This window comes from Telmatherina bonti (assembly GCF_933228915.1).
Source record: "Telmatherina bonti genome assembly, chromosome: 23".
NCBI classification, from domain to species: Eukaryota; Metazoa; Chordata; class Actinopteri; order Atheriniformes; family Telmatherinidae; genus Telmatherina; species Telmatherina bonti.
Genome location: NC_136632.1, coordinates 2477287 through 2544263, shown reverse-complemented (window position 1 = coordinate 2544263; position 66977 = coordinate 2477287). Strand labels below are relative to the sequence as shown.

At 48.1% G+C, this 66977-nt stretch overlaps 1 protein-coding gene across 1 annotated transcript; it reads left to right on the top strand.

Moving 5' to 3' along the window:
- Window positions 1-17304: 17304 nt before the first annotated feature.
- braf (B-Raf proto-oncogene, serine/threonine kinase) lies at window positions 17305-54074 on the top strand. The gene is made up of 18 exons (XM_079263274.1): window positions 17305-17402; window positions 17490-17777; window positions 19460-19563; window positions 25547-25649; window positions 27479-27627; window positions 34732-34851; window positions 35000-35159; window positions 37260-37299; window positions 41984-42120; window positions 42192-42309; window positions 43944-44028; window positions 44106-44282; window positions 44361-44407; window positions 44493-44611; window positions 44792-44923; window positions 47227-47361; window positions 47669-47822; window positions 52687-54074. The coding sequence occupies exons 1-18, from the start codon at window positions 17319-17321 to the stop codon at window positions 52707-52709; spliced, it is 2175 nt and encodes a 724-aa protein (XP_079119400.1). The 5' UTR covers window positions 17305-17318; the 3' UTR covers window positions 52710-54074.
- The last annotated feature ends 12903 nt before the right edge of the window (window positions 54075-66977 follow it).

The following is a 66977-nucleotide window of genomic DNA, read 5'->3' as shown; positions in this document are numbered from 1 at the left end:
ACAAAAAAACATCCAAGTTTGGACTGTTTTTATGTCATTATGAACGAGTTATCTTGGTGTTTAAACCTCTCATTGTACCACAGTCCCTAACATTCATTTAATCTCTGAACTGGTAGTACCGGATGTCGGGCCTCAAGTAGTTCATATGTTGGCCTGTGAGGGAGATGTGGCACGACTAAACTGTGGTAAGACCAACCGTTTGACCTGATTTCTATTTTTATTCAACCTATAACCCATTCCATACTGAGTTGTTATCAAACATGAATGGATTAATTGTTTTTCATATATGTATATATATTTCTCCCTCTTCATCTTGAATTTTCATGTCTTCAGGACGCAGAGGGGTTATCCACATTTTCAGTGCGGTATATGGACGCCAAGACAGAACCACATGTAGCGCTGGTCGGCCTCAATCCCAGCTCCAAAATGTCTACTGCTCTACTAGCTCAGAATACGTGGAAAGAAGGTAAAAAAAATCTGTCTTTTTTTCTTAAAGTTAATGCAAAAATACACCCATCTCTTCGGGGTTATTTGTCTCTAAATACCCCTAAAGTTACATTAGTGGGACAAAGTACTTCCTGCAAAGAAGAAGAAGCTCTTTGTTTGTGTGACTAAAAAACAAGTCATGGTTTTCAGTTATTGTGAACATTTTTAACATTTTCCACAAATCACTTATTGACTCATACTGATCTTTATCCGCAGATGTAATGGAAGAAGGAGATGTACTATTGAAGCATCAAACCAAGTCTTCGGAGACCCCTGTTATGGGACCTACAAGTACCTTATGGTGGCTTACGTATGTAATGGTAAGTAACTCAACATGACAGCTTAATGAAAATAAGCTAGTTCCTGTTCCCTCACTTCCTGTTAACTCACTTCCTGTTCCATCACTTCCTGCTTCTTCACTTCCTGTCCCCTCACTTCCGGTTACATCACTTCCTGTTACCTCACTTCCTGGCTGTGCCTCAATTCAGGTTCTGCACACTTCCAAATGCAGATTCGTTGGCTGCATGCGTCATCATGGCGCGCCAAGTGCTGTCTCAATTCAAAGGCTCCTTCGAGTCCACCCTTCAAATCTGCTCTTTGTTTGGGTCCAGCTTAGCTTAAAACGAAGGATACAAGAGATGTATCCTAACCACCCTCTCCTATCCCAGAATTCATTGCGAATGAGCAGCAGAGTGGCGGTGTAGGTACCACACCGGCCAGACCGTTTATTTATTTATTTTTATGTATAAACATACATATTTGTCCCAGACATGAATTTCATTCCAGTCGTCCTCAGATGTCTTCGTCTCCTTTTATTAAATGTGCTAAATTATAATTCAGTGATATAAGACACTGCTTTGTCATTTAATTGAGTTAAAGACAAGAAAAAGACACAAATGGATCCTGGACAAATTACATAATTTTTCTGATGAACAGTGGGACAAAATACTTGTCAACAGGTGCAGAAGTCTGACTGGGGGGAACAGAAAACACCTGACTGGAGTAAAAACAAAGGATTTTTAAATATATATATATGATACATATATCATATATATATATCATCTTGGTTTGCTTTTTAAAAAATCTTTCTATTGCACCAGAATTAGAAAATAATGTCATGGTTTTCATAAAACTTTTATTTATTCTGACTTTAGTCAGTTTCATCTGATTTCCCAGGCAGCAGTGTTCTCCTTCTTTAATGGGAGGGTATGAATACATATGAGGACGACTGTATATGGATTATTTTCCACTGAAGTTAAGGTCAGCTTGACAGGATGAGCTGTCAGCCAGAGGAGAGCTCGTCTAAACCGCCTCATGTTGCTCATTCACACACAATAAATTACAATGACAATAAATCAAAGTTAAATTAGTGCCACCATTTTCTGTCATTTTAAAAATATTTTTGTGTCTTTTTGTGGAAGAATGGGATCAGTAACTAGATAAAATTTACATATGTAGTTGCCAGGCAACGGAGGACTGGAGCACTATGGGTAATTCTCGAACACTAGATAGACTGTATCATTTTACTGGCAGTAAGGCACTTCGGAGTGTGCAGACCACGTAGAACACTTCGTAGCCTCCGCAGTCTGTGTGCAGACCCTGAATTGAGCAACCATGGAACAGTTCTCATTAACATCTGCGAAACGCTGCAATGCTTTATAAATACCAGAGAAATGGTTTGTTTAGTTCAGCTTTATTAGGACAACATCAGTTTTATAACGCTTTGGAAACTTCATGATTTAATCCAGTCAAGCCAGTTCATTGTCGTTAAGTTAAAACAAATCCAGATCAGTCCAGTTTGTGGTAATGATAGTAATCTGACCGCCACACCTTCTCCTGGTTCCACCATCAGGTCTCACAGCATAAATACGGTCTGCCCTCCTCTGCTGGAGTCCTCGTCTATCCCCGTCTCTTATTAAGTCTCCTGACTTTCATCCAAATGCCTATTAAAGCTCCACATCCAGTTCATCTATATTCATTTAAATCCCTGTGATATGGTCTCATTTCACTTTCAGGATCCTCAGTCTGATCCAGATCCTATCATGGCTGAATCTGTATCTGCAAACATCACATTGTTATCCCCTGAAAGAATTAACTGTAATGTGTTGAAACATGCTGTTTCCACCCCTGAAGGCAGGGGATGCTTGGGTGTTTGTAAGTCTTAAAAACTGGATCTGAAGGTCTGACTTTGTTCTTTTGCAGATCGGTACACTGGTTGAAACTCGCGGACAGCGTCAAAAGCCCTGACATGCACTGTGGATGATGTTCTTCTATTTCTTCATCTGTTTAGTTGCCACTGTGGGTTTTCACTGAGCTGTATAAATAAAGTTGACTAGCATTTACACCTTGGCATGTACATCTGTCAGTTTCTGTTTAGATTCAGAGCAAAACCTCTCTGTGCTTTGGGCTTGGAGGTGGGCGGATGCTGGCTTTGTCTTTTCGAACAATTCGTGTCTTTCTTGTTGATTTTACACTTTTACTTTACTTTCGAAGTAAATCGTGTTCCGTTTGGGTGGCGTGAAAAGTGCTGTATAAATCTGATTTACTGATAAAACTGGTATAAATGTGAGCGTGTGATGCAGCCATCCCAAGGGTTTGTTTATGCTGATATCAATGTAAAAACAGATTTCTGTAGCATCACTGCTTCCCGTTGGGTACTGTCCTAAGCTGACACCCATCCACCCATTTTCTTCACCGCCTAGTCCAATTCAGGGTCGCAGGGAAGCTGGAGCCTACCCAGCAATCATTGGGTAAGAGGCAGGGTACATGTGGACAGGTTTCACCACTCCTGACATTCTGGATGAGATTATGTTGCAGAATCCAGTTTCTGTGGAATGACCTGCTCAGTTGGATCCACACACACAACACATTGTTCAGTTTTAAAATGTGATTGGCTGTTATAGCAAAATCATAAGCTGCGTTTCCATGACATTTTTTTGCAAAATAAAAGCGATATTTGTAAGTTTAGTCAAACAACAATTGCAATTTGCAGGTGTTTCCATTGAACGGTGTTTAGTGAGAAATGCGACTTGTGCAAAGTTGCCTTGTAGTGTTAGCTTGGGGTTTTCTACTTGCTGTAGAAAGTTTGCTACGACTTTTAGAAGCTTTTCTCCCACATTTCTTTTCAAAAACTCTGAAATTTGCTGTTTTCTGTTCCACACCCGCCGCCTTCACTGGCAATAAACAGGTCACGACCCCCCACGTCATCCTACTCCTCTGATATATTTCTCTACTAAAACATCTGAAAAGCTACCTCATGAGAGCATAAATACATTTTGGCAATGTGTTAGTCTTTTTTCAAAATGTAGGTGTTTCCATCAACCTTTTTTATTGCAATATTTAGTTGTTGCAAAATTCTTTGTGTTTTGGAAACGCAGTTATAGAGAAATGTCAAGCCAGGCAAATGTACTCGACCGGGGGGGGGAATCCAAAGATGCCAAGGGCCCACGACATGATCCAGGCCCAAGGAGATCTGCAAACTATATGAGAACATAATTAAATCTTCATAAAAAATAATGTTTTTCAAACGTTATAAGAAAATATGACAGTAAGATAAACTAATAAACAAAGATATGAATACTGCTGTTGACCTAACAGACTCATGTTAGCTTTTAATGAACTAATCCTAACCAGCAGACCACTGCTGCTTCAGGAGCAAATCAGAACACCTTTGGACTTATCATCAGTGGAGGAACCTCAACCCAGTCTCATGAGAACCCATCCACTGGTATGGGAAGTATGAATGGACTGAATACAGTAAAGAACAAAATGCAGTATTATGTAAAGCTTGCAGACATTTTCCGGAGATTCACACAGAGACCACTTTTATAGATGCTTCAAAAGGTGGAAACAGAGATATGACAAACATGAGTGTAGCAAGCCGCATGCCATTGTGCTAACAGGCATCATACAGGAGCAGCCATGCACCGCCAAGCCGCGGTGTTGCTGAACCAGCTGCATGGTGATGCGCCTGCAGGTGTGGAGAGAAATTCCCCTCAGACCCCACAGAGAAACCGAGGACGTACTCAGCCAGGGCAGTTTTTACAGCTTTTTCAGTTCTTGTCAAAATATGGACCAGAAGGTGAAAACCGCCACCCTGATGAGCCACGAGGTGAAGATGATGCTGCAGCATCAGTCCTGCTCCGTAAGACAAAGGCTGAACTCCATGGACAGTGTTTTGCAGTGCTTGCAGATGAGTATAAAGATCTGCTGAAGCGAGAGCTGGTTGCTGACAGATTCACTCATGGAGGAGTGATCAAGTCGAGGCGGCTCATCTTGGTGCAGCTGAAGAATCTGGGCACGTTGGCACAGTTTGACGTTGTGAATCAAATCCAGAGTTTCTTCATGGGGGCTCAGCGGCACGCTGCTTTTATGGAGATCCAAAAGGAAATGCACCCTGACCATCAGAGCAGACCTGAAGCAACACCAGGTGGAACTAAAATCTGTGTCGGGGCACAACATACTGAAGTTATTGGATGTGTTACTGGAGGCTCCGGCTGAATGTGCAGAGCTGAGTGTGTAAACAGAAGACCTATTAAACCCCCGCCTGTAGATTTGGGCCCTTTGGCAGGTTTTTCTTTTTTAAAGCTGAGAGTATCAAACTTGGGTTTTAAGATGGACAGTGCTTTAACTTGGATCAGCAAATCATCTGGATAGTGAAGTCCAGCTGTTTCCACATCAGACAGCTGGTGAACCTTTTCTCACACAGCAGCACTTAGAAACAGTAATCCTTCATTACATCTCTGGATCTCTGTAACGCCCTTTATTTAGGGTGGACCAGTCCTCCCTCGCACGTCTCCAGTTGGTGCAGAGCACAGCGGCACGCCTCCTAACTGGAGTACGGAAGACGGAGCACATAACACCCATCCAGGCCTCCCTCCACTGGCTGCCAGTAAACTACAGGATTCATTTTAAGATTCTTTTATTTGTCTTTAAATCTCTAAACGGTCTGGCCCCTCCTCACCTCTCGGAGCTCCTCCACCCCCACACTCCTGCCTCGGGTCAGCTGACCCGCTGCTCCTGGACGTACCGAGGTCCAAACGGAAGCTCAGAGGGGACGGCGCTTTTTCTGTTTCTGGTCCAAAACTGTGGAACGAGCTTCCCTCCACATTAGACAAGCCTCCTCCCTGTCCACTCATAAAACTCATCCTGAACCCATTTTTACTCCTTGGCCTTTAACCCAACGGAAGACAGCTTCTGGTTCTATTCTATTCTATTCTATTCTATTCTACAGTCATTTAGACGCTTTTATCCAAAGCGACTTACATATGAGAGTGAGAACAACACAAGCAGGAAACCAAACAGTAGAGGACATGGTAGGAAGGACTGGTGGACTGTCCAGTTGGACGCAGGTCCTTCCATGAAGTGCTTCAGACTTTTTTTTTTTTGTTTACTCCCTTCCCATCCCATAATATCACCCATGTTATAATACAAAGAATTAATACCATAAAGTTTGTTGCAAAGAACTGGGCTAAGTTTCTCCAACTTTCCAACAAATACAGCTAAACTAAGTGTTGAAGTTCTCCTTGAAAAGCTGAGTCTTCAGCTGGGTCTTAAAAGTAGACAGGGACTCTGCAGAGCGGACAGAGTTTGGGAGATCATTCCACCATCGTGGAACAACAGAGGAAAAGAGTCTGGCTGGTGATTTAGTCCCACGTTGTGGTGGTAACACGAGGTGTCTTTCACTGGTGGAACGTAGCTGTGGAGAGGGAGTGGAGGTCTGGATTAGGGAGTGAAGGTAGACGGGAGCCGTTTGAGTTCTTGTTTTGTAAACCAGAAGCAGAGCTTTAGATATGATGCGTGCTGCGACCGGAAGCCAGCTCCAGCTTCCTCCCACCATCCAAAGACATGCATGTTGGGTTTACTGGTTTCTCTAAAATGCCCCTAGGAGTGTGAGTGGTTGTTTGTCTTTTACCAGGGATAGGCTCCAGCTTCCTCAGACATCCATCAGTTAGGATAATGAATGTATTCTGTGGCAACAAAGTAAATTTATTTGGGGTCTGATAGCAGTTTACTCTCCTAGCCAGCTGAAAATCTGTCGATCTATAAAAATATCTGTCTGTCACAGTGTTATTCAGTGGAGCAAATCACCAGAAGACATGAAAAACTTACAAACCTTGTTCAGTTTAAAAGAAGTTTAAAAAAGAATGGACAAAGAGGTATCAGGAGGAGATCCTTTTAGCATGAGACGGTGTATACTGTGTAGATGTATATCACAGATGGAGGGTTGGGTCGTGGTGGGAGAGGGTGCTGCCTGTGTCTGTGTGTGTTTGTCTCGTCTGACAGACGTTGTGTGTGGATGAATGGTGTGGAAATGTGAAAGCATTGCTTCTTCCACTCCCTTTTCAAACCATGCTTATTGATGTATGCAGTTTGCTTTTTGTTTTGTGTGTGAAGTGTGCAGGTTTAAATAAACAAATGAACTGAGCAGAAAAATTCTACTGGACTTGAGCAGTTCTCTTTTCTTTTGTAGAGAAAATAATATGATCCCAACGACTAGGGCTCAAGGAAACTGATCTGTAGTCCCACAGGGTGGTAGAGGTGTGCTTCACTCACATCACTGAGTCCCTTTCTCAACTCAGAAACAAACTAGTTCAGCTGTCTTTCAGGGCAAGTTGCTCTCAAGCAGAAAGTAAAGCAGCGGCTGGCCAGCAGAAAAATGTAAATATGTGCACAAATAGATAGAAAAAAATGATCCAGTATGTGGATCCAACACTCAAGCAGGGAACGGAGCAGCCGAGGTAGAAGACGAGGATGAAGCAGCCAAGAAGAAGGAGATCCCTCTCCACCATCCGGCAGGAGGATATAAAAGGTTGCGAGTGTTGTAAGGCTAGCAGGGGAACATCGGAGGTTGAGCAGGAGACTACAAACCAAACAGGACGACACACACAAGCTTCCCCTGCTGCAGCTACGGCGGACTGAGCCCACCTTCCCTCTCCCGACCGCGTACATGTACGTCAACTGACTGTCGTAAAGCGGTCACAAACACATGAAGGGCTTTAATACCGAAGACGGTAAAACTCCAGCCACACAGCTTACATAGACAACTGCTTGTGAAAGCAAGCAGGCTGCAAGCAGGCAAACTAAAACAGAAGCCACTTCTGCAACAAACACAAAGGAAAGTGGTTGTTTTCATGCTACTCTTATTTTGCAAACTTTTTGACAGCTGTGATTTTTCCACAAGAGGCTGTTGTAGCAGACTGCACCTTCTGGAAACGCTACACACACAACGCTCCAGGATGATTCCCATGGCGATGTTGTAAAAGTCCTGAGACCAAAGAATTAATGGAAAAGCATGATGAAGCAAACTGGGATGATGCTGCGTGTCATGAGGGCAAGCTGCCTTCGAAGTTTCACACTTCTGTTGTAACGACAACGTCAGACATCAAGACTAACGGCCATTTAAAGCTTTGTGTTCTGGACAGGCAGATATCAGAGTTAAACCACCCATTCAGTGACTTGTGACTTGTTTGGGACTGAAACACACTGTGTTCACTCAACATATTAGAAGGAAAATGGATCGGGAGAAGTTCCCAACACTGGTGGAAATACTGGACAGCTGCCCTTCAGACATTTTCCCAGTATGGCCAGTCGGTTGAGGGCCATCAGTCAACGTCCTGCATTGAGAGACTTTTCTCCGCAACAAACCGGATCTAGACGCGCCTGAGATCCTCCATGCTTCCTGGAAGCCTCAAAAACTTGATACTTTTGTCAATTGAAAAAGAAATGATTGACAGATCGGAGTGTGATGGCATAATCAATGCTTTTACCTCAAAGCCCAGAAGGCTAGTGTAAAACTGCTGGTAAGTTAGTGGATTTATTTACTCTTCTTCTGGTATGTTATGAATGTGGTTGTGTGAGTAAGTTTCTAACTTATTAGATTTTCCCAGCATTTCATTACGACAGCTGTGCTCCATCAGGTTTATATGCAGCAACCGTTCAAGGAGCAGCGCAGCTTTCTGTCAGTCATTTACCTGTAAAGAAGTGTTCAATTATCTTCTATTAGCTTAGTAAACAGAGAAAAACACGTTTCCCATTTAACAGCAGCAAAACAATAAAACATCGTCAAGTAGAAACAGTTCCTTTCTATCCCTTCCTGCTCTTAAGCAGTGGAGTGCAGATCTCTACTGAACAATATCTATAGAAATGTTTTCATATTACTGATTAATTCAGAGCTGCTCAACAAGTTTTATGATATCATAAAAGGTTTACACACACACACACACACACACACACACACACACACACACACACACACACACACCTCATATTAGCTTTAAAAGTGAATCAGGCCCGTTTGGATTTTTCCAGGCCTACCCTTTAGCTACGTTCTGGCTCCGCCACTGCTACGTAGAAACCCCTGCGGAAACCGAATTCTGGGAAAAACTTGTCAGCTGAACTAAATTTTACAAGAATTTATGTGCTAAATATTGTTCAACCTGCATATCCTTATTGTAGTTTGTTGAAATTCTGCAAATATGGCTTTTATTTAGCAAAACACTGTGATGAAAACGCAGCTAGAGATCTTACTGGATCTTTAATCAGTGATATCTACTGACTGGCCACCCCACACTTGTGTGTCATGTTGGCCCCCCGTCATAATGTCCTGGACACGGCCCTGGTGGGGCTGGAAACCACTTCTCTCATCAATAAAGTGGAAATGATTACAGCCTAATCAATAAAAGAAAGATTTCCCCAGTCCTGCGTGTTTTCCCGTCAGAGATGTGCAGTGAGATGAAATGTGAGTGCTCCGGGTCCGGGTCTTGTCCTTTGTCTCCCCCTCCTGTCCTCACCACCAGCCTGCGTTTCCCTTTTTATTTTCCACTCACTTTCTCGCAGTTTAAAATGGCGGCGTTGAGCAGCGCCGAGTCTCCACCGCCCGTCTTCAACGGAGACACAACGGAGCGGGAGCCGGGCAGGGAGCGCGGCCTGGATGACCTGGGTGCCGCGCTGGACCCCTCCTGCCCGGCGGGGATCCCCGGAGGTCCGCAGGATGAGGAGGTAAGCGGCACGGCGGCTCGGCGGCGGGGCTTAGCGGGGCAGGGAAGCAGGCGACTGGCGGTGGTAATTGGATGGAAAGGTTCAGGAAACACCGGCTGGAACATGGACCGAGGCGGGATGCGGTTCGGCTGCAGGACGATGCGCTGGGCGCGCGGGCCGCTGGTGCGGCAGAGCGGTGCGGCGCGGCGCGGCAGAGCGGTGCGGCGCGGCGCGGCGCGGTGCGGCAGGCGGAGGCGAGCCGGAGCGGCTATCCGGTGTTTATTCAGGGCCTGCTTTATTCCAGGCGCTCCTGGCTTCGTTTTCCAGCCTCACTGCAGCTGCAGCCTGGTGCGCCAACACCACACACACACACACACACACACACACACACACACACACACACACACACACACACACACACACACACACGTGCGCACACACACATGCGGGCGCACACTGCTGTTGACACAACAAAGACACGCAGTTATTGCACTTTCTGATAGATTGCGGCGGATTGTTTGCGTGCAAAGTTAGATTTCACGCTCAGACTCTTCATCCCCTCAGAGCTGATGATGGTGATGCTGATGCTGATGCTGAAGTCGTGCTTGTGATATTTCTGGTCTAATTTAGCCTCCTGTGCTACTTTTGTTCTTATCAGATGCTTTTAAACAGCTAAACCCCCTCCCCAGACCTTCCGTCCGTCTGCCCCCACCATGTAGCCCATCTGTCAGGTCACAGGCCTCCTGCTGGACCAAACACCTCCATCCCCCTGACATGGAACGTTAGCATCATCAGTAAAACCTGAAGACATTTCATTAGTTTCTGTTCCAAATCTAAAACGTCCTTTTGGACCTTCTGGTCCCGTTTTCATGTCCCGGCTGAAGGAATCTTCTCTGCTTACAAGCTCAGCGGTACAAAGTTGTGAAACTGTAAAATGTAAATAATGATTTCCAAAGCTCATTGTCGTATTTAGTTCCCAGTAGAAGATACAGCCATGAGGCTGTGATGCAGGATGTGGTTCAGCATGGTCCTGCTGAAATCTGCAAGGTCTTCCCTGAAAGAGACGGGATGGGAGCAGATGTTTCAATGAGCTTTGGTCCAGAGAAGACGGCGTGTTTCTGGATCCTCTTCACATATGATGGAGCTTTAACCTGCATGTTGGATTTCAGCCTGAACTGGGTTCACACTGGTTTCTGGAAGCTTCCTGAGTCCATGCACTGGTTTCCAGTAGAGAATCATGTCTGTGTTTAATGCAGAAGATCACCAGCATCCAGCCTTGTCCCAGTGTACAGAGATTCCTTCTGATCTGAGAATCTGATGATATTACTGCAGAAAGTGGGATGTAGGTGATGGACTGGTGACCTGTTCAGGGTGTACCTGCCTCTCGCCCAGTGATTACTGGGATAAGCTCCACCTTCCCTGTCCTCTTTAAAGTCTGCAGAACATTTATCTGAAATTGTTCCACAATGTTTAAACCAGTTGTCTCAGACTGGCGAAGCTCTGTCCATCTGAGAGACTCTGCCTCTCTGAAATGCTCCAGTCATGTGACCAACCTGCTGCCAGGTAACCTGACGAGTTGTTGCTCCTGTTTTTAACTTTTTACCAACGTGTTGCTGCGTCAGATTCACATTCAGCTCGTATTTTCCATCACACGATGAAATGTCTGATAAGTGTTTTAACTTCCATAAAGCGACAGATCAGAGGAGACTGAGGACAAAAGTCAAACTGCACAAGAAGAGCTCCAACGTCCCTGATCCTGCCCTCCACGTGTTTCCCTGTTGGACTACAAATGATTTAAACTTCAGATTGTGGCTTTAGTCCTGCAGACGTTAACAGTCAGGACGTGTCAGACATGGTCACATGTGAAGTTGTTACAGTTAAAGCTATGAACAACGAGTTTAAAGTCTACTGGAGGCAAACAGTAAACAGGCAGACATTCCCGGGAAATCCAGATGTTTTTCCTCTGAAATGCGCCGCTACCTTCATGCTAAAACTTCAGCGCATTCTCTGGAATATTAAATATTATTAAACATGAGAGTTCAGAGGGAACACATCATCTATTGATTCATTTATTGGGTCAAATGAATGGAAGCTGAAGGCGATCGATCACTAAAACCAGTCCTGGTTTTGGTGCTGGGAACCAGAACCTGTCTGGACGGCAACATGTGGAGACGTCCTGGTTGTGTGTGTGTGTGTGTGTGTGTGTGTGTGTGTGTGTGTGTGTGTGTGTGTGTGTGTGTGTGTGTGTGTGTGTGTGTGTGTGTGTGCGCTCAGACAGAGAGAAAAATGGAACGTGTTGTGCAGTTTTTAATTGGCTACTGGTGACACACCCACAGCCCTCCAGACTAACATCCCAGCAACACGTCTCAGTCCAGACTGATCCACCAGGACCTGATCCACCCAGACCACTAGGACCTGATCCACCCAGACCGCTAGGACCTGATCCACCCAGACCGCTAGGACCTGATCCACCCAGACCGCTACTACCTGATCCACCCAGACCGCTAGGACCTGATCCACCCAGACCACTAGGACCTGATCCACCCAGACCGCTAGGACCTGATCCACCCAGACCGCTAGGACCTGATCCACCCAGACCACTAGGACCTGATCCACCCAGACCGCTAGGACCTGATCCACCCAGACCACTAGGACCTGATCCACCCAGACCGCTAGGACCTGATCCACCCAGACCGCTAGGACCTGATCCACCCAGACCGCTAGGACCTGATCCACCCAGACCGCTAGGACCTGATCCACCCAGACCGCTAGGACCTGATCCACCCAGACCACTAGGACCTGATCCACCCAGACCACTAGGACCTGATCCACCCAGACCGCTAGGACCTGATCCACCCAGACCGCTAGGACCTGATCCACCCAGACCGCTAGGACCTGATCCACCCAGACCACTAGGACCTGATCCACCCAGACCACTAGGACCTGATCCACCCAGACCGCTAGGACCTGATCCACCCAGACCGCTAGGACCTGATCCACCCAGACCGCTAGGACCTGATCCACCCAGACCGCTAGGACCTGATCCACCCAGACCGCTAGGACCTGATCCACCCAGACCGCTAGGACCTGATCCACCCAGACCACTAGGACCTGATCCACCCAGACCACTAGGACCTGATCCACCCAGACCGCTAGGACCTGATCCACCCAGACCGCTAGGACCTGATCCACCCAGACCGCTAGGACCTGATCCACCCAGACCGCTAGGACCTGATCCACCCAGACCGCTAGGACCTGATCCACCCAGACCACTAGGACCTGATCCACCCAGACCGCTAGGACCTGATCCACCCAGACCGCTAGGACCTGATCCACCCAGACCGCTAGGACCTGATCCACCCAGACCGCTAGGACCTGATCCACCCAGACCGCTAGGACCTGATCCACCCAGACCGCTACTACCTGATCCACCCAGACCGCTAGGACCTGATCCACCCAGACCACTAGGACCTGATCCACCCAGACCGCTAGGACCTGATCCACCCAGACCGCTAGGACCTGATCCACCCAGACCGCTAGGACCTGATCCACCCAGACCGCTAGGACCTGATCCACCCAGACCGCTAGGACCTGATCCACCCAGACCGCTAGGACCTGATCCACCCAGACCGCTAGGACCTGATCCACCCAGACCGCTAGGACCTGATCCACCCAGACCGCTAGGACCTGATCCACCCAGACCACTAGGACCTGATCCACCCAGACCGCTAGGACCTGATCCACCCAGACCGCTAGGACCTGATCCACCCAGACCGCTAGGACCTGATCCACCCAGACCGCTAGGACCTGATCCACCCAGACCGCTAGGACCTGATCCACCCAGACCACTAGGACCTGATCCACCCAGACCGCTAGGACCTGATCCACCCAGACCACTAGGACCTGATCCACCCAGACCGCTAGGACCTGATCCACCCAGACCGCTAGGACCTGATCCACCCAGACCGCTAGGACCTGATCCACCCAGACCGCTAGGACCTGATCCACCCAGACCGCTAGGACCTGATCCACCCAGACCGCTAGGACCTGATCCACCCAGACCGCTAGGACCTGATCCACCCAGACCGCTAGGACCTGATCCACCCAGACCGCTAGGACCTGATCCACCCAGACCGCTAGGACCTGATCCACCCAGACCGCTAGGACCTGATCCACCCAGACCGCTAGGACCTGATCCAACCAGACCACTAGGACCTGATCCACCCAGACCGCTAGGACCTGATCCACCCAGACCGCTAGGACCTGATCCACCCAGACCGCTAGGACCTGATCCACCCAGACCGCTAGGACCTGATCCACCCAGACCGCTAGGACCTGATCCACCCAGACCGCTAGGACCTGATCCACCCAGACCGCTAGGACCTGATCCACCCAGACCGCTAGGACCTGATCCACCCAGACCGCTAGGACCTGATCCACCCAGACTCTGTTTTCTGGCCGCTGACAGAGAGGGAAACACGTTTTCTAAAAAGTTTGGTTCGTTTGGGAAGTGCAGTGTGAATGCAGTATGTCTGCCATTATTCTGGCCAATGTGGGACCATAGAGCTGAGTTGGGTTTGGGAGTCTAGGAGTCCAGGATGCTCCTGGACATAGAATTTAAATCCTCCATCCTGATGACCTGCTAAGATCACTGCTGGTCTTCAGCCTTCAGTCTGTTTCCTATGAGCCCCTTTAGGCCCAGACTATCAGACTCCAGTGTTCTCGTGTTTGGTCCTTCCAGGAAGAGTCATTTACTATTAAAACTCAAAGCAGTTTTTTTTTCTTTTTATTGGCCCACATGTATCTTTTTTAATGTAACATAAAACTGACTGTAGAAGCTGAACCATTTTATCCCAGTCTGCATGCATATTTACGTTTCAGGACCGTCAGTTTAAGCTCTCTGATTGGTGGAAAGACAGGAAGTGTCTTCATCATCATGTCCAGGTGGAAATAGAGGTCTCTTAGCAACATGGTAGTGATGGTGATGAAGATGTGATAAATAATGGTGGATTTACCATCTAGAGTCTCTGAATAAACACTACATGTTGTGTCTGGATTGTAAACCTCCTGGATGGATAGAAACGCTGGAAAACTTCACCTCACAGAGCTACTGTTCCTGACCACAGCATGATAAGATTATTCCAGGTTTGCTCACGACTAAAGCTGATTAAAAGATTTGACATTTGTAAGTTTTTTCTGGCTGTTTTGGGAGTGACTTCTTGTCCTGTTGTAGTTGGAAGGGGCTGTAAACTGAAGCAATCCACGAGCGTTAAAAGCAGAAAATCTGCCAGACTGACTGAACTGACGAGGCTTGTAGTGATGCCACAAGCTCAGAAATGAGATGATTCAGGCATTTTGTGGCTTCTTGGTTTAAAATGTTTAAACTTTGACTGCTTTGTATGTCAGAATCTTTGTATGTCAGAATCAGAAGTTTTTTAAATAAGCCCATAATGGTCACAACTGCTATAAATAATCATTCATTATATTTCCTTGAAGCAAGTCTTGGTCCTTGTTTTCCTTTTTTGCCTGCGTTGTTTACATTTTTTACATGAATAAAAAAAAATGGAAATGAAAAAGGATTCAGATTAACTTAAACTGGTTAAATCTCATAAAAATGATTGAAAATTTGCTGCAGTGAGTTAAAATGTGTGTATAGCTAAGTTTGTCCTGACAGGTCAGCTTATGTAGCCATTTGTTAATGTGGTTAAATAAACTTCACGCTGTAACATTTTGCTGCCACTAGGGGCAGTAATGAGGAACACGATCTGGTTGCATTTGCACTTTAGCACCGCTAGCTGTGGAAAATGCTGGATAAAGATCCACTTTGAAGACCTGCTTTGGTTTTCTTGTGTTTTCAGCAACTTATGGCTCTTCATTGTTCTGAATGGCGTCAACGCGAGTCGGTCTGATCCACTGATAGGCTGACCTGCTAACGTGTCTGATTTAAAAGCTTTGAGCAGCAGAATGATTAGCTTAAACTTAAAATATGAAGCCTCTGGTTATTTGTCACATTTCTGTAATCCTGGTGCCCCTTCATGGTCCTGTAGGATTTATTTATGCTGCTTGGAAAGTTCTGATCTCTGAAAGAGTTGGTTGAATGTGAAGCTGATGTGGGAGCTGTAAACCTGAGAATGAGACTTGGGTTGCTTTGGCTGGGACATGTACGCTTTGGTTTTTTTAATTAAAGTATTTTTAGAAAGGAGATGGTTTTTACCTTTTTGATGCTTGAGAACTGTAGCTTCAGTCTTCCTGAGACTACATCCGTCATGTCTGTCTGGGAGAGATGGTTTAAGATCCTACACAGACTGTAAGGTGCAGCTAGACTCGATCAGGTTGGAGACTTGGTTCAGGTGTGGGGGGTATGGGGGACATTTTTTGTTCACGCTGCTCTTCTCAAATGAATTGGATCTTTGAAAAATCCTGTTTCACTCTTCATCAGAGGTAAAAAATAACCGGAGCTTGATCAGATCTGAGTGGTCTGGTTGATCCGACTAAATTTTTCCATGTTTTCCCTGTGAGTTATTTCTCCTGTTCAGTCGACTGCCATTCCTCAAGCATACGTTTTGGTTGTGTATGTGCAGGTAAAGACTGTGCGCTGAACCCACAATGCACTTGGTTTTATAGTCCACTTCCTGTATTTGGTCCACTTGAAACGGACCGAGACCTGCGTTTGTTGGCTTTTGTGACACGAATCAGAACTTGTTTGATTGTTCTTGCTACCCCGAAACAAGGCAGATTTTTTAAGCAAATGGACTCTGATTAGAATAAAAAAAAAGCTGATGTGAGTGCTTCCTGAGCAACAGACAGAATAAATCCTTCCTTTAGAGAACTATGTAATCTGCAGTTGGTTCAGAATCTCGCCGTGTGTGGACCTGTTCTCCTTGTCGCTGTTTCTGGATCATAGTAGCTCAATAGCTGGAGTTATGTAGGCGACTCCTTGGTTTGAGTGCCACAACCTGAAACTTAGACTTACTGATGAACTGAAATGATTACACCAACACGGACCTTCTACATATTCAATCCCTCGCTCCGGGAATTGTATGTAATCTCTGGATGACTGATAAGATCTCAACCAAGGCTGCATTTTGTTGAGACGTCATCCTTTTCGAGGCAAATGCCATGGCCTTACAGGATTAACCTTTTCTATTTTATCCTACCTGGGATCCATTTCTGAACTATTTGGATGTCTCTGCATCACAAAGGGTTAAATCTGGACTCAACCTTGCCAGTCGTAGCTCATCTTAATGCTAGACTTACCTCACCGACTGTTTGCGCATTTTAACATTTCCATTTATTCTTTTCTGTCCTTTCTGACTGTTTCCTGTTTGTTTCTCACAGCTTTGTGAAAAAGTTTAAGAAGAATGTAAAAAAGTTGACTTAGTTAAGAATAAGTTGGTTTTAAGGACTAGACAGTTGTAGCTTCTAATTACAGAAACTGTATGTCTGAAGATGTTACTGAATTATATCTGATATCTGTGTTTTGGCAAGTTGTCTCATTCATTCTCTCCTGTTGATTCAGTACAAACAGACTTACAGCATGTCAGAATATTATCTGTATGGAAACCTGACTTTTAATATATTAGTTCCCTGATCTGAAATGATCAGATAAAAACTTGTTGGTCTGGTTTGTGGTCTTTGGAAAACGGCCGCAGTTTGGCGAGGAAGTGGTTCAGGTGCATGCTCGTGCAAACGACAGAAATGTCATCCTGCTGTACCAGACTCCGAGTCAGAAGCCTCAGCTCCCAGTTTGATTGGTTTTCTACAAAAAGGTTTTTTGTTTTATTTACTGGATGACATCAGTGTGTAAAAACTCCCAATCTGGTGCATCCTTACAGATCTGGAACATCAAACAGATGATCAAGCTCACACAGGAACATCTGGAGGCTCTTCTGGACAAATTTGGAGGTGAACACAACCCTCCCTCCATATATCTGGAGGTAAGTGCGCCTTGACTTTATAAGATAGAAACTGGTAGAAGTTGGAGGTGGTGAAGTTGTTGAGCTGCTTGTGTGTGATGCTTGCAGGCCTATGAAGAGTACACCAGTAAACTGGACGCCCTGCAGCAGAGGGAACAGCAGCTGCTGGAGGCAATGGGGAATGGTGCAGACTTCTCCTGTACCCCCTCTCCCATGCCCACCCTTCTGGAAGTGAAAATGGGAGGTTTTGGAGTTGGAGGGGGAGCTCAGGCCTTTCCCTCAGCCCCCAACACTTTAGCTGTCCTGCAGACTCCAACAGATGCTGGTCGAGCCAACCCTCGCTCCCCACAGAAGCCCATCGTCAGGGTCTTCCTCCCCAACAAGCAGAGAACAGTGGTACGTTGACATGTGGGAAGTGGTAGGGTCAGTAAGAAGACAGAGAAAGTTTCTACAACCAACCTGGTGAGGTGGTATCAGTCAGATGTCTGCATGTTGCAGCTAGTTTCCTCTGCTGGTTTGATGCAGATTAAATCTGACTCAGCTGGATATAGATTCATTTACAGATATTTATGTAATGCCATTTTTTAGATATTACACATTGTCAAAAAAATATGTTTATAAAACGCAGATCTTATTTCCATGACCAACAAATCCAGATATCTGGGAGTAATCAGATTACTCCAATAATCTAATGAGTCTGCCCACGCCTCTAATAATACCATGTTCCAAAGACCATTGTCCACATTTACCTTCTTATCATATTTATTTCGAACTACTTACGTGTGTGCTGACATCACTTCCTGTTGTTTTCAAAACATTGCGTGTTTCTTGAACAAAGTTGTTCCCACAGCCATAGCATTAGCTGCTAACGTGACATATTGCGGTTTGACTGTTACCGGCTAATGTGGAAACCTGAAGTCCTAACATTAGCGGATAATATGAGATATTGCTGTTTAACTGTTAGCGGCTAATGTAGAAACCTGAAGTCCTAGCATTAGCGGCTAATGTGGAAACCTGAAGTCCTAGAATTAGTGGCTAATGTGGGAACCTGAAGTCCTAGCATTAGCGGCTAATGTGAGAACCTGAAGTCTTACCATTAGCTGCTAATGTAGAAACCTGAAGTCCTAGCATTAGCTGCTAATGTGGAAACCTGAAGTCCTAGAATTAGTGGCTAATGTGGGAACCTAAAGTCCTAGCATTAGCTGCTAATGTGGAAACCTGAAGTCCTAGAATTAGTGGCTAATGTGGGAACCTAAAGTCCTAGCATTAGCTGCTCATATGAGATGTTGCTGTTTAACTGTGTGCGGCTAATGTGGAAACCTGAAGTCCTAGAATTAGTGGCTAATGTGGGAACCTAAAGTCCTAGCATTAGCTGCTCATATGAGATGTTGCTGTTTAACTGTGTGCGGCTAATGTGGAAACCTGAAGTCCTAGAATTAGTGGCTAATGTGGGAACCTAAAGTCCTAGCATTAGCTGCTCATATGAGATGTTGCTGTTTAACTGTGTGCGGCTAATGTGGAAACCTGAAGTCCTAGAATTAGTGGCTAATGTGGGAAACTGAAGACCTAGCATTAGCTGCTAATATGAGATGTTGCTGTTTCACTGTTTGCGGCTAATGTGGAAACCTGAAGTCCTAGAATTAGTGGCTAATGTGGGAAACTGAAGACCTAGCATTAGCTGCTAATATGAGATGTTGCTGTTTCACTGTTTGCGGCTAATGTGGAAACCTGAAGTCCTAGAATTAGTGGCTAATGTGGGAGCCCTGGTCTTTACGTTAGCTGGTAATGTGACAGCCTGCGTTTTTAGTGTTGACTGCTAACAGTTTTTGCATCCTTACATGTGAGTGTCATGCATCCTTACATGCATGTGAGTGTCATTCAGTGGTGGATGGAGAAATCCAAAAGTGGCATTATCTCAGCCAGAGAAGCAGATTTTTGGCAGAAACCACACAAGAAACATTTCAGTGTAAATATACAAACGGTAAAAATCAAGGATGAGAATTTTCTGAATGGATTTTGGATAAATTAAATTAGCTCTAGTCAGTCAGTCAGTCAGTGTTGTGGTGTGGTGTGTTCAGGTCCCGGCCCGTTGTGGGATGACGGTGAGAGACTCCCTGAAGAAAGCTCTGATGATGCGAGGACTCATTCCAGAGTGTTGTGCTGTCTACAGGATACAGGACGGGTAAGTTAACTGTATTGATTCATACTGTATGAGCCACATCGTTCAGTTAATGGGGCAGCTGTAGCTCAGGAGGAAGAACTGAAAAGTCAGGAGGTCGATTCCAGGCTTCCTCTGACTAAATGCCGAAGTGTCCTGGGGCAAGACACTGAACCCCAAGCCGCCCTCCGATGTGCCTATCGGGGAATGAGTGTGTTGGATGAGTGTGTGCGTGAATGGGTGAATATGACAAGTAGTGTAAAGCACTTTGAGTGGTCTGTATGACTAGAAAAGTGCTATAGAAGTACAAGTCCATTTATTATGACAATTTATAGAAACCAGTTCATTAAATAACTTGGAAAAGGAAAACCTCCAGAACCAGGAAGAAGAACCACTGTTAAAACCAGGAACCAGAAAGGAAAACCTCCATCAGGACCAGAACCAGGAAGGAAAACCTCCATCAGGACCAGAACCAGGAAGGAAAACCTCCATCAGGACTAGAACCAGGAAGGAAAACCTCCATCAGGACCAGAACCAGGAAGGAAAACCTCCATCAGGACTAGAACCAGGAAGGAAAACCTCCATCAGGACCAGAACCAGGAAGGAAAACCTCCATCAGGACTAGAACCAGGAAGGAAAACCTCCATCAGGACCAGAACCAGGAAGGAAAACCTCCATCAGGACCAGAACCAGGAAGGAAAACCTCCATCAGGACTAGAACCAGGAAGGAAAACCTCCATCAGGACCAGAACCAGGAAGGAAAACCTCCATCAGGACTAGAACCAGGAAGGAAAACCTCCATCAGGACCAGAACCAGGAAGGAAAACCTCCATCAGGACTAGAACCAGGAAGGAAAACCTCCATCAGGACCAGAACCAGGAAGGAAAACCTCCATCAGGACTAGAACCAGGAAGGAAAACCTCCATCAGAACCAGAACCAGGAAAGGAAAACCTCCATCAGGAGCAGAACCAGGAAGAAAAACCTCCATCAGGAGCAGAACCAGGAAGGAGAACCTCCATCAGGACCAGAACCAGGAAGGAGAACCTCCATCACGACCAGAACCAGGAAGGAGAACCTCCATCAGGACCAGAACCAGGAAGGTAAACCTCCATCAGGACCAGAACCAGGAAGGAAAACCTCCATCAGGACCAGAACCAGGAAGGTAAACCTCCATCAGGACCAGAACCAGGAAGGAAAACCTCCATCAGGACCAGGATTAAGAAGGAAAACCTCCATCAGAACCAGAACCAGGAAGGAGAACCTCCATCAGAACCAGAACCAGGAAGGTAAACCTCCATCAGGACCAGAACCAGGAAGGAAAACCTCCATCGGGACCAGAACCAGGAAGGAAAACCTCCATCGGGACCAGAACCAGGAAGGAGAACCTCCATCAGGACCAGAACCAGGAAGGAAAACCTCCATCAGGACCAGGATTAAGAAGGAAAACCTCCATCAGGACCAGGATTAAGAAGGAAAACCTCCATCAGAACCAGAACCAGGAAGGAAAACCTCCATCAGGACCAGAACCAGGAAGGAGAACCTCCATAAGGACCAGAACCAGGAAGGAAAACCTCCATCGGGACCAGAACCAGGAAGGAAAACCTCCATCAGGACCAGAACCAGGAAGGAGAACCTCCATCAGGACCAGAACCAGGAAGGAGAACCTCCATCAGGACCAGAACCAGGAAGGAGAACCTCCATCAGGACCAGAACCAGGAAGGAGAACCTCCATCAGGACTAGAACCAGGAAGGAGAACCTCCATCAGGACCAGAACCAGGAAGGTAAACCTCCATCAGGACCAGAACCAGGAAGGAGAACCTCCATCAGGACCAGAACCAGGAAGGAGAACCTCCATCAGGACCAGAACCAGGAAGGAGAACCTCCATCAGGACCAGAACCAGGAAGGAGAACCTCCATCAGGACCAGAACCAGGAAGGTAAACCTCCATCAGGACCAGAACCAGGAAGGAAAACCTCCATCGGGACCAGAACCAGGAAGGAGAACCTCCATCGGGACCAGAACCAGGAAGGAGAACCTCCATCGGGACCAGAACCAGGAAGGAAAACCTCCATCGGGACCAGAACCAGGAAGGAGAACCTCCATCGGGACCAGAACCAGGAAGGAGAACCTCCATCGGGACCAGAACCAGGAAGGAGAACCTCCATCGGGACCAGAACCAGGAAGGAAAACCTCCATCGGGACCAGAACCAGGAAGGAAAACCTCCATCGGGACCAGAACCAGGAAGGAAAACCTCCATCGGGACCAGAACCAGGAAGGAAAACCTCCATCAGGACCAGGATTAAGAAGGAAAACCTCCATCAGAACCAGAACCAGGAAGGAGAACCTCCATCAGGACTAGAACCAGGAAGGAAAACCTCCATCAGGACCAGAACCAGGAAGGTAAACCTCCATCAGGACCAGAACCAGGAAGGAGAACCTCCATCAGGACCAGAACCAGGAAGGTAAACCTCCATCAGGACCAGAACCAGGAAGGAGAACCTCCATCAGGACTAGAACCAGGAAGGTAAACCTCCATCAGGACCAGAACCAGGAAGGTAAACCTCCATCAGGACCAGGATTAAGAAGGAAAACCTCCATCAGAACCAGAACCAGGAAGGAGAACCTCCATCAGGACTAGAACCAGGAAGGTAAACCTCCATCAGGACCAGAACCAGGAAGGAAAACCTCCATCGGGACCAGAACCAGGAAGGAAAACCTCCATCAGGACCAGAACCAGGAAGGAAAACCTCCATCAGGACCAGAACCAGGAAGGAAAACCTCCATCAGGACCAGAACCAGGAAGGTAAACCTCCATCGGGACTAGAACCAGGAAGGAGAACCTCCATCGGGACCAGAACCAGGAAGGAGAACCTCCATCGGGACCAGAACCAGGAAGGAGAACCTCCATCGGGACCAGAACCAGGAAGGAAAACCTCCATCAGGACCAGAACCAGGAAGGAAAACCTCCATCAGGACCAGAACCAGGAAGGAAAACCTCCATCAGGACCAGAACCAGGAAGGAAAACCTCCATCAGGACCAGAACCAGGAAGGAAAACCTCCATCAGGACCAGAACCAGGAAGGAAAACCTCCATCAGGACTAGAACCAGAAAGGAAAACCTCCATCAGGACTAGAACCAGGAAGGTAAACCTCCATCAGGACCAGAACCAGGAAGGAAAACCTCCATCAGGACCAGAACCAGGAAGGAAAACCTCCATCAGGACCAGAACCAGGAAGGAAAACCTCCATCAGGACCAGAACCAGGAAGGTAAACCTCCATCAGGACCAGAACCAGGAAGGAAAACCTCCATCAGGACCAGAACCAGGAAGGAAAACCTCCATCTGAACCAGAACCAGGAAGGAAAACCTCCATCAGAACTAGAACCAGGAAGGAAAACCTCCATCTGAACCAGAACCAGGAAGGAAAACCTCCATCTGAACCAGAACCAGGAAGGAAAACCTCCATCTGAACCAGAACCAGGAAGGAAAACCTCCATCTGAACCAGAACCAGGAAGGAAAACCTCCATCTGAACCAGGAACCAGAAAGGAAAACCTCCATCAGGACCAGAACCAGGAAGGAGAACCTCCATCAGGACTAGAACCAGAAAGGAAAACCTCCATCAGGACCAGAACCAGGAAGGAAAACCTCCATCAGGACCAGAACCAGGAAGGAGAACCTCCATCAGGACTAGAACCAGAAAGGAGAACCTCCATCAGGACCAGAACCAGGAAGGAAAACCTCCATCAGGACCAGAACCAGGAAGGAGAACCTCCATCAGGACCAGAACCAGGAAGGAGAACCTCCATCAGGACCAGAACCAGGAAGGAGAACCTCCATCAGGACCAGAACCAGGAAGGAAAACCTCCATCAGGACCAGAACCAGGAAGGAAAACCTCCATCAGGACCAGAACCAGGAAGGAAAACCTCCATCAGGACCAGAACCAGGAAGGAGAACCTCCATCAGGACCAGAACCAGGAAGGAAAACCTCCATCAGGACTAGAACCAGAAAGGAAAACCTCCATCAGGACTAGAACCAGAAAGGAAAACCTCCATCAGGACCAGAACCAGGAAGGAAAACCTCCATCAGGACCAGAACCAGGAAGGAGAACCTCCATCAGGACCAGAACCAGGAAGGAGAACCTCCATCAGGACCAGAACCAGGAAGGTAAACCTCCATCAGGACCAGAACCAGGAAGGAAAACCTCCATCTGAACCAGAACCAGGAAGGAAAACCTCCATCTGAACCAGAACCAGGAAGGAAAACCTCCATCTGAACCAGAACCAGGAAGGAAAACCTCCATCAGGACCAGAACCAGGAAGGAGAACCTCCATCAGGACCAGAACCAGGAAGGAGAACCTCCATCAGGACCAGAACCAGGAAGGAGAACCTCCATCAGGACCAGAACCAGGAAGGAAAACCTCCATCAGGACCAGAACCAGGAAGGAAAACCTCCATCAGGACCAGAACCAGGAAGGAAAACCTCCATCAGGACCAGAACCAGGAAGGAGAACCTCCATCAGGACCAGAACCAGGAAGGAGAACCTCCATCAGGACCAGAACCAGGAAGGAAAACCTCCATCAGGACTAGAACCAGAAAGGAAAACCTCCATCAGGACTAGAACCAGAAAGGAAAACCTCCATCAGGACCAGAACCAGGAAGGAAAACCTCCATCAGGACTAGAACCAGAAAGGAGAACCTCCATCAGGACCAGAACCAGGAAGGTAAACCTCCATCAGGACCAGAACCAGGAAGGAAAACCTCCATCAGGACCAGAACCAGGAAGGAAAACCTCCATCAGGACCAGAACCAGGAAGGAGAACCTCCATCAGGACCAGAACCAGAAAGGAGAACCTCCATCAGGACCAGAACCAGGAAGGTAAACCTCCATCAGGACCAGAACCAGGAAGGAAAACCTCCATCGGGACCAGAACCAGGAAGGAGAACCTCCATCGGGACCAGAACCAGGAAGGAGAACCTCCATCGGGACCAGAACCAGGAAGGAAAACCTCCATCGGGACCAGAACCAGGAAGGGAAACCTCCATCGGGACCAGAACCAGGAAGGGAAACCTCCATCAGGACCAGAACCAGGAAGGAAAACCTCCATCAGGACCAGAACCAGGAAGGAAAACCTCCATCAGGACCAGAACCAGGAAGGTAAACCTCCATCAGGACCAGAACCAGGAAGGAAAACCTCCATCAGGACCAGAACCAGGAAGGAAAACCTCCATCAGGACCAGAACCAGGAAGGAGAACCTCCATCAGGACCAGAACCAGCAAGGAGAACCTCCATCAGGACTAGAAACCACCGTCCGACCTGTCAGATTAATCAGGAATGAAGTTTTAAGGTGGTCTGAATGTAGAGAGGGTGTCTGAAGTGTTTTTTTGAGCAACTCTGTGATCATGATTAAGAAGTATCAGCAGTTGTAGGGAAACTGTCTTCAGCTGCTAAAATGTACAAAAAGTCCAAATGACCGAAGCGAAACAGAAAAAACTTATTACAGCGTGATCTCAGTTAGTGAAGAACCAGGACTGGATATCTACCTGATCTAAAGGGTCCATAGTCAGAGGAGCAGGAGGACCCAGGAACTCTCCTGACAGGTTCTGGACCGTGTTCTGGAGGAGAACACTTGGGCGGGACTTTATGGACGAGTGGACAGAAAGAAGACTTGGCTGACAGAAAAGCTGACCAGAACTCTCCAGGACCTCTGGTTGGTACCGTCCAACTCGGTACTCTGATAATTACCCGAACGTTCACTGCAAACGGATCCAGGATGTGTGTAAGCTATCATTCCCAGGTGTGTCTTCTACCTGCCAGGTGGTTTCCACAGACCAGTTCCACCTGAGCTGTGAGGACTGGTGGAACAGCCCAACCATGCTGCTGAAACCAGCATGGTTGGGCTGTTACGGCTGCTGTGTGGTGGTTAAACCACCAGCAGCACGGGGTGTCAACACAACTCTCCACTTCCTCTTTCACATTACTCTTAACTTCCTGTTTCAGAGAGAAGAAGCCGATTGGGTGGGACACAGACATCTCCTGGCTGACCGGGGAGGAGCTGCATGTGGAGGTGTTGGAGAACGTTCCGCTCACCACACACAACTTTGTGAGTATTTCATCATGAAATCTGCAGCTCCCTGGCTTTCAGTCCGGTCCTGGTACCAGACCAGTTCCAGAGGAGCTTAACTCTGAGTACTTCGGGTAGAACCAAGGCTCCCGACTCCAGGGAGGAACCAGAGTTTCTGGACACGTAACAGACAACTTGGCGAAGAAGCGGTACCGGATACTTCTGGTCTTTGTTAGCAGCCTGTCGTAGAGACACATCATTTGTTGCCATTCGTCTCGATGGGAAAACGGGCTGAAACCACAAGTCAGAGGTCGTCGGGTAGAGGAACCGCAAATGTCCTGATATAAGAACCGCAAATGTCCTGATATAAGAACCGCAAATGTCCTGATATAAGAACCGCAAATGTCCTGATATAAGAACCGCAAATGTCCTGATATAAGAACCGCAAATGTCCTGATATAAGAACCGCAAATGTCCTGATGACACCGAGGCCTTTTATTACGGTGGATGCTCCTTTTATACCCATTACTGACCTGTTGCCAATCCATCCGATCAATGCTCCTCCAGCCGCTCCTCCAGCCGCTCCTCCAGCCGCTCCTCCTGCCGCTCCTCCAGCCGCTCCTCCTGCCGCTCCTCCTGCCGCTCCTCCTGCCGCTCCTCCAGCCGCTCCTCCTGCCGCCCCTCCTGCCGCCCCTCCAGCCGCCCCTCCTGCCGCTCCTCCTGCCGCTCCTCCTGCCGCCCCTCCTGCCGCCCCTCCAGCCGCCCCTCCTGCCGCTCCTCCTGCCGCTCCTCCAGCCGCCCCTCCTGCCGCTCCTCCTGCCGCTCCTCCTGCCGCCCCTCCTGCCGCCCCTCCAGCCGCCCCTCCTGCCGCCCCTCCTGCCGCTCCTCCAGCCGCCCCTCCTGCCGCCCCTCCTGCCGCTCCTCCTGCCGCCCCTCCAGCCGCCCCTCCTGCCGCTCCTCCTGCCGCTCCTCCAGCCGCTCCTCCTGCCGCCCCTCCTGCCGCTCCTCCTGCCGCTCCTCCAGCCGCTCCTCCAGCCGCTCCTCCTGCCGCTCCTCCTGCCGCCCCTCCAGCCGCCCCTCCTGCCGCTCCTCCTGCCGCTCCTCCAGCCGCTCCTCCTGCCGCTCCTCCAGCCGCTCCTCCAGCCGCTCCTCCTGCCGCTCCTCCTGCCGCTCCTCCAGCCGCTCCTCCAGCCGCTCCTCCTGCCGCTCCTCCAGCCGCTCCTCCTGCCGCTCCTCCTGCCGCTCCTCCAGCCGCTCCTCCAGCCGCTCCTCCTGCCGCTCCAGTTCTTAGCGACGTGTTGCTGCCGTGAGATTTCCAGTCAGCTCATATTTTTCATGAAACGGTTAAATTTCCCAGTTTTAACACGGGCCGCGTTGTTTGGCTCCTACTGGAAATAAACTGTGTGTAGGAGCCTTAAATGTAGTTTACGCCGGGAATTATCACTGGGTGGATGGTTGATGTTATATTGTTGTCATGGTGATATGAATTGGGGTCACGTGGATGAGGATCGGTGTAGGGCTGAGGAGTTGAAAGGGCACTGTCACTCGGGTTTTGCTAGAGAGGAAGGCTGGGAAGATGTCAGTGTTGTTGACCGTTCTAGTAGATACACATTTGACGTTGCACATGGTGACATATTATGCTGGTGAAATTACATCGTATCCGATCATCAGGCAGTATATGTAACAGTTGTAATAAATAAATCCATGATATCTGCGACCTATGTGCATCATTTATGGGAACCACCAAAACCTCCCTGCAGATGAACAGGATTGTGATGACCTGAAGAAATGACAACAAATCCAGCACAGATCTGATAACGACCATTTTCTGTGTTTTAGTCTGATGTCGTGTTTCGTTTGTCCAACAGGTGAGGAAGACCTTCTTCACACTGGCCTTCTGTGATTTCTGCAGAAAGCTGCTATTCCAGGGTTTCCGCTGTCAGACATGTGGCTACAAGTTCCACCAGCGCTGCAGCACCGAGGTTCCTCTCATGTGTGTCAACTACGACCAGCTAGAGTAAGTCCGGAGCACGGCGCCTGCTTACCATTCGGGTAGAACCGCTCTATCATCGTCAGACTTGGTGGTTAACCCCGTGGCTGCCAGCCATTGTTACAGCAGAGACGGAGGCTCGATTGGGTCCGGTGCATCAGGGTGTCTTCGTTTGCGCACTCGGCGCACGCTCAGACGTCTTTTGGCAGCCAGTGAGTTAAGCAGCTGTAACCAGAGACGGTGGAGAGCTTGGACATGTCTCTGCTGTTGTCATGAGCATGTCGTGTCCCGTTGTACTTCTGATTGATGTGATTTCTCAACATCACTGATTCCAGGTGCAAATGGATTTATTAGAACCCTCTTATACCTGGAATAAATCTGGAATCAGTTCCAGGTCCGTTGCTGTAGGACACCCACTGTCCACCTGTTCACTTATCTGATCAACCAATCACATGGAAGCATTTTGTCATGTGGACATGATGAAGACGGCTTGTTGAAGCATCAGAAACGCGGATTTTGGTGCCAGATAGGAGGACGTTGTGAAGGAGGGTTATTTGGAGGTGATTCAGGGTTTCAGATGAAACCAGTTCCAACATTCCAGACTCAAGCCCACCTGTGTAACCACTAGCCTACAACTACCCAACGTAAATAAAGTATGTAAATAAATAAATATAACTACAAATATACTGTTATCTAATAAAAAACTTTTTTTTAAATGTATGTAGTGGCTAAGATGTCTAAAAAAGTTTATAGTTGATGGAATTTAAACATTGAGGTTAATGTCGTAAAAAATGTTATAAATTCCTGCTTCTCAGCTGCTAATGGCTGGATAGACTCCAGCGTACGAACTGGACTCAGCCGTGAAGAAAATGTGTTCCACCATTTACAGCAGCAGCGTCTAAAGTTCAGTATGAAGAGTCAAGCTGGAACCAGCACAGTGAGGCCTGGAAACAAAACACATCCAGAACTCAGCTTCACGCCGTACTAAAGCAGCAGCTTACCTGGGAAGCGCCGTTAGAAGATTCGGCCCTTACAAACCCCCAACGGAGTTTAATACCACAGCTTCTTTTTTAGCACCATTAGCAGTTATAAATATTCCAGTTTTAAACCATTGGAGTCAAACTCATCTTCCAGGTTCCACATCCAGAACAATCTGGTCTCCAGTAAAATACCATAATCTGTAAATAATGTTTTACTACAAAGAATTACAAGTACAAGATGTTTACATTAATAATTTATCCTTTTAGAAAATGTCACTGTTTACTTTATTTATGAAACATATCTAGAGGACAGTGGACAAACCCTGAATTCAAAGGCTGGTCGAAGCCCTTTACTGGAGACGATAGGAGGGCATACTGCCGGTATCGTTTCTATGCTGAACTCTACAGTTAAAAAAAAAAACTTATGACAAAAACTCAAAAACATTTAAAAAAAAAAAAAAAAGCCTTATAATAGTTCAACCCAAAGCAAGCTAAAACTTAAAAAAAAAAAAAAAAAAAAAAAACTAAACTAAAAAAAAAAAAACTACAAAAAAAGTAACCCAAAGTGTGTCTGTTGGGTTTCTGAGCCGGTCTCAAGCACGGATAAAGAAGGAAGGTCGGACATGCAGCTAGCAATTCCACACAACAGTCCGATGATTAAATTTGAAATGTGGTATTCTAACATTAAACAATGGAGGACAAAAGTCATCTATGCAATGTGGTATTCAGTAATATTTGTCAAAATGATCGCCTATTTCAATGTCAAAAAGAAGAACAATAACCAACAGAAAAGAGTTTCTTTGCAGTACTAAACATATTTAGCGTGATTTTGACTCACCTTTTGTTTCTCCTACGTTATTCCTCCCTCCTACAACGTCCTTTACCTTTCATGCAAATGGACACTTATGCAAATTAGGTGATGACATCATTTAGTGACTTTTAGAGAAGCCAATAGCTACTTTCTTTACTGAGGAGTTGGCAACACTGGTCAGAATGAGAAATTAGCCTGTTGCATCATGGCTACTGACGCAAATGTATCCAACAGTTCCTCCACCATTTAGATCTGATGCTTGAATCTATGTTGGTTTTTATAGTAAGTATGACCGTGATGGTAAGTGTGTCGTGGACAAATGCGTAACGGTGTGTCAGAGGTGCCACATAGTGGTAAACTACATTGGTGGGAACATAACGAATATGACTGTATGTTTACACTGACATGCTCCTGATGCAAAGACAAGACTATCATCATCCGCGTCATATAAACATATGTTTTTATTTTAAAGTTGTTTTTCATAGTTTAAACATAGATTTTTAATTAATTTCATGAAATGATAAGTTTTAAAAAGGCATGATTTTTTTTTGTATGGAAAAAAATATTGAACTGTGACACTAAAGTACTGAACCAAACTGAGCCGTGGATTTTGTGTATCGTGTCACTATGATAATATAGTAAGAGGTTGGAGTTAAATATGTTAGTTATTATTACATTTATTATAGAAAAAATTAACGCAATTATTAATGAACAGTTTTTAGTAGTACTCAATTCCCTGATACACCGATTACACTTGTGCACTCGGTAGATTTCTGCTAAAGAACTTTGGTGCTTTTTAGACCCCTTTAGCAACTCACTAAAACGTGACTATCGACAAGTTTAGCTACTTTTTTTGAAAGCATGTATCGTATCGAAATCTAGAAGCTGTGTAAGCCCCTCCCCCATCCAGAAGAACTCTCTAGAAGCTGCGTAAGCCCCTCCCCCATCCAGAAGAACTCTCTAGAAGCTGCGTAAGCCCCTCCCCCATCCAGAGAAACTCTCTAGAAGCTGTGTAAGCCCCTCCCCCGTCCAGAAGAACTCTCTAGAAGCTGCATAAGCCCCTCCCCCGTCCAGAGGAACTCTCTAGAAGCTGCGTAAGCCCCTCCCCCGTCCAGAGGAACTCTCTAGAAGCTGCGTAAGCCCCTCCCCCATCCAGAGAAACTCTCTAGAAGCTGCGTAAGCCCCTCCCCCATCCAGAAGAACTCTCTAGAAGCTGCGAAAGCCCCTCCCCCGTCCAGAAGAACTCTCTAGAAGCTGTGTGAGCTCCTCCCCCCGTCCAGAGGAACTCTCTAGAAGCTGCGTAAGCCCCTCCCCCATCCAGAGAAACTCTCTAGAAGCTGTGTAAGCCCCTCCCCCGTCCAGAAGAACTCTCTAGAAGCTGCATAAGCCCCTCCCCCGTCCAGAGGAACTCTCTAGAAGCTGCGTAAGCCCCTCCCCCGTCCAGAGGAACTCTCTAGAAGCTGCGTAAGCCCCTCCCCCATCCAGAGAAACTCTCTAGAAGCTGCGTAAGCCCCTCCCCCGTCCAGAACTCTCTAGAAGCTGCGTAAGCCCCTCCCCCATCCAGAGGAACTCTCTAGAAGCTGCGTAAGCCCCTCCTCCGTCCAGAGGAACTCTCTAGAAGCTGCGTAAGGCCCTCCCCCGTCCAGAGGAACTCTCTAGAAGCTGTGTAAGCCCCTCCTCCGTCCAGAGGAACTCTCTAGAAGCTGTGTAAGCCCCTCCCCCGTCCATAGGAACTCTCTAGAAGCTGCGTAAGGCCCTCCCCCGTCCAGAGGAACTCTCTAGAAGCTGCGTAAGGCCCTCCCCCGTCCATAGGAACTCTCTAGAAGCTGCGTAAGGCCCTCCCCCGTCCAGAGGAACTCTCTAGAAGCTGTGTAAGCCCCTCCCCCGTCCAGAAGAACTCTCTAGAAGCTGGTTAAGCCCCTCCCCCGTCCACAGGAACTCTCTAGAAGCTGTGTAAGCCCCTCCTCCGTCCAGAGGAACTCTCTAGAAGCTGTGTAAGCCCCTCCTCCGTCCAGAGGAACTCTCTAGAAGCTGTGTAAGCCCCTCCCCCGTCCAGAAGAACTCTCTAGAAGCTGGTTAAGCCCCTCCCCCGTCCACAGGAACTCTCTAGAAGCTGTGTAAGCCCCTCCTCCGTCCAGAGGAACTCTCTAGAAGCTGCGTAAGGCCCTCCCCCGTCCAGAGGAACTCTCTAGAAGCTGTGTGAGCTCCTCCCCCCGTCCAGAGGAACTCTCTAGAAGCTGCGTAAGCCCCTCCCCCATCCAGAGAAACTCTCTAGAAGCTGTGTAAGCCCCTCCCCCGTCCAGAAGAACTCTCTAGAAGCTGCATAAGCCCCTCCCCCGTCCAGAGGAACTCTCTAGAAGCTGGGTAAGCCCCTCCCCCGTCCAGAGGAACTCTCTAGAAGCTGCGTAAGCCCCTCCCCCATCCAGAGAAACTCTCTAGAAGCTGCGTAAGCCCCTCCCCCGTCCAGAATAACTCTCTAGAAGCTGCGAAAGCCCCTCCCCCGTCCAGAAGAACTCTCTAGAAGCTGTGTGAGCTCCTCCCCCCGTCCAGAGGAACTCTCTAGAAGCTGCGTAAGCCCCTCCCCCATCCAGAGAAACTCTCTAGAAGCTGTGTAAGCCCCTCCCCCGTCCAGAAGAACTCTCTAGAAGCTGCATAAGCCCCTCCCCCGTCCAGAGGAACTCTCTAGAAGCTGCGTAAGCCCCTCCCCCGTCCAGAGGAACTCTCTAGAAGCTGCGTAAGCCCCTTCCCCATCCAGAGAAACTCTCTAGAAGCTGCGTAAGCCCCTCCCCCGTCCAGAACTCTCTAGAAGCTGCGTAAGCCCCTCCCCCATCCAGAGGAACTCTCTAGAAGCTGCGTAAGCCCGTCCCCCGTCCAGAAGAACGCTCTAGAAGCTGCGTAAGGCCCTCCCCCGTCCAGAGGAACTCTCTAGAAGCTGTGTAAGCCCCTCCTCCGTCCAGAGGAACTCTCTAGAAGCTGTGTAAGCCCCTCCCCCGTCCATAGGAACTCTCTAGAAGCTGCGTAAGGCCCTCCCCCGTCCAGAGGAACTCTCTAGAAGCTGTGTAAGGCCCTCCCCCGTCCATAGGAACTCTCTAGAAGCTGCGTAAGGCCCTCCCCCGTCCAGAGGAACTCTCTAGAAGCTGTGTAAGCCCCTCCTCCGTCCAGAGGAACTCTCTAGAAGCTGTGTAAGCCCCTCCCCCGTCCAGAAGAACTCTCTAGAAGCTGGTTAAGCCCCTCCCCCGTCCAGAGGAACTCTCTAGAAGCTGTGTAAGCCCCTCCCCTGTCCAGAAGAACTCTCTAGAAGCTGTGTAAGCCCCTCCTCCGTCCAGAGGAACTCTCTAGAAGCTGCGTAAGGCCCTCCCCCGTCCATAGGAACTCTCTAGAAGCTGTGTAAGCCCCTCCTCCGTCCACAGGAACTCTCTAGAAGCTGGTTAAGCCCCTCCCCCCGTCCACAGGAACTCTCTAGAAGCTGTGTAAGCCCCTCCCCCGTCCAGAAGAACTCTCTAGAAGCTGCATAAGCCCCTCCCCCGTCCAGAGGAACTCTCTAGAAGCTGTGTAAGCCCCTCCCCCGTCCAGAGGAACTCTCTAGAAGCTGTGTAAGCCCCTCCCCCGTCCAGAGGAACTCTCTAGAAGCTGTGTAAGCCCCTCCCCCGTCCAGAGGAACTCTCTAGAAGCTGTGTAAGCCCCTCCCCCCGTCCACAGGAACTCTCTAGAAGCTGCGCAAGCCCCTCCCCCCGTCCAGAGGAACTCTCTAGAAGCTGCGTAAGCCCGTCCCCCGTCCAGAAGAACGCTCTAGAAGCTGCGTAAGCCCTTCCCCCCGTCCAGAAGAACTCTCTAGAAGCTGTGTAAGCCCCTCCCCCGTCCAGAGGAACTCTCTAGAAGCTGCGTAAGCCCCTCCCCCGTCCAGAGGAACTCTCTAGAAGCTGCGTAAGCCCCTCCTCCGTCCAGAGGAACTCTCTAGAAGCTGCGTAAGCCCCTCCCCCGTCCAGAAGAACTCTCTAGAAGCTGCGTAAGCCCCTCCCCCCGTCCAGAGGAACTCTCTAGAAGCTGCGTAAGCCCCTCCCCCGTCCAGAGGAACTCTCTAGAAGCTGTGTAAGCCCCTCCCCCGTCCAGAGGAACTCTCTAGAAGCTGCGTAAGCCCCTCCCCCGTCCAGAGGAACTCTCTAGAAGCTGCGTAAGCCCCTCCCCCGTCCAGAGGAACTCTCTAGAAGCTGCGTAAGCCCCTCCCCCCGTCCAGAGGAACTCTCTAGAACAAGGGTGCCAAAGTCCAGTCCTGGAGATCTACCATCCTACAAGCTTTAGATGCAACCCCTGTCCAGCACAGCTGAGTCAATTAGCTGAATTCCTCTTTTGCATGTCATCCAGCTCTGCACAGGCTGCTAACGAGACACTTATCTGATTCAGGTGTGTTGGAGAAGGGTTGCACCTAAAAACAGCAGGATGGTAGATCTCCAGGACCAGACTTGGGCCTCCCTGATCTAGAAACTTGGTCCTCCTGCAGCATCCAGCTACAGCTGCAGGAGGTGATCTCCTCTGCTGCAGGACCAGACTGAAGCCACAACAAAGTCTGTTTGCTGTCACATGTTCATGTCTTTTGATGAAGCAAGTGGACGGAAACATGGAAAAAATACTGGAACATGCTGGAGACCGGAGCTACTGCTTAAATTTTCTATTTTTTATTTTACTTTTTTGAATAGAAATCAAATTAAATGTAATTTTCCAGACATGAATGCAGCATGAATTTACAATATTAACATCTGTGTCTATTTCTTTCTATTTTTTTCCACCAAAATCCATTTAAATTATAAAAAAAAATGCTGCTCTTTGGAGGCAAATATTTAGTGATTAAAATGTGACTAATCTGGATTATTTCATTTTACTGCAAAGTTGTATTTAGTTGTTTTATGCCTCTTTTTTCCAACTACAGTCTTGTTCTTGTTTACTAGAATGAATTAGATTGTTTATGAATGACACATCAGTGTTATACACCCACTAAAACCCCTCCAGAATCAGAATGATTTAGCAGTAAATTATCAGATGTGGACGGATGCAAGAGACTCACCTGGTGAAAGGATCTTTACTGTCTTGGTATTGTTTAACAGGAAATAAAAGCTGTAGTTTGTGATATGATTGGTGAATGTCTGCTACCAGGCAGCTCCGAGCCAGAAGCAGGAAGGACCCGCTGAACGATGTTTTACCAACCAGCTGATCTCCTGCTCTGACTTCAGTTTTATTAAAAATTACTTTAGTAATTAAGTAAATAATAATTAATCTCTCTGGTGTGTGTGTGTGTGTGTGTGTGTGTGTGTGTGCGTGCGCGCGTGTGTGTGTGCGCGCGTGTAGCTTGTTGCTAGTATCAAAGTTCTTTGAGCATCACCCGTTGAGTCAGGAAGAGGTTTCATCAGAGGGAACCACACCGGTGTCTGAAGTCTGTCCGTCACTCCCACCATCCGACTCCACCGGGTGAGTCTTCCTCCCCCTCCTCCTCCTCTTCCTCCTCCTCCTCCTCCCCCTCCCAGTAGAAGAGGAAGAGCTGATGAAGATGATTTTCTCTAGAAAATGAAGAATTTGTCCCAGAATGTTTAATTCTTGTTCTTCATCTTCTCCTCAGGTCTATATGCCACGCCACTGTGTCCCCGTCCAAGTCTATCCCCATCCCGCCTAGTTTCCGGCCCAATGAGGAAGACCATCGGAACCAGTTTGGCCAGAGGGACCGCTCCTCCTCTGCTCCCAATGTCCATATCAACACAATTGAGCCTGTCAACATAGATGTGAGTCTGGTTTCCCTCTGCTTTACGAATGTGAGTCCAGCTTCGCTCGGTCGTACGAATGTGAGTCCGACTTCTCGGTCGTACGAATGTGAGTCCGACTTCTTGGTCGTAGGAACGTGAGTCTGGGTTCTTCATCTGGTTCTCCTCTTAAAACACGCTCTTGTGCAACCCCTGCTCTAAAAACCTGGCCCCGTATTGGTTAACTTCAGGCCCATCTCCAAGGTGCTTCTCATAGCTGAAGTTTGGAGAAAGTGGTATCTTGGAGTTAAGGTCATTCCTGGACCTGCACAACATTCCAGTGTGGATTCAGATCCCAACCGGGGAATCAGCTTTATTGATGGTTGTTAATGATATGCTCCTGGCCCCTGGTGCTTGGGATTATGTGGTCCTGGTTTGGTCCTGGTCCTGCTCAACTCAACAGCTGCATTCGACACAGTGGACCAGAGGATCCTGTTGTCATGGCCTCAGAACTGAAAATGGATCCAAGGTAGTGTGTTACACCTTGTTACACGGCTTTGAGGCAGTAATCCCTGCCTCCTGGCTGGATTACTGTATTTTGGAGTAAGTCCGTCATCTCTTTCCAGCTTGTTCAAAAAGCTGTCCGGGGTCGGAGTGGAAGCTCGGCGGAAGCTGGGCGGGGTCGGGGCGGAAGCTGGGCGGGGTCGGGGCGGAAGCTGGGCTGGGTCGGGGCGGAAGCTGGGCGGAAGCTCGGCGGGGTCGAGGCGGAAGCTGGGCGGAAGCTCGGCGGGGTCGAGGCGGAAGCTCGGCGGAAGCTGGGCGGGGTCGAGGCGGAAGCTCGGCGGAAGCTGGGCGGGGTCGGGGCGGAAGCTGGGCGGGGTCGGGGCGGAAGCTCGGCGGAAGCTGGGCGGGGTCGGGGCGGAAGCTGGGCGGGGTCGGGGCGGAAGCTGGGCGGGGTCGGGGCGGAAGCTGGGCGGGGTCGAGGCGGAAGCTCGGCGGAAGCTGGGCGGGGTCGAGGCGGAAGCTCGGCGGAAGCTGGGCGGGGTCGAGGCGGAAGCTCGGCGGAAGCTGGGCGGAAGCTCGGCGGAAGCTCGGCGGAAGCTCGGCGGAAGCTCGGCGGGGTCGAGGCGGAAGCTCGGCGGAAGCTGGGCGGGGTCGAGGCGGAAGCTCGGCGGGGTCGAGGCGGAAGCTCGGCGGAAGCTGGGCGGAAGCTCGGCGGAAGCTCGGCGGAAGCTCGGCGGAAGCTCGGCGGGGTCGAGGCGGAAGCTCGGCGGAAGCTGGGCGGGGTCGAGGCGGAAGCTCGGCGGGGTCGAGGCGGAAGCTCGGCGGAAGCTCGGCGGGGTCGGGGCGGAAGCTCGGCGGGGTCGAGGCGGAAGCTCGGCGGGGTCGAGGCGGAAGCTCGGCGGGGTCGAGGCGGAAGCTCGGCGGAAGCTCGGCGGGGTCGAGGCGGAAGCTCGGCGGGGTCGAGGCGGAAGCTCGGCGGAAGCTCGGCGGGGTCGAGGCGGAAGCTCGGCGGGGTCGAGGCGGAAGCTCGGCGGAAGCTCGGCGGGGTCGAGGCGGAAGCTCGGCGGAAGCTCGGCGGGGTCGGGGCGGAAGCTCGGCGGAAGCTCGGCGGGGTCGGGGCGGAAGCTCGGCGGAAGCTCGGCGGGGTCGAGGCGGAAGCTCGGCGGAAGCTCGGCGGGGTCGGGGCGGAAGCTCGGCGGGGTCGAGGCGGAAGCTCGGCGGAAGCTCGGCGGGGTCGGGGCGGAAGCTCGGCGGGGTCGAGGCGGAAGCTCGGCGGGGTCGAGGCTTCTGTGTTGGTAAACTGTGGAACGCCTTGCATCTGCATCTTGGAGAAACCCCGTCACTGTTCCTGTTCAAACCCGCCAGCTTTGATCTGGCTGTCGTCTGATGTTCCTGTTTTACTGTTTTTATTGTTTATATTGTTTTTATTGTTTATTGTTTTTTTATTTCACTTTGTGCTTTCATTTTATGATTAAAATGTTTTTTCTTTCCGTGTTCGGCACTTCAGTGTCGACCGGTGTGACAGTTGACTCCGGCGGGATGGATGCGGCTCTGGTTTTATGTCGGAGCTGCTAGCAGACGTCTGTTCCAACATTCAGCCTCATAAAGACTCATGTGTTCTTTCCTCTTTGGTTTCAGGACCTGATCCAGGACCAGGGCTTGCAGAGATCCAACGGAGGTAAGGATTAAAGTGGGAGACTGACTCTTTTCTCCACCACCCTGCATCTGCGTGCTCACGGTTTACTGTAGCTGGATGTGTGTGTGTGTGTGTGTGTGTGTGTGTGTGTGTGTGTGTGTGTGTGTGTGTGTGTGTGTGTGTGTGTGTGTGTGTGTGTGTGTGTGTGTGTGTGAGTGAGTGAGAGTTCAGGCCAGAGAAAGTCCTGTCTGTTCTGTCTAGTCCTGGACCTGGGCAGTCACTAACTCTGGGTTAATGTAGGAATAGTGTGTCTTTCACCCCGACCTCCTGCAGCTCTGTCGACGTGGTTTTTCTGGATCCCAGTTGTACGGCAGCTTCAGGCCCCGTTTTGTGTGTAGACCACGTTTACAGATGAAAGCCCAGACTAGTTGTGAGACTGGCTGCAGTAGTTTAGTTAGCATGGGGGCAGATGAACAGCAGTGACGGCCTATCTGTCTCTTTTTGCCCTGCAGCCCCCCCGACCCAACCTGCCCGATGCTTGAGGAAGCACCGAACACGGACCTCAAGCCCCCTCCTTTACTCCTACCCCAATGATATAGTGTTTGATTTTGAGCCTGAGCCCATTTTCCGAGGTAGTTAGGCCTCTGTGTTCATGTGTCACCCCCCCCCACCTCATATACACCCCCCACACCAACCTGTGTCTCATCCATCGTGTGTCCTCCACTCTTCTCTTTGTCCTCACACACACACACACACACACACACACACACACACACACAGCCGCTCTGAGTTCGTCATTATGGATGAACCAGAACTGCTTCTGACTTCAGCCAGAACAATAAAACTAGCACAACAGGTCAGAGGTCAGAGGTTGAAATATTTAAAGTTGAAAAGTTCTTCACCGTCCAGAATTTTCTGTCATTCAGACAATTTAACCTGAAAACTGCATGCAGACGTGACGTTTTCAGCCTCAGCTGTCAGATTCTGAGGCTAAAATGATGTCAAATGAACGTATGAACAGATAAAGCAGCATAAAGAGCAACCAGAACAGGATTTATTAGGACATGTTCACATCGGCCTTTTTGATCCAAATCCGACTCCGTTTGCTCGGGAAGTCACTTCGTTTGGGGAAATGTGAACGCACCAAACGAATTCTGATTCAGACCAAAGAAGCGACTCGGTCCGCCTACACACTCAGGTCTCAGTCCGTTTCAACAAACCAAGTCCCTTCCTGCATGTGGCGTAGCGTTGCATTGTGGGTAAATCCATAGCGATGGCGTTAAGGGTCCTCTGCCTCGTCTGGTGTTCATACTGCGTCCATTGTTGCAGTGGATTTCTGCAGGATACTTGCATAAGACACAATAAAAACCTAAAACAGCCATAGTTTGGTCTCCATGTTTAACTGGCAGGTGGAGGAAGCAGAGTTTTCTTCTTCACGCCGGTCTGGTCCTCTCTTCTGCTAAATACTAGTGCAGCGCCACCTCTGGTGGGAATGGGGTTTTATTATTTTGATGGTTTGGTTTCCACCCCGGAGTCTAGCGGACTCTCTTGGTGTACATGCAGTCTGCAGAACTTTGTAGAAATAACACGCAGATCAACAGTGAACAAGCTTTTTCTCTTCTGCACACACTTTTTGTTTCTCAGTTCTGCATATTCCTGCTACTATTTATCTGCTATCTTCACCAAACCGCCTCAGCTGCAGTTTGGCGCCGTCGTCACGAAACACCTGACTTTAGATCTCAGTAAAGTCCAATCGAGCTATCATGAAACAACGTTTCCTACTTCCCTCCTCCCTGGTTTTAATGTATTGGCTGAAGTTTTTTATTGATTTGAGGAAAGAGCTGAGTTGTTAATGGAGAAAGTTTTTCTCATCAGAACCGGAACCATAGACTGCAGACGATCCATCCAGTTGTTTACAGGAACAAACATTTCTTCAGATGTCGGTGGAAGTTTATTAGATTCTTATTCTTGCACTGAATCATCCTAACAGTTACTTGACTGATGGACATGTTCTCCTGATCACTTCTTCTGAAGCTCACTCGCCTTATTTCAGAGTAGACCTCAAACAGACCACAATTCAGACCAGGATCAGGTCAGGATCAGACCGGGGATCAGACCAGGATCAGGTCAGGATCAGGTCAGGATCAGGTCAGGATCAGGTCAGGATCAGGTCGGGGATCAGGTCGGGGATCAGACCAGGATCAGGTCAGGATCAGGTCAGGGATCAGGTCAGGGATCAGACCAGGATCAGACCAGGATCAGGTCAGGATCAGGTCAGGATCAGACCAGGATCAGGTCAGGATCAGGTCAGGGATCAGGTCAGGGATCAGACCAGGATCAGACCAGGATCAGGTCAGGGATCAGGTCGGGGATCAGGTCGGGGATCAGGTCGGGGATCAGACCAGGATCAGGTCAGGGATCAGACCAGGATCAGACCAGGATCAGACCAGGATCAGGTCAGGATCAGGTCAGGATCAGGTCAGGGATCAGACCAGGATCAGACCAGGATCAGGTCAGGGATCAGGTCAGGGATCAGGTCAGGGATCAGGTCGGGGATCAGACCAGGATCAGGTCAGGGATCAGACCAGGATCAGACCAGGATCAGGTCAGGATCAGGTCAGGGATCAGGTCAGGGATCAGACCAGGATCAGGTCAGGGATCAGACCAGGATCAGGTCAGGGATCAGACCAGGATCAGGTCAGGATCAGGTCAGGATCAGACCAGGATCAGACCAGGATCAGACCAGGATCAGGTCAGGATCAGGTCAGGATCAGGTCAGGGATCAGGTCAGGGATCAGACCAGGATCAGACCAGGATCAGGTCAGGATCAGGTCGGGGATCAGACCAGGATCAGGTCAGGGATCAGACCAGGATCAGACCAGGGATCAGACCAGGGATCAGGTCAGGGATCAGACCAGGATCAGGTCAGGGATCAGACCAGGATCAGGTCAGGATCAGGTCAGGGATCAGACCAGGATCAGGTCAGGGATCAGACCAGGATCAGGTCAGGGATCAGGTCAGGGATCAGACCAGGATCAGGTCAGGGATCAGACCAGGATCAGGTCAGGGATCAGACCAGGGATCAGGTCAGGGATCAGGTCAGGATCAGGTCAGGGATCAGACCAGGATCAGGTCAGGATCAAGTCAGGATCAGGTCAGGGATCAGACCAGGATCAGGTCAGGATCAGGTCAGGGATCAGGTCAGGGATCAGACCAGGATCAGGTCAGGATCAGGTCAGGGATCAGACCAGGATCAGGTCAGGGATCAGACCAGGATCAGGTCAGGATCAGGTCAGGGATCAGACCAGGATCAGGTCAGGGATCAGACCAGGATCAGGTCAGGATCAAGTCAGGATCAGGTCAGGGATCAGACCAGGATCAGGTCAGGATCAGGTCAGGGATCAGACCAGGATCAGGTCAGGGATCAGACCAGGATCAGGTCAGGGATCAGACCAGGATCAGACCAGGATCAGACCAGGATCAGGTCAGGATCAGGTCGGGGATCAGACCAGGATCAGGTCAGGGATCAGACCAGGATCAGGTCAGGGATCAGACCAGGATCAGGTCAGGGATCAGGTCAGGGATCGGTCAGGGATCAGGTCAGGGATCAGGTCAGGATCAGGTCAGGGATCAGGTCAGGATCAGGTCAGGGATCAGACCAGGATCAGGTCAGGATCAGACCAGGATCAGACCAGGATCAGGTCAGGATCAGGTCAGGGATCAGACAAGGATCAGGTCAGGGATCAGACAAGGATCAGGTCAGGGATCAGACAAGGATCAGGTCAGGGATCAGACAAGGATCAGGTCAGGTATCAGACCAGGATCAGGTCAGGATCAGGTCAGGATCAGGGATCAGACAAGGATCAGGTCAGGGATCAGACAAGGATCAGGTCAGGGATCAGACAAGGATCAGGTCAGGGATCAGACCAGGATCAGGTCAGGATCAGGTCAGGATCAGGTCAGGGATCAGACCAGGATCAGGTCAGGATCAGGTCAGGATCAGGTCAGGGATCAGACAAGGATCAGGTCAGGGATCAGACCAGGATCAGGTCAGGGATCAGGTCAGGATCAGGTCAGGATCAGGTCAGGGATCAGACCAGGATCAGGTCAGGATCAGGTCAGGATCAGGTCAGGGATCAGACAAGGATCAGGTCAGGGATCAGGTCAGGGATCAGACCAGGATCAGGTCAGGGATCAGGTCAGGATCAGGTCAGGGATCAGGTCAGGGATCAGGTCAGGATCAGGTCAGGGATCAGGTCAGGATCAGGTCAGGATCAGGTCAGGGATCAGACCAGGATCAGGTCAGGGATCAGGTCAGGATCAGGTCAGGATCAGGTCAGGGATCAGACCAGGATCAGGTCAGGGATCAGGTCAGGATCAGGTCAGGATCAGGTCAGGGATCAGGTCAGGATCAGGTCAGGATCAGGTCAGGGATTTGGTTTGAATAGAACATTTCTGACTTTGACAGACACTTGAAGTAAAGTTGTATTAAATTGTAAACATCTGACACCCCCCCCCCCCCCCCCCCCCCCCAACACACACACACACACACACACACACACACACACACACACACACACGCGTCCTCTGCATGTGACCAGACACACCTTCACGTGATAGAGCCTCTTCTCCTCAGACCTTTTCTTTTCTCGACCCCCCCCATCATATTTCCAGTATGTGTCTCTGGCCCTCCTCGTTTCATGTGACGGTCTTTCCTCCCGTCTAGGATCCACCACCGGGCTGTCGGCCACGCCTCCTGCGTCTCTACCGGGCTCGCTCACCAATGTTAAAGTCTCCCAGAAGTCACCATGCCCACAAAGGGAGCGCAAGTCGTCCTCCTCATCCGAGGACCGCAATAAGATGGTGAGATGGAGGCTGACGTTGCTGTGCAGAGTGTGTGTGGGTGTGTGTTCTAACTCTGTGCTCTGGAACAGAAAACCCTGGGGAGACGGGACTCCAGCGACGACTGGGAAATCCCTGAGGGTCAGATTACTCTGGGCCAGAGGATAGGATCGGGATCCTTCGGAACCGTCTTCAAGGGAAAATGGCACGGTAAGCTTGTTGGTACTGACATAAAAATGTTACGGTGGGGTGATTGTAGCCTTCTGTAATGTCGTAAAACCCGTAGCGTAACGTAGAAGCGTAACGTGGAAGGGAAACAAAGAAGCGTAACGTGAAAAGGTAACGTGGAAGGGAAACAAAGAAGCGTAACGTGGAAGCGTAACGTGGAAGGGAAACAAAGAAGCGTAACATGGAAGCGTAACGTGGAAAGGAAACATATGCGTAACGTGGAAGTGTAACGTGGAAGCGCAACGTGGAAGGGAAACAAAGAAGCGTAACGTGGAAAGGTAACGTGGAAGGGAAACAAAGAAGCGTAACGTGGAAGCGTAACGTGGAAGGGAAACAAAGAAGCATAACATGGAAGCGTAACGTGGAAAGGAAACAGATGCGTAACGTGGAAGGGAAACAAAGAAGCATAACATGGAAGCGTAACGTGGAAAGGAAACAGATGCGTAACGTGGAAGTGTAACGTGGAAGGGTAACGTGGAAGGGAAACAAAGAAGCGTAACGTGTAAAGGAAACAGATGCGTAACGTGGAAGTGTAACGTGGAAGCGTAACGTGGAAGGGTAACGTGGAAGGGAAACAAAGAAGCGTAACGTGTAAAGGAAACAGATGCGTAACGTGGAAGTGTAACGTGGAAGCGTAACGTGGAAGGGAAACAAAGAAGCGTAACGTGTAAAGGAAACAGATGCGTAACGTGGAAGCGTAACGTGTAAAGGAAACAGATGCGTAACGTGGAAGCGTAACGTGTAAAGGAAACAGATGCGTAACGTGGAAGTGTAACGTGGAAGCGTAACGTGGAAGGGAAACAAAGAAGCGTAACGTGTAAAGGAAACAGATGCGTAACGTGGAAGCGTAACGTGTAAAGGAAACAGATGCGTAACGTGGAAGCGTAACGTGGAAGGGAAACAAAGAAGCGTAACGTGGAAGGGAAACAAAGAAGCGTAACGTGGAAGCGTAACGTGGAAGTGTAACGTGGAAGGGAAACAAAGAAGCGTAACGTGTAAAGGAAACAGATGCGTAACGTGGAAGCGTAACGTGGAAGGGAAACAAAGAAGCGTAACGTGGAAGCGTAACGTGGAAGGGAAACAAAGAAGCATAACATGGAAGCGTAACGTGGAAAGGAAACAGATGCGTAACGTGGAAGCGTAACGTGGAAGGGAAACAAAGAAGCATAACATGGAAGCGTAACGTGGAAAGGAAACAGATGCGTAACGTGGAAGTGTAACGTGGAAGGGAAACAAAGAAGCGTAACGTGGAAGCGTAACGTGGAAAGGAAACAGATGCGTAACGTGGAAGCGTAACGTGGAAGCGTAACGTGGAAGGGAAACAAAGAAGCGTAACGTGGAAGCGTAACGTAGAAGCGTAACGTAGAAGCGTAACGTAGAAGCGTATAGAAGCGTAACATGCAGGAAGTTCAGCTGTTTTTACCCGTTTTACATGCCTGTTGTGAAGTTGCGGGACCATCTGAGGATGTTGAGCGATGATGTTGAGTGATTTGTTTGGGAAAACCTTTAAGATTTTTGAATGTTTCTGAGAAAAGCATTTCACACATGCACACACCAAAAGAAATTCCTCCATTGATCATCATGTAATGGGTGTATACTGGTCGTCCTGCTTCCAGGTGATGTCGCTGTGAAGATGCTGAATGTCACTGCTCCCACACCACAGCAGCTCCAGGCCTTCAAAAACGAAGTGGGAGTCCTCAGGTACGTTCAACCCGAGCCCTGCTTCCCCTTGGCACATCATGTCCTGCAGTCTGATCAGATTTGTGTTTCTGCTGCAGGAAAACGCGTCATGTAAACATCCTGCTGTTCATGGGCTACACCACCAAGCCCCAGCTGGCCATCGTGACCCAGTGGTGTGAAGGCTCCAGTCTGTACCACCACCTGCACATCATTGAGACCAAGTTTGAAATGATCAAGCTAATCGACATCGCCCGGCAGACGGCTCAGGGCATGGAGTAAGTTCCTGCACAAATGCAGCAGCTTTCTGACTCCAGCAGCTGGATGCTTGATTATTTTTTCCTTTGTGTCCTCAGTTACCTGCATGCCAAGTCCATCATCCACAGAGACCTGAAGAGCAACAGTATCCTTTAAATCTCAGCAACACGACAGACGCTTCCTTCTGCAAACATTGCTGCACGCTTGGTCTCCTTGACTGGTCTCCTCAGATATTTTCCTCCATGAGGATCTGACGGTGAAGATCGGAGACTTTGGTCTAGCTACAGTCAAGTCCCGCTGGAGCGGCTCCCACCAGTTTGAACAGCTGTCTGGTTCAATACTTTGGATGGTCAGTGAAGCCCACAGAACCTTAATGGAAGCAGTTTTAGTTAAATAGTTCATGTCTTCTCTTTTCTTTCTGACTGACGCTCTGTAGGTCCGTGATGTTCCAACCTACCTGCTGCAGGTTGGCTGTGAAAATGTCTTCCAGCTGATAAGTGTTTGCCATTCCCTGGTGTGTGTGTTTCAGGCTCCAGAGGTGATCCGGTTGCAGGATAAGAATCCGTACAGCTTCCAGTCGGACGTCTACGCTTTTGGCATTGTGCTGTACGAACTCATGTCAGGCGCTCTACCCTACTCCAACATCAACAACCGAGACCAGGTGAGAGAACACTTCAACATGTTCCAGGACTGAGTTCCTTCCTGTTGCAGACATTTTTCTTCTAGAGTGGGAGGAATTGTCTTTGTCATCACTTTCATGTCTCCAGTGGGATTTGCTTCCTCACAGTAGTCTCCTTGGCTGAATGGATGGCTGGCTGGCTGGATGGATGGATAGATGGATAGATGGATATATGGACTGATAGATGGATGGATGGATAGTTTCCATAGATGAATGGACGGACGGATGGATGAATGGATGAATGGATGGATAGTTACCATGGACGGATGGATGGATAGTCTCCATGGATGGATGGATAGATGGATGGTTTCCATGGTCGATGGATGGATGGATGGATGGTTTCCATGGTCGATGGATGGATGGATGGATGGATTGATAGTCTCCATGGATAGATGAATGGATAGATGGATGGTTTTCATGGTCGATGGATGGATGGATGGTTTCAATGGATGGATGGATGGATGGATGGATAGATAGATAGATGGACGGATGATTGATAGTGTCCATGGATGGATGGATAGATGGATGGTTTTCATGGTTGATGGATGGATGGATGGATGGATGGATGGACGGATGGATTGATAGTCTCCATGGATGGATGGATAGATGGATAGTTTCCATGGTCAATGGATGGATGGATGGATGGTTTCCATGGTCGATGGATGGATGGATGAATGGATGGATGGATGGTTTCCATGGTCGATGAATGGATGGATGGTTTCCATGGTCGATGGATGGATGGATGGATGGATGGATGGTTTCCATGGTCGATGAATGGATGGATGGTTTCCATGGTCGATGGATGGATGGATGGATTGATGGTTTCCATGGTCGATGGATGGATGGATGGTTTCCATGGTTGATGGATGGATGGATGGTTTCCATGGTCGATGGATGGATGGATGGATGGTTTCCATGGTCAATGGATGGATGGATGGATGGTTTCCATGGTCAATGGATGGATGGATGGATGGTTTCCATGGTCGATGGATGAATGGATGGATGGTTTCCATGGTCAATGGATGAATGGATGGATGGTTTCCATGGTCAATGGATGGATGGATGGATGGTTTCCATGGTCGATGGATGGATGGATGGATGGATGGATGGTTTCCATGGTTGATGGATGGATGAATGGATGGATAGTCTCCATGGACGTTTAGAAACTTCCTGATCACTGACATGGGGGGACCTTGACTTCATTCCATTGGCTCCTGGTGAAAAAGACATATCTTCAAATCTGGACTGAAACATTCTGCACAGCGAGGTTGGGGATTCATTAGCAGTTACTGATTCATAAAACCTTAATTCTATTCTGAAAACGCATATAAGACTAGTTAGATGAGTTATCCAGCCACCGTTAGTTGTTTTGCTGTATGAGTAATGGGACCAGTATGCCAGGCGATTGGAAGTGGAAGGGACACAGAGAAATCATTTGGAAATCATAAAGGAGAATTTTTCTTCCAATTTTCAGTCTTATACTCAGGAACGTTTTCATACATGTCTGAGAGTCTGAGGTTTTTTCTAAACTTGCTTATGTTCTTGAACCTGGCTGGTTACAGCACACTCCTGCTGCTCTGATTAAACTTACCTACATCCCAGATGTTCTTGGAGACTTGCTGCTTGTATTTCCCACAAAATATTCCTCCTTTGGAAATTACATCTATGCTTTAATTGTGTTATAATGTGGAGGAGAAATGGATTTATGCTGCTTGTAAATGATTAGTTGTGTTTTTATTTACATCTCAAACAGAATTCTAACTTTTTAGGAATAATTTGTTTTTTCTTCATTTAGAAGACGTTCCAACGTTATAAAAGCAGAAAGTCTTTACAATGTTCCACCCGAGAGTCTTATTTTCTCATATTTACATTTATTAATCATCTATTTGGCAAAGTGAAGCCATTTTCTGCCATATTTACCTCCTGGGGTTGCACGGTGGTTAGCACTGTGGCCTCTCAGCAAGGTCGCTGGTTTGATCCTTGGATGGGGGGGAGACTCAAATGGTGCCTTTTTTTTGTGTGTTCCCCCCGTGTATGCGTGGGTTCTCTCCGGGTACTCCGGCTTCCTCCCACCATCCAAAGAAATGCATGTTGGGTTAACTGGTTACTCTAAATTGCTCCTAGGAGTGAGTGTGACCATGAGTGATTGTTTGTCTCTGTGTGGCCCTGCGATGGACCCTTCCTCTTGCCATTAGACTGCTGGGATAGGCTCCTTTTACCTTGACCCTTAATCAGACTAAGTGGTTCAGATAATGAATGAATGAATTTACCTTCTATTGTCTCAGATTATATTCATGGTGGGTCGAGGTTACCTGTCTCCTGACCTCAGCAAGGTGCGCAGCAACTGTCCGAAGGCTATGAAGAGGCTGATGGCTGATTGTCTGAAGAAGAAGCGGGAAGAGCGTCCTCTCTTTCCTCAGGTAAGTGCTGAAATCTGAACATTGGAGAGACGGCACGGCTGGGTGAGAAACGGAAATTCTGATGGAGGCAGGACATCATGAGTGTCTCTTTCAGACTGGGCACTTTTAATAAATGTGGGATTTATTCTGATTAGACTGAAAACACATTTTCTGAAGCATGTTCTCAGGTTCTGCCACGAGGTGGCGTCAGAGGTTCAGAGACGAAAACAGGTTTCGGTGATTCATGCTGCTGTTTATCTGGATGTAATGGTCACTCTGACCTGATCTAACCTGGCCTGACCTGTGGCTTTGTTGTGTCTCTCCTCAGATTTTGGCATCTATCGAGCTTCTGGCTCGTTCTTTACCCAAAATCCATCGCAGTGCCTCAGAGCCTTCGCTAAACCGAGCCGGCTTTCAGACAGAAGACTTCAGCTTGTACGCCTGCGCCTCCCCTAAGACTCCAATCCAAGCTGGTGGCTACGGTGAGTGACAGGAAAAAACCCCTCTGAGACCCTCGGCCTGCTAAAAGGAGGCAGATCTGAAGTGGTTTTCACGCTGTGTGCAGGAGCGTTGCGTAGAACCATTAGTGCAGAGCTGTTGGAGAGTAAAGCGGCGATGAATGACAGGAACTGAAGGCCTAGCTTTATGTCTTTTACATGTGACCTTTAGTTTTTATGTCTTCCTATAGATTATTGATTTAAGGTAGAAATGTATCTTTCAGGTGTTCTAAAAGTTTACACAGAAAATATCCTTTTTTCTCTTTAAAAGTTTTAACGAAGTGAGAAAAATAGGCAGTGAGACAGATTTAGTGAAAGCACTGATGTGTTGATGTTTCGGTCTGTATCCGGGCTTTTTGCTTTATTTTGAACAGCTGTGAAGGAATCAGGAGGGCTTCACAAAGGGAGCAGAGGAAGCATCAAGCCATCAACACACTTCCGAAAACAAAACCTGCGACTGATGATATTTAGAAGCGACTTCCCAGCAGCTGCTGTCCACGTCGCGTTACATCACAGCTGTAAACAGGAAGGAGCAAACAGCTGCTGGCCACAGTTTATTATTTTAGCTAGTAACTGCAGGGTGATGCTAACCGAGTTACTTGATTTAAATGGCATGGATTAGCATTAGCATGGATTGCATGCATTAAAGTATTAGCTACTGACAAAAGTAACAGTATTACTGTTGCCCCCAATGATCACAACCCACTGGACTCTAACAGAGATCACACACAGCCTCAGGAGCAGGAAAAATAAAAGTCTGGAAGTGTGTGACGCACTACAAAACATGCCGATCATCTGGCAGAGGGAAAATCACGGTTGTCATTGAACTGATCACCAAGTCCAACACCCTGAGAGAAAGTGGGCGAGCTGCTGGAATGCAGAGATAATGAACTAAATGAGTTTTAGATTGTATTGATGTTCCTCTGAGAGGAGCTGCAAGCTTGACTGTTGCAACTGAAGGAATATTTCAGTCATTTTCTTGCCTTTGGTTTAATGGACTCTTGTGCTTTATTCCATCCCAGCTAATCAGAATTCGGTTGTATGGTTGTTTGTTTTATGGATTTAACTGCTGACTGCAACTGTTAAAGACATTGCTGATTATAGCTTGAACTGGCGATAATGGCTTCATTTTTTGCAAGGTCTTTAAAAAGTCTTAAAGATCTTGAAATAAACTTCAGGATTCCTGCATTAACCCTGATAGTCAACTGCTGTCCTTGTTGTCCTGCAGAACATACTGACAGTAATGACACACACATGTAAACTGGTGAATCTGGACAACTTATTATCCACTATGCAGATGTTTAATCTACTCACATTTCAACAAAAACACATAAAATTATTCTTAAAGAGCAATATTGTCATAAACAAATTCTACCAAGCATACAAACCAAGAAAAATAAGCAACATTTAGCTTATCATCATTATCTCAGGCCATGAAAGTACTTGAACCCCCTCGCACACAAAAACAAAATGTGGTGGGAAACATGTCTGTTATGAGTGGGCCCCAATGAAAACTTGGCTGTGGCACCAGTGAAACCAGTACAGTAAGTTGGTCTGGAGACCTGGTGAGTGTTTGTTTACTGAGGAAGTAAACGTCCAGGGGGAATGGAGCCATGAAGCTAAAGGCATTAAACCCATTCACGATCCCAGTCTTATTAGCTGCATGATTGAATTTAGTTAAATGATAATAATAATGATTCTAACAATAATAATAATAATAATAATAATAATAATAATCATGCATTTGATTTATATAGCACTTTTTCAAGAGACGCTTTTCACAATAAAAGGTTAAAAATGACGAAAAGCACACAAAAGAACTTAGAGAGATAAAATATAAAGATAACATTTTCAATAAGTTTTAAAAACAAAAGGAAACAGAGTTTTTAGTTTGAATTTGTAGGTGGTGGGGGCGATCTGGGTTGTCTCAGATGTGTGGTGGGAGGGATTTCCAGAGGCTTGGGGCAGCAACAGAAAGGGCCCTCTACCCCCCCATGTTTGGTACTGGGGATGATCAGGAGGTTGTTAGTGGAATGAAGGGTTCATGAAGGGATGTGGGGGTGGAGCCTGGTTGTGGAGGCTTTAGGGGTGAACAGGGGGGGTTTAGAAGTTGATGCGGTATGGGATATGACGCTAATGGTGGGTTTTGAGGACAGGTGGTCTTGGGAACAGGTGTGGGTGAGGAGGTGAGCAGCAGAGTTGTGGATATGCTAAAGTCTGTTGAGGTTGGTGGTAGTGCCATAAAAAATACTATTCCAATGATCTAAGCAAGATGTTATGAAGGCATGAATCAGCTGCTGGTAGAAGAATATTTAATAGATGGTGGAAAGCTGTTTGTGACCATTTAATGTGTCGGGTGAAGGAGAGTTGCCTATTGAAGATAACACGAAGGAAAAGACTGATATGATTTTGGGAGTTGGCACAGTTGGTGGATACGTAGAGTTGGATGTCATCAGCGTAACAGTGAAAACCAAGACTGAGACAGTGGATGATCTGACTGAGGGGGAGGGATGAAGAGGAGAGGATCAATATGAGATAACTATCGGCCTCAGAATACGCTTACTGGAGTAAGTTCTCGTCAGAGGGAACAAATCACTTCTCAAAGATCGATCACGCTACCACGACTTCCTAAAATAACATACTTTATTAAAACCACATCGGTTAAAATCAACAAGCACAAATTAAATTAATCAGATAAACCAGAAATCGCAGGCAGCAAACATCAAATCATGAATTAGCCGAGATAAGAAAGAGAGAGAGTATGAAAAGCTCGAGCCGAGCCAACAGCAAAAATGTAAAATAAAGTTTCCCAGAGTACAGTTATATAAGCAGTTTACATGCCTGAACAACTAGGAAGGCTGGAAAGATGGCAAGTCTATTGAAATTAACTAGCCTTCTATCAGGGTAGGCTATCGCGCGGATCGATACCGCATGGGGGGGTGGATTTAAAAGGGCAGCTTCAGGAGTCAGGGCACACTTAATAATCTGCTGACTAAGACACCAGCTTGTGATCGGAGTCAGAGAAATAATGGATCAGCCTTAATTCAGCCTTTATGGATACCAGGGTTGATCCCGGTTTCGTGAGGATGGGGGTGGTGGCGGCCAGTTTGAGATGAGGGACAGCAAGGAGGTGAGGGTGGGGTTTACACTTCTGATGCTGGGTGGAGAGATGGGGGGGGGGGGGGGGGGATGAATGAATTTAAGGCAACAGTGAATGAATTTAAGGCATTTTCGCTGGGATTTAGGAGTTTATTGACAGTGGAAAAGAGAGGCTTTTGGTTGTCAGAGCCATCATGGATGGGTTAGAGTAACGGCTGGACAGGGAGGGGTGAGGTTAGAGCAACGGCTGGACAGGGAGGGGTGAGGTTAGAGCAACGGCTGGACAGGGAGGGGTGAGGTTAGAGCAACGGCTGGACAGGGAGGGGTGAGGTTAGAGCAACGGCTGGACAGGGAGGGGTGAGGTTAGAGCAACGGCTGGACCTGGAGGGGTGAGGTTAGAGCAACGGCTGGACCTGGAGGGGTGAGGTTAGAGCAACGGCTGGACAGGGAGGGGTGAGGTTAGAGTAACGGCTGGACAGGGAGGGGTGAGGTTAGAGCAACGGCTGGACAGGGAGGGGTGAGGTTAGAGCAACGGCTGGACAGGGAGGGGTGAGGTTAGAGTAACGGCTGGACAGGGAGGGGTGAGGTTAGAGCAACGGCTGGACCTGGAGGGGTGAGGTTAGAGCAACGGCTGGACCTGGAGGGGTGAGGTTAGAGCAACGGCTGGACAGGGAGGGGTGAGGTTAGAGCAACGGCTGGACAGGGAGGGGTGAGGTTAGAGCAACGGCTGGACAGGGAGGGGTGAGGTTAGAGCAACGGCTGGACCTGGAGGGGTGAGGTTAGAGCAACGGCTGGACCTGGAGGGGTGAGGTTAGAGCAACGGCTGGACAGGGAGGGGTGAGGTTAGAGCAACGGCTGGACAGGGAGGGGTGAGGTTAGAGCAACGGCTGGACAGGGAGGGGTGAGGTTAGAGCAACGGCTGGACAGGGAGGGGTGAGGTTAGAGCAACGGCTGGACCTGGAGGGGTGAGGTTAGAGCAACGGCTGGACAGGGAGGGGTGAGGTTAGAGCAACGGCTGGACAGGGAGGGGTGAGGTTAGAGCAACGGCTGGACAGGGAGGGGTGAGGTTAGAGCAACGGCTGGACCTGGAGGGGTGAGGTTAGAGCAACGGCTGGACAGGGAGGGGTGAGGTTAGAGCAACGGCTGGACAGGGAGGGGTGAGGTTAGAGCAACGGCTGGACAGGGAGGGGTGAGGTTAGAGCAACGGCTGGACCTGGAGGGGTGAGGTTAGAGCAACGGCTGGACAGGGAGGGGTGAGGTTAGAGCAACGGCTGGACAGGGAGGGGTGAGGTTAGAGCAACGGCTGGACAGGGAGGGGTGAGGTTAGAGCAACGGCTGGACAGGGAGGGGTGAGGTTAGAGCAACGGCTGGACAGGGAGGGGTGAGGTTAGAGCAACGGCTGGACAGGGAGGGGTGAGGTTAGAGCAACGGCTGGACAGGGAGGGGTGAGGTTAGAGCAACGGCTGGACAGGGAGGGGTGAGGTTAGAGCAACGGCTGGACAGGGAGGGGTGAGGTTAGAGCAACGGCTGGACAGGGAGGGGTGAGGTTAGAGCAACGGCTGGACAGGGAGGGGTGAGGGGCGTTCTGTACAGGTGAGGAAGGTCCATATTAGCCAGAAGGTGAAGCATTAGTCTAGTTTTCTCATGATCTCTTCACAACTTCATGAACTGTGTCTATTTATAAAGTATGTGCAGCTCAGAACTTGTTCCTTCTCATTCACTTCCTGTTTGTTTTTCCATTTTTTTCCAGGTGAGTTTTCTGCGTTTAAATAGCTGCCGATGTCCCACCTGCCCCCCCTCCCCACTTCTCAAACGTCTTGTGTGTTCCCTGCGGCGGATTCATTCATTATCGGTAAAAACTGGATCAGTAGTCAGAAGGAATATGCAGTTTTCTTCCTCTGTCACCCTGAAGAAGACGTCCTCTCTGGAACGGTCCTGGTCGGCAGGCCGAGCGCCACAATCAGGAACGGGAAGGATTAAAAAGTGGATCTCACAAAGTTCTGAAAAAAAAAAAAGCAACTTCAAGACGTTCCTGGGGACGAGCTGATGGCTGGGTCAGGAGGCAATCCATGATCTAGTCCCGAGATGAGCGGCGGGTCACAGGATCACGCTGAAAGAGAAAGACTTGAAAGACAGATTTAGATTTTCTTTTTCCAGTTGGGAATATTTTCCTCGTTGGGGGAGAGATTTGAATGGCCCAAATCCTGCAGAAGATCATATTGTGGCGCCTTGTTTCCACAGTGGAGGAATAACAGATCTGTAGTTCTCGACAGATTCCACTTCAGTGATTTCTGGAGGAACGTCCTCAGGTCCACACCAGGAGCTTTTTGCTGGAAGGATTTTGTATTTATTTAGGTTTTCTTCTGTTCCTGTCATAATTCCGGGAGCTTTTCATTTCACTTTTAAAGGATTCTGAGTTCAGATTTGGAGGAGGAGAAGTTGGAACCGTATGAAGCTCTGCCGACCAGCGGAGACCAGGCTCGTGCTCCAGCAGAAGTTGCCAGCTTCTCTAAGCTTCTAGATTCTTACAGCAGCCGAGCGGTTTTCCTTTCCTGTCTGATCCCAGATTATTTTTCCTTCCTGATCAGCATTTCTCTCTTTTTTCTTTGGTGGATTCTGTTGCTTTAAAGAGACATGTTAAAGGGACCTTCCTGTTGAATGGAGTCCTGAAATATCTGGAAGTGGTTTTTATTTTATTCAGACGTGTACATGGAGGGTTTTACTTTCTTTTCATTCCAATGATTAGGGTTAAAGGTTTTAAGTTTCTCATCTTTGTTGTTTGCCTTTTTCTGTACAGGCAGGCCTGCAGATATGTACTTATTTATGTGTTCTTTGTTTTTATGGATTTATGTTCAGAAATGCTTTATTAGAAACTACCAGTATTTCTTTTTTAGGCTTCTTTTAGCCTCTGTGACTCATCTATTTGCACTTTGTAGAGAATGATCAAAGTGAATGAACAGCTTGCCTTTCTGATTTAAGTGAAGTATGTTTACCGGCTCAACGCTGGCACAACGCTGGCTCTGCACTGGCTCAGCGCTGGCACAATGATGGCACAACGCTGGCACAATGATGGCACAACGCGGGCTCTGCACTGGCTCAGCGCTGGCACAATGATGGCACAACGCTGGCTCTGCACTGGCTCAGCGCTGGCTCAGTGCTGGCTCAGTGCTGGCACAATGATGGCACAACGCTGGCTCAGTGCTGGCTCAGTGCTGGCTCAGCGCTGGCTCAGTGCTGGCACAATGATGGCACAACGCTGGCTCTGCACTGGCTCAGTGCTGGCTCAGCGCTGGCTCAGTGCTGGCACAATGATGGCACAACGCTGGCTCAGTGCTGGCTCAGCGCTGGCTCAGCACTGGCTCAGCGCTGGCTCACCGCTGGCACAATGAAGGCACAACGCTGGCTCAGTGCTGGCTCAGTGCTGGCTCAGCGCTGGCTCAGTGCTGGCACAATGATGGCACAACGCTGGCTCAGTGCTGGCACAGTGATGGCACAACGCTGGCTCAGCGCTGGCTCAGTGCTGGCACAGTGATGGCACAACGCTGGCTCAGTGCTGGCTCAGTGCTGGCTCAGCGCTGGCTCAGTACTGGCACAATGATGGCACAACGCTGGCTCAGTGCTGGCTCAGCGCTGGCTCAGCACTGGCTCAGCGCTGGCTCACCGCTGGCACAATGAAGGCACAACGCTGGCTCAGTGCTGGCTCAGTGCTGGCTCAGTGCTGGCTCAGTGCTGGCTCACCGCTGGCACAATGATGGCACAACGCTGGCTCAGTGCTGGCTCAGCGCTGGCTCAGCGCTGGCTCACCGCTGGTTCACCGCTGGCACAACGCTGGCTCAGTGCTGGCTCAGTGCTGGCTCAGCGCTGGCTCAGTGCTGGTTCGGTGCTGGCTCACCGCTGGTTCACCGCTGGCACAACGCTGGCTCAGTGCTGGCTCAGTGCTGGCTCAGCGCTGGCTCAGTGCTGGTTCGGTGCTGGCTCACCGCTGGTTCACCGCTGGCACAACGCTGGCACAACGCTGGCTCAGTGCTGGCTCAGTGCTGGCTCGGTGCTGGCTCAGTGCTGGCTCGGTGCTGGCTCGGTGCTGGCTCAGCACTGGCTCAGCGCTGGCACAACGTTGGCTCAGTGCTGGCACATCGCTGGCTCGGTGTTGGCTGAGGATAATTGTTTGCTGATTATGCATCTCTACGGTCGATCTTGGACAGTATGGTATGGCAAGGAGACAACCCCCCCCCCACCCCCGACATGGGACTGTCTTCGCACTCATTACCGCCCCGGTTTTGCATTACTGAATGTTTTAGTCAGTTTGTGTTTTTAACCTTATTCTCAAAGCAGATTCCTTTGTGACCAGAGTTTGAAAATCATCGTTTTGCTAACCTTAACAAGTCGAAGAGGAAATCTGGACGAGACGCCAGCAGGAAAGGACAGGAAGCCACAATGAGCTGCAGACTGAAATCAGAAACTGAGTAAAAAGGGGAAGCAGTCATGCAGTTTATGCTGACTTCCTGCAGCTTACTGGTGAATGTCCATCAAAAAGCAGGTGTGTGTGTGTGTGTGTGTATATATATATATATGTATGTGTGTGTGTGTGTGTGTGTGTGAGAGAGAGAAATTGAAAATGCTGTGAAAGCCTGATTAGAATGTAACTCAGTCTACATATTATGACTAAAATATGGTCTGTCATTCACTCTGAACATGGTAGTGTCTTATGAAGACAAAGTCTTAACGTCTCCACATGTTTTTTGAAGATTTGTAGAGCAAATCTGGAACGCTGATCCATCTCCAAGCAGCCGAGTTCATTTAGTGCTCATTTCCTTATGAATAACAAAACAGACCTTTTAGCAAACAGTAACGGAAGAATGATGTTTGTTTCAAATCTAATAAAGCCAACAATGTCATTTTTGATGAGCAAACTGCACAGAAAACTAAAAAAAAGGTATTTCTAAGAAATTCTGTTTAATTTATGTGTAATTACATTATTAGCTGCAGTTATTTCCTATACAGTTACAAGTTTCCAGCTGCTAATCCTGCTGGTTTCTTCCGTTAAACCCAGCTGCCGTGTTGTCATCAGGAAGGGTGGGGAGATGATGAAGATGCTCCGTCCATCATCCTGCACAGACTTCTGTTGCCATCTGATTTATTCTGAAATCAGTTTATTCATTTATTTATTTTCTTTTCACGAAGGAAGGAAAAGAGCAGAACAGGAAAGGTGGGGAGAAGAATCGTAGTTGTTTTTTTAAGTCTTAGAATCCACCTAATCCCCTCCTCCTGCTCTGCTGTCCGCCGGACTCGGGGCAGAAGATGGTTTAAGCTACTGATGAAGATGACTATATCCACAATGATGACCTAAAAATCAGCTGTTGTGAATCATAACCAAATAAAATGAAGGATATTTAATATTTTGAGCAGGTGAGCCTGTAAATTTAGAGGAAAGTGTGCAGAGCTCTGCTGGAGCATGGTTCTGTTGCTGAACCAACCTGTGCAGAAGCAGCCGGTCCTGGTCAGCGGTGTCAGGAAGGACACAGGGTCGTTTAGAGTGCTGTATTATTTATTTTCCTTAGGAATCTTTGTTTTTCCTATGAGAGTATTATCACAGATGTATATCTGCTGAAAGCAACGATGTTCTCCTTCATCCACACGCTCCCTCATCCTCATCTAGCCATTCTATTCAGCCTTATCGCTACTTTTTCTTCAACATTCCCTCCTCTCCTTCTGCCTGCACCTTAAACCCAACAACTCCTTTCGACTGAGAACTATCATTTAAAACTTTGGAGACTTTGTTTTTCCACATGTATATATCTGTACAAAGAAAATGTGTCAGTTTGCAAGGAGGCATGGAGACTACAAATGTAACAAATTACAAAATGCTCAAATAAAAGGAAAGATTGAAGGTCATTTTGATGGGAAGTGATTTAGTGTAAAAATATTTAAGGCTGTATCATAAGGAAAAAGCTTATTGTATTTGTTGTGAATATAAAAAAACTGATATATTAAAGAAGTGCATGAAAACCAGCTGGATGGCTTTATTTGTTTGGGATGTGTCGGAGGCTGCTGTCTACAAGGCGACAGCGTGGAGTAACATGTTCATAGCTCAATGCAGGGGTCTCAAACCTGGCCCCCAGCATGAACCTGATGGAAAATATCATAAAAGATGTTAGCTGTATTAATTTAAGACAAAAGTCTTTTATTACCACTTAGTCCAGGGGTCTCGGGGAAGCTGGGGAGGGGGTGTGCAGGTACACCCTGGATTGCCTGACAAGGAAAGAAAAAGAAATAACAGGGAGAAAAGGAGAGTCTACATGGGTGCAGCGTTTACCAGATGGAGACGGTTCATGATGGACGTCAGAACTGAGGCGGAGGCTGCAGCTTTCTGCTGGACAGGTAAGTTCATTCAGTCCAACAGTACAGTTTATTTTGGCGTTATGTTAGAAACAGGGCAGATAGTCCAGAAGCTACTTTATCCTCCCATTTGAGTTGCATCATTTACTGTTACTGCTGTATAAAACGACAACAAAATGCTAATTTGTTAGTTGGCTACAGTGGAAAAGCTCCGTTTCGGCATTTTGCAGTTGCTGGTACTCTTAACAGAAGAACCAGCAGCCACCGTGCGCTGCTTTCGAAGTTATTTACCCAGAGTTTCATCATTTATTTCAGCTGATTTGTCGAGTGGGGTGGGGGTTGATGTTTATGATATAGTCACACTGTTTCCCATCATGACATTAGCTGTTAGCATTAGTTAAGTATTAAATACATGGAGGGGAGTTTATAACTTATAGGCATCAATGACTAATCAGAATTATGTATCATTCTACCTCATCACCTGACAGGACTCCAGCTAGTGCAAGATGTTGACATTAGTGACTCTCCACAGCTGAGTAATAATGGTGAAGCTCTTCATCTTCCTCTTCTAAGCTGCATGTGGCTCAAAGCTGTATGGCTGGATAAATTCAATATTAAACCTCTGTTGAACTGGTAATGTTAGATTGTGGAGGCTGCAAGCTAGCATATAGCGCCAGCTCTCACTGACAGGGTTTGCAGGGAGGGAGGTCTTCAGTGCAGGTGGGCCACTGAGCAGCGCTGAAACCTTTGAAAATGAGCTCCCGTGCTCTAAAAATGGCTCAGGTTTTGTGATTTTGGCATAAGAACTTCATAATCAGAAATTAAACACAAATGAGAACATTTTTAAAAGTTCAAAAGGACAATTGGAGTCTTTAAATCCAAACACGCACTACTAACTAAATCCAAACACGCACCACTAGCTTTAAATCAAAACACACACTACTAACTTTAAATCCAAACATCCACTACTAACTTTTAATCCAAAAACACGCTACAAACTTTAAATCCAAACACACGCTACGGACCTTAAATCAAAACACACACTACTACACTCACTACTAACTTCAAATCCAAACCAACTACAAATTTCAAATCCAAACACACACTTCTAACTTTAAAGTAGTTAGTACTTCAAAGTAAGAACATGTGTGGAAATGATTTCTTGATTCATCAGATCCCCGGACAAAGTGAAGCATCATTAATGAAAGGTATTCAAAACGTCTTGAATCCGTTAACCAACCGTTCTCCTCTTTACAGTCGCAAACCAACTGTTTACTGTTCGTGACAGCAAACAAACTGTTTTACTGATCATTGCAATAAAAATCATTTACCCTTTCTCCCATCTATAAATGTGTTTTAACAGACATGTTTTGAGGTTGGAAAAATGTTAAGTTTAATTCCCTAAAAACTTGGTATTCTGACCAAGCTTTGAGACCACATCTTACGCTGCCATTCATGCGCTCTGATTGGATAATCTAAAGTTCTGTCGGTTATAAGCCTATTTGGAAGTGCATAAAACTACAGTTCCCCCCTCATCAGCTAGGGCTTGGCTGCAAAACAGAGTGAATCCCTATAGCCTCCCTTGTTAAAAAAGCCAACTTCTCAGCAGAAATAAACATGTTTACAGCCTGGTTCAAAAATCCATTTTAGGTTTTATAGGTCAGGTTTACCTTCATGACAACTGTGGGGGGAGTGAATTTTTTTCTAACTTCCCTGTTTAAAAGTAATTTAATCTCGAAGTTCAGAATATTTAGGGGGGTGTCCTTTTGATTGACAGGTACCCGCTTCAAGTCAGAAGAACGTAGAACAACCACGGTTTTTAGCCGGTTAACAACGTGACTTAGCTTTAGCCCGCTTAACTCTGGTGCTGGTTAGCTCCTGTTATCTCCAGGTTAGCTCGGTTAGCTCTTAGCTACAGAAAGCTCAGAGTTTGCTAGATGTCAATCATCCACCATGACGCTCACAGCCCCCCTCTCAGCTCCACCTCTTTGCCCATATTTGTATTTTTGGGCTGAGACGACACGCATGACCCTGCCAAGATGGTGATGATAGAACTGTTAGTGTGCTTTTACCATATTTAGTCTTATAGTTATCATGATAAGTAAGGCCAGAAGGCATTTGTACGTGTATTCTTTGACTTCTCGTTTTGTGACTTCCTGTATTTATATTATTATCTATGTTTGCACAGAAACAGATGTCTCGCACCTCAACATCACACTCCATCCACCATGTATGCACTCATACATAGTTTAGATGAACGAAGGTCAACACCTACATGACTCTCATATGCATACGCCTACGCTGTCTAGCTATTGTGTATAAATAAACTGGTCTTGGGCTGCTCTCGTTGTAGCTTGACTCTGATGTGCCTAGTTGCACGAGAGCTACCCTTGCTTGCAAAAACTAACTGCTGTCTCTGAGCCTTTGTGATGGTTCCTTCCAACAGGAACCGCCCATATAGCTTCAGTTCAGCTCTTTAGAAACCTGCAGGTGACGTCACGGAGGCTACGTCCATCTTTTTATATGCAGTCTACGATAAGGACACAGCAAATTAAAAACAAACACCCACTGTCACACAGACATTACATCACGGATTAATATTAAAGATAATAAAAGATTAGAAAGTCAGCTCCAGCAGAATAACCTGAGGGATGTGTGGTCTGGAATGAAGAAGATCACCGGCTTCAAGTTAAAGGGGGACCAGCCTGATGGAGGTCTGGACAGAGCTAATGAGCTGAACATATTCTTCAACAGGTTCAGTTCACCCCCTACCTCCAGCCCAACAGACCACACACCCTCCATAAGCCCACTGCTTTCCTGTCACGCCTCCAATCTGTCACCCTGCAGCTCAGTCATGGACCAGAACACAGCTTCATCTCCCTCCACATCAGGACATCCTGAGACCTCCACCTTGTTTGTCTCCTGCAATCAGGTTAAGAAGCAACTTGAGAAACTGAACCAGAACAAGGCTGCAGGTCCAGATGGTGTCAGTCCCAGAGTTCTCAAGACCTGCTCAGAACAACTATGTCCGATTCTCCAGCACCTTTTCAACACCAGTCTGAGACTAAATAGAGTCCCAGTGCTGTGGAAAACCTCCTGCCTTGTTCCAGTGCCTAAAAAAACACAACCAGCTGAACCAAGTGACTACAGACCAGTTGCCCTGACATCTCACATCATGAAAGTCCTGGAGAGACTCTTACTGGCTCACCTCAACAAGCAAGTAAACACCTTTCAGGACCCATTCCAGTTTGCATATCGTAATGGACTTGGGGTTGAAGATGCCATCATATACCTGCTCCAGAGAGCACACTCTCATCTGGACCATTCAGGCAGCACTCTGAGGGTCATGTTCTTTCATTTCTCAGTGCTTTTAATACCATTCAGCCTGCTTTGTTATGTGAGAAGCTCCATAAATTCCAGGTGGATACCTCCACAACCACCTGGATCTATGACTACCTCACAAACAGACCCCAGTTTGTGAGACTGAAAGGTTGTGTGTCTGAGATGGAGGTCAGCAGCACTGGTGCATCACTTGCCAGTGGCTACTGGCAGGTCGAAATTGATCCTAAAGATCAACATAAAGCTGCATTTATAACTCAACAGGGGTTATGTGAGTTTAATGTGCTTAGCTTTGGCTTGTGTAATGCACCCAGCGCATTTCAGAGGCTCATGGATGTGGTGTTGGCTGATCTACAGTGGACCACTTGCTTGGTATGATATCATTGTGTTTGGCTGCACATTTTCAGAACACGTATCGCACCTGGATGAGGTGTTGCTGAGGTTACAGCAAGCAAACCTAAAGGTTAAAACATCTAAATGTAATCTGTTTTCTTCTCAGGTGCAGTACCTTGGTCACATTATCTCAGCAGATGCGGCCAGACCAGATCCAGCCTGTTATGATGTGGCGATTTGTGTTTTTTCCTTGGTTCAGGTTTCCTGTTTTATTTTGTAGTATTTCCTGTTTGGTTCCCTTGTTTGTTGTTTAGCTTTATTGATTTCCTGTTCATTGAGTTCACCTGGTCTTGTTTCAGTTCATTCCGTTCACCTGTGTCTCGTTTTGTTCTGTGTATTTATACCCCTCAGTTTCATTCCTTGGTTGCTGGATCATTTTGTTGCCCTACCTTGTTATAGTTAGTCCCTTGAGTGTTGGAATAAACCTTCTGGAATCATCATCCCTGTTTTCCTCATCTCTGCGTTTGGGTCCACATCTCCACTGCCACCATAACACAGCCAAGGTCCAGGAAGTGAGGGAGTGGTCTACACCTAAAAGCCAGATGGAGGTCAGAAGTTTTGTGGGTTTGGCATCCTATTACAGGTGTTTTATATAGGGGTTTGCAGAGATAGCCTGGCCCCTACATCAGTTAACTGAGAAGGGCAGACGATTCCAGTGGTCAGAAGCTTGCCAGGATTCTTTTGACCGGTTGAAAGGTCAGCTTATCTCAGCCCCAGTGTTGGCTTATCCAGACCCTGCCAAGCCATTTATTTTAGACACTGATGCCAGTGATGTGGGTATTGGTGTGGTACTATCACAGGAGGTTAATGGTGTTAAGCAAGTCATTGCTTGTGCAAGTCAAGCACTATCCAAACAGGAAAGAAAGTATGCCACGACTAAGGAGCTGTGAGCATGGTAACCTTCACAAAATATTTTAAGCACTATCTGTTGGGGAAGGACTTTGTATTGCATACAGACCATAACTCTTTGAGATGGTTGCATAACTTCCAGGGTCTGGAGGGACAGTTGGCTACGTGGGCTGAGCAGGTGGCCAGCTTCCAATATAAGATTGTTCATAGGCAGGGAAGTTGCATGCCAATGCTGACACCCTTTCAAGGCTACCTGCTTTCATTGAGGGCCTTTCTCAGGCAACCCAGCCTGAAACGCAGAATGTTAGGCACCCTCACCAAGAACCAAATGTGTGCTTGGTGCAAGAGGTTCAGCCTAAAACAAAAAGAAACCAAGAAGTGGTTGATGAGCTGGCCAAAGATCAGCGTGAGGATGAGGATTTACAACAGTTGATTCATAAAACACGTGAGCTGGTCATCCCTGAGAATTCACCCTTGCAAAAGTATGCTTTCGTGTGGCCCCAACTACAGATGAGGGATTCTCGATTGATGAGGGTGCCGCCAGCAAATTCTGATGCTTCTCATGTTCAGGTTGTTCTTCCTCAGGCGTTGGTCTCAGAGTTCTTGGCTCAAGTGCATGATTCTCCAACTGGAGGCCATTTGGGAGTACAGAAATTGCAGGGAAAAATAAAAGACTGTTTCTATTGGCTTGGGTGATTTGGGGATGTGAAAGAGTCGTGTAGGAAGTGTGCCGAGTGTGCATCCCGAAAAATTCAGGGCCACCTCCCCTGTGCTCCCCTTCAAACATCGGCTGAATCCCGACCTTATGAAAGAGTGGCACTTAACATTTTGGGCCCTTTGCCTGAGACAGTTGGTGGAAATAAGTATGTCCTAGTTATAGGAGATAATTTCTCTAAATGGACAGAAGCATATCCTATACCTAATCAGGAGGCCCATACTATTGCTAAGGTGCTAGTGGAGGAGTGGGTTTTCAGGTTTTGGGCCCCCAGAAGCTGGTCTTTTGAGTCTACCTTGTTTAAGGAATTGTGTCAGCTCTTAAACATTCATAAGACAAGAACATCTCCCTATCACCCCCAGTCAGATGGTCTTATTGAGCATTTTAATTGCACATTGTTGTTTATGCTGTCTCTATTTGTAAAGGAAAATCAATCCAACTGGGACACGTTACTGCCATATGTGATGATGGCATATCGTAGTAGTGTACATGCCAGTACGGGGTATACCCCACATAAAGTATTGTTTGGGAGATGGTTCTCCCAGTTCTCCCAGTAGATATAATGTTTGATGTGGGGGCCAGGGAAGCATTTTCTTCAGCTAGCACGTATGTCAGCCATTACGCTGAGACACTGTCAACAGTGGTAGAGGCCGTGAGACAGCATCAGACTAAGGCCTCAAACAGGCATTTACAAACTTTGACTGCAGAGTGAGTTTTCAGTACTACTCTGAAGGAGAACTGGTATGGGTTCATAATAAGGCTAGGAGGAGAGGATTATGCCCGAAATTACAGAGATGCTTTAAGGGTCCTCATAGGATTGTAGAGAGGGTCACAGAAGTGTTGTATCAGGTGGCGCCTGTAGGGGGGGGGGTGTTGCAGAGACAGTTGTGCATTTTAACCGCCTTAAACCCTATGTGTCTCCTGGTACAGGTCATCCATCAGCCCAGGATGGTGGAATTGGGCATCAGAGAGGGAGAGCTGCTGAACCACCACAAACACCTCCATCTGCAAGTGGTGGTGAGGGAGATGCCCCCAGAGGAGAGGCAGATGTTTCAGCATTAGACTGTCAGGGAGACGTGGAAGCCGGGATATCCGGGGAACAGCATGAGCCACAATCCCTGCTGGTAGAAGGGAAGCGCCCTGTCCCTGAGAGAAGAACACCTTCACGGTTAAAAGACTATGATTCTTCATGTTGACTCGAGGACAAGTCTTCTTCATTAGGGGAGGGAGGAGTGTAATGTGGGTGTGTCGGACCAGAAGTTGGTCACTGATGTTGCTCACCTGTGGGGGGGTGTGGATAGATGGATTTGCAGCTGCAGCAGAGGAAAGAAAGGGGAGAGGGAGATGGGCGGCGTGAGCTGGACGACAGTGTGACTGTCTGTCGGCATGTGACAAGCAATTGTCTGAGCTCAGCTGCGGTGTATGTGGCGGCACTCTGGTGCTTATAGTGCTGCCGGCAGCGAAGACAGCCGAGTAGGGGAGCTGCGTTCCTGCGATTAGGAGGGGAGGCTGGATACCTCCTTTAGGTAGTTAGGGTCCGGGGATTAGTAGTGCCTGGTCGGTGCATCTCCGAGCTCCTTCGTCTGTCTCGACAGCAAATCAACGCAAGACATCAACACACAGAGCGGATCAGCCCTGCTAGTACGTCCTTTGTGGCAGGAGCTGCAACACCGCTGGGTCCGGCAGACTTTAATCCTTCTGCCCCATGGGACCCAGTCACCATTTTCTATTCTTATAACTTTTTGTATTTGTTTATCTTATTTCATAACTTTTATTAACCGTTTTTATTACTTTTATAAGTTGGGGGAGCAGTCATTTAAGGCGGTCAGTCAGACGGGCAGTGGTTCACCTTTCTGACTTCATATGTGGGCGTGACCTAATTGTTGTTGCAGTGGTCCCCAAAGGGGTGGTGTTTGGTGAATCCCCCTAGTGTGCTGTGTGATGTTGCTGTGCAGTGCTCTTGTGTGCCTTTTTTCCGCCCCCAAACTTGCTTTGGCAAGTTTGAAGGTAATATTTATTGTCCATCTTGTTCTGGAACTGCAGGGAGTCGGATGAGACGACTCACAGGTTGTACATAGGTGCGGTCCTTCAACTCTATGCAAGCTGAGCGGATCAAGCCATCAGTTCCTGGCAAGACTTTACTGATTTCTCCAACAGGCCAGCAGGCTCTTGGGAGTTGGGGGTCTACTATCATAACGACAGTGCCAACCTGAATAGGAGATGTGTCCCTTTGCCACTTAGACCAGGTCTGCAGGGTTGGCAAGTAGTGGTGCAAAAACTGTGTCCAGAAGCGGTCACTCAACATTTAACACGTCCTCCAATGCCGGCGTCCAATCAGCTCAGAATCATGATATGCCACCTGGGGAAGCGAGGGATCCAGCCGCCCCATGAGTAAGGGGTGACGGGGTCAGGATCAGCCAGGTCTGATGAGACAAACCCTAAAGGCTTTGAATTGAGGATGCCTTCGATCTCCACCAACACCGTCTGAAGGACTTCAGCTGTTACAACCTGACAACCCAGTGTTGATGTTAAGTGAGGAGCACTGGGAGGATTGAAGCAGAACTTCAGCTGGTACTCTGCTAGTCAGATTTGTAGAGATGGATGCAGGGCATTGAAGGCTTTCCGTAGTTCACAATCTCCACCTCGGAAATCAGTGCCCTGGTAGCAAAGTATCTCAGCGGACTTCCCACGTTGAGAGATAAACCTTCTCAATGCCATCAGAAAGGAGTCGGTACTGATGCTGGAAAAAACTTCAATATGGACTGCTCTCGTTGTCAAACACTTAAAGAGCAGGCCCCACCGCTTCTCATGACGGCGGTCCATTCTGACCTGCATGGGTCCAAAGCAGTCCATGCCCGTGGAAAAGAAGATTGGCTGTCGGAGCCGGAGGCAGGACATGGGGAGGTCAGACATCTTTGGATTGACTGGTTGGGCTCTCCATCTTTGGCATTCTGGACAGGACCACTGCTCACATCTTACAGCTTCATGGACCCTTAAAATAAAAAATCTCCTTCTAAGCTCTGCAAACAGTCTCTCAGAACCTGGATGCTTCAGCTCATTCCGTTTGCCTGATGATTAATCTGGTTACCGGATGCTTGGGCTCCAACACAATTGGATGTTTGATATCAGTTTCCAGTCCATGACAGTGTAGCAGGACACACCTGCATTCAATTGCTGTCCCTCAGCACATCTGGTGTGTCAGCCAATCGGCAGAGGGCGCAGCACTTAAAATATCAGCAGGGCATACGTTCTGGGTCTTGCTTGCTGGTAACAGGTGGGGTTGCATGGCTTCTCCTCCGACGGGTGGCAGGTAGGTTGTGGCTGCAGTTACAGGTTGCTTGTTCAGATCATCAGACTGTTAAGAACTACTTCAGGTGGCATAGAGAGTGTGGGAATATTGTGGACACAGGAGAGGAGTTGCATATCTGTCAACACCTTCCACATTTACTCTCGTAGTCTTCTCTTCCAGTAGATCCAAAGCTTGTCGCTCTCTTAAAGACTCAGTGATTAGCTTCTCGCTTCTGTACGGCAGAATATTGAGTTGCCATAGCTTTTCCACATGGCTGACGAGCTCTGCAGTAGGGGAGGCAGTGGACAAAAAGAGACATTGCTGAGACTGACCTTTCAGAGGGCACGAGGCATCCGGTCATTGAAGTGTCCAACCAAGCCTGGTCTTGACAGCTGCAGGGCCTCCAGGTGGACCTAAACGCACAGGCTGGATAGGAGTCACTAAGTGCGGACAATCAGAGCCAATCAGTAGCAGTGGCTGAGCATTTGTAAATGGCTGTGGGGGTAGCTTCCTCAGATGTCTGTACTTCTGCTGGAGTGCTATTACTGGGTAGGAATGCTCTGCCAGCCCAAGCTCTTCTGCGGTGAAGGCCTTTTCAATGGTGAAGGTCTTTGATGGATGGCTTACTGGTGAGATTTTAACCATCACTGATGCCCCTTTTATTGTTCTCAGCCCTTGTCTCACTGTTTGTAATGATAGATTCTCTGGGGTCCCTTTTAACTCCAACCTCTGGGTGGCTTCTTGCAACAGGATTGTCTCAGATCCATCGTCAAGGATGGCAAATGTCTCAAGTGTGTGCTCACCATTTTGTAGCCGGACTTTACTGATCTTCAAAAGAACCTGGTTGCACCCTGCTAGCTGGTCTAGACAGAGAACATAAGCAGATGATGTATTATCTGGCTCGAAGGTATTTGGGTTCATTAATGACGATGCAGCTGCTCGCAGATTTACTTCATGCAGGGCCTCCAGGTGCTTTCCTCTGCATATCTTGCATTGTGATCTAAGTCAACATTGAGCTGCTTGGTGGTGCCTCCCACAACGCCAGCAGCGGTCTTTATCCAGCTGGTCTTCTGTTCCTTAGTCAGTTGCTTGAAGTTGGCACACTGATTTAGAAAATGCA

Bases quoted from the DNA above. Each gene is read 5' to 3' on its own strand.
- braf (XM_079263274.1), top strand. From the start codon at position 17,319: ATGATCAAGCTCACACAGGAACATCTGGAGGCTCTTCTGGACAAATTT. The intron at 27,628-34,731 runs GTAAGTCCGGAG...GCGCGCGTGTAG, and splicing joins GTCAACTACGACCAGCTAGA to CTTGTTGCTAGTATCAAAGT. The intron at 44,283-44,360 runs GTAAGTTCCTGC...TTGTGTCCTCAG, and splicing joins CAGACGGCTCAGGGCATGGA to TTACCTGCATGCCAAGTCCA.